The sequence below is a fragment of the Jaculus jaculus genome, chromosome 14 (genome assembly GCF_020740685.1).
Source record: "Jaculus jaculus isolate mJacJac1 chromosome 14, mJacJac1.mat.Y.cur, whole genome shotgun sequence".
Taxonomy (NCBI): domain Eukaryota; kingdom Metazoa; phylum Chordata; class Mammalia; order Rodentia; family Dipodidae; genus Jaculus; species Jaculus jaculus.
In genome coordinates, this window is record NC_059115.1 from 43,980,709 (window position 1) to 44,052,797 (window position 72,089).

Here is a 72,089-nt window from a genome sequence, read left to right on the forward strand (position 1 = left end):
ATATGTAAAGTATCTTGAGTAGATTCAGGTTAGGTGATGTAGATGAGTGAGACTATGTGCCAATTTTTTTTTTTTTTTTCCTGTGGTTGGGTAAGTTCCCTGAGAATTATCTGTTCCTGGTTCAAACTTTTTTTTCAAATTTCATTGTGTCATTTTTTTCTTACTGCTATATAGAATTCCAAAATGGAAAGACCTCCCATGCTCCTGGATAAGCAGAATTAACATTGTGAAGATAACAATTCTATCAAAGGCAATATCAGATTTAATGCAATTCCAATTAAAATCCCTACAGTGTTCTTCACGGAGATAGAAAAAAATGATCTCAAATTTCATATGGAGGGCTGGAGAGATGGCTTAGCAGTTAAGCGCTCGCCTGTGAAGCCTAAGGACCCCGGTTCGAGGCTCGGTTCCCCAGGTCCCATGTTAGCCAGATGCACAAGGGGGCGCACGCATCTGGAGTTCGTTTGCAGAGGCTGGAAGCCCTGGCACGCCCATTCTCTCTCTCTCCCTCTATCTGTCTTTCTCTCTGTGTCTGTCGCTCTCAAATAAATAAATAAATAAAATATTAAAAATATTTCATATGGAAAGGCAGAAGGCCTTGCATATCCAAACGTATCCTCAGCAAAAGAAATACCTCTGGATGTATCACAATATGTGATCTAAAGCTATATTACAAAGCCATAGTAATAAAAACATTGTGGCATGGTACTGTCATAAAAACAGGAGTATAGACCAATGGAATAGACTTAAGGACCTGGTCTTTGGGCCAAGCAACTATAGCTACTTGATATTCGACAAAGGTCCAAACAATATAGGCTGGAATAAAGATAGCATCTTCAACAAATGGTGCTGGACAAACTGGATAACCACATGCAGGAAAGAAAAAAAAAAAAAAAAAACTTTATCCACACATTTCACCATGCACTGCACTCAAATCCAAATGGATCAAAGACCTCAACATAAGACCAGAAATTCAAATACTACTGGAAGAAAATTTAGGAAGTACTTTCCATGATATAGGAATGGAAAAAGACTTCCTGAACAAAACCCCAGTAGCTCAGTATCTTAAACAGCCACTCAACCAATGGGATCACATGAAGCTGAAGAGTTTCTTTACAGACAAGCATACAATAAGCAAAGTCAATAGATTACTCACAGAATGAGAGAAAATATTTGTGGGTTATCCAACTGATAGAGGCCTAATCTCTAGAATCTACAAAGAACTCAAAAATCTACACAGTGAGAAGTCAAGCACCCCACTCACTAAATGGGACAAAGAGCTGAATAGGCAGTTCAGAGAGGAAAAAATACAAATGGCAAACACACACTTAAGAAAATGTTCATCATCCTTAATCATTAGAGAAATGCAAATTAAAACAACTATGAGATTCCACCTTACCCCAATAAGGATAGCAAACATCAAAAACTCAAATGAAGGGCTGGAGAGATGGCTTAGAGGTTAAGCGCTTGCCTGTGAAGCCTAAGGACCCCGGTTTGAGGCTCGGTTCCCCAGGTCCCACGTTAGCCAGATGCACAAGGGGGCGCACGAGTCTGGAGTTCGTTTGATGAGGCTGGAAGCCCTGGCGCGCCCATTCTCTCTCTCTCCCTCTATCTGTCTTTCTCTCTGTGTCTGTCGCTCTTAAATAAATAAATAAATAAATAAATAAATAAATAAATAAATATTAAAAAAAAACTCAAATGAAAATAAAAGCTGGTGAGGATGTGGAGAAGTAAGAGCACTCATCCACTGTTAGGAATGTAGGATGGTACAAGCACTTTGGAAAGCACTATGTAGACTCCTGAAAATGCTGACTATAGAGATACCAACAGACCCAGTTATTCCCATACTGGGCATCTATCCTAAAACCTTCAAACCATAGGCCAGAGAGATTTGCTCAACTATGTTTGTAGCAGCTCAATTGGTAATAGCTAAGAGCTGGAATCAATCCAGATGTCCCTCACTAGAAGAATGGATAACTGAATTCACAGTCTTCTTGTCTCAGTCTCCCAGGTACTGAGCTTACAGTTGTATGCCACTATGGAGGGTAACAATTATAATTTATTAAGTGAAATATTTAATTTTTTTAAATCATGATGTGAGGGGGAAAAAAATCCAAAAATCTGGATTACTCATCTCTAAACCATAGAGGGAGAATGTCAGTGATTTTTGGGTTATGGCTGGGCTGGATCTAGGCAAGGTGCTATGAAGATAGCCTAAGTTTTTAAGAGAAGGTAGGATGTTTGGTAAGTGGAATGTAGTTAACATATTTGCTCATTCCATAATGTCTATATGTACCACATCATCACATTTCACCACATACATATGTATGATGATGTTTCATCAATAAAATGCTCTTTTTTAGAAGGTAATATAGAAATGTGTGTTTGAAAACTTATTAAAATGCTGACTTTAATTTGAGCAACTTACTCAATTTCATATTTTAATTTTAATTTTTAATAAGCTATCACCTTTTGGTGGACGCCTTCTAACCTCAACATGAAAATGTTAAATTCTAAAGAAGTTACCTTTAAATCACCTAGGAATTCAATGATAACTATATTAAAATGATGCTCAAAATTGAACATGCAGGGGCTGGAGAGATGGCTTAGCAGTTAAGGGTAGTTTTTGCCTGCAAAGCCAAAAGATCCAGATTTGATTCCCTAGGACCCACATAAGTCAGATGCATAAGGTGGCACATATGTCTGGAGTATGTGAGCAGTGGCTGGGAGGCTCCGGTACTCCCATTCTCTATCTATCTATCATCTATCTATCTATCTATCTATCTATCTATCTATCTATCTATCTATCATCTATCTATCTATCTTCTATCTATCTATCATCTATCTATGTATTTATTTCTCTCTCCCTCTCTCTCCTTCAATTAAATAAAAAAACTGAGCATGACAGCTGACTCAAACTGAGATCACAGAGAAAGTGATGTTTTATATGCATGTGAAATTTTGTGTGGAGAGTATACAAAAATAATGTTGCCTTCACACGAATTATAGACCAAATACTCACTGCATCATGTTGTGTTAATTTGAAAATGTTTCACATCAAATGGAAGAGAAAGTAGCTGGAAAGAAGATGGGATTAAGTGGAGATGAGTTTGGAGAGGTAAAAGGGTGGGTGGTAGGAACAGATTAAGATCATGTTGTATTATTTATAATTATAGAGTTTTTCAAAAGACACTTAAAATTATATCAGTTAGTACTCATTGCATAAGTTAATTATCACAGACAAATAAGGTTATAGCTATTGTAAACTAAAGTAATGATTTTAGATATGTATTTTTCTAATGCCAAATTTTTAGTGATTTTTAATACTTATTTCTTTATTAGAGACAGAGGATGGGGGGATGGGTACACCTAGGCCTCTATCCACTGCAACTGAATTCCAGACACATGTATCACCATGTGCCTCTAGCTTATGTGGGACCTGGAGAATTAAAACCTGCGTCATTAGGCTTTAGAGACAAGTCCATTAACCACTAATCCATCTCTCCGGCCCTCTAATGTCAAAATTTTATAGGCAGTATAATAGAACCTTTTATTCAGTGAAGAGACTTAAAAAGTATTAGTGGTGATAAACATTCCATGAGTGAAACATGTGAAAACAGACAATCTATGTTTGATCTGTTATGAACAGGATTTTAAAATTGTGTAGCATTTTCACCAGGAGGATATTGTTACCCATAAGCATGGTCAGGTGACCCTTTTTTTACATTTTAGTAGAATTAATAAAACAATATGTGTCTGGTGTAGTGACACATGCCACTAAAATATCCCAGCACTTGGGAGGCAGAGGTAGGAAGATCACCATGAGTTTGAGGCCACCCTGCCTGCGACTACATGGTGAATTCCAGGTCAGTCTGGACTAGAGTGAGACCCTACCTTGAAAAAACAAAACAAAAAAGTGTTCAATATTTTATAATAATAATGTTGACTTTATTTATCCTATTGCCAGCTACTTTAACTAGAAGTCCTTCAAATCCAAAAATCCTACTAATATCTGGCAAAGCGATAAAGAGACCCTTCGTTGGCATGAGGGCACAACAGTACTTTATTATTATTTTTTTATTAACTATGAACTTATTATATTGTTCCTTTCCCCATTCCACTGAGGACTCTTCTCTGTGGGGATATTCACATGTACTATGAATGCATCAGTCAGTCCCTGTGTGTGTGTGGGATAGAGAACAATGCCTCAGGATACTCCTACCCTATCCTGGGTCTCTTAAATCTTCCAGCCCCCTCTTCAAAGTTTCCTGAACACAAGAGTACTTTCAAATGCTAATGAATGACTGGTCTGTTACCCTTTGATATGATACTGATGACCTGGACCAAGGGAAAGTAGATATTCAAGATGCAACAAGAAAGAACAATCACAATGCCCAGTACTCATGTAATATGACACCTGGCAGAGTGTCACCACCACACCCGCAGCACACAGTGATGATGTAGGATTATCACCAGGTAGAGGGGCACTACCACAGCCACTGTGAAAAGTATTGGTATAGGGTTGTCACCTGTCACAGAGTCACTACCACAGTTACAATGCACAGTATTGGTGTAGGATTGTCATCTAGTAGAGTCACTACCAGAAGCAACACTCGAGGAAAGAAGCTATTTTTTCATAAATACTTCTTTTCAAGAAATAGCTTCTCCCTATATGTATTGTTAGTTACAATCAATAATAATTTTCAAAATTATAGAACATAGCTGACTAGTTCCTATAATGTAAACTGAAATGATGGAATGAAATGCAAGATAAAAGCATCTTCATGGAAATGTATCTAATGGAACCTAATATGGGCAATTCTATTTGAAAAAAATATTTGATATCTTGGGAATATGTTTTAGTAAACTGCTGGCCACACAAGCATGAGAACCTCATCTTGGATCCCCAGAATATACATAAATGCGATGCAGGTGTGATAGCCCCCTCATGCAATCTCAGAGCTCGGGAGACAGAGACAGGGCATTCCAGGGCAGGCTAGCAAGCTGGACTAGCTGAATCAGCAAGTTCTGGGATCAAGCAGTAGACTCTGCCTCAGTAAATATGGCGGAGAGCATCAGTGTTAACCTCTGGCCTCCACACACATGCACAACCATATGCACACATACACACACACACACACACACACATCGATGTGAACATGCACACACACGAAAGCACATTTAATACATAACTCACAAAACATATGACAGATCCATATGTTAAGTTCACAATTTAATTCAGTATGACATTTAATTCTAAAGATGTTGGCTTCACTTTTCAATTCTATCCTCATTTAATATTTGCAAACATTTCACTGGAAAAATAATTGTTTACATACTCAGCATGTAAAATGTGATGACTAGATGTTTGTCTACACTGGGTAATGATTATCACAACCAAATCAAATAAAATATCCATTACCTCCCATACTTGCAACAGATTCATAATATCATTAATCTTATCAGTAGAAATTTGGCCAGCATGTTGCTTATATTTTAAACACTTAAAACCCACCACAAGTGTCTACTGTAATTGATAGTAGCAAAAACACTAGCAATACCTAGTACTGGCACTGAGATGATAAGGACCACTAGAACTCATCCGCCACCATGGAGGAATAAATGGGTGCAGCAAACATCTGCCAAAATCATCTACAGTTGAAATTGTTTACATCCTGAAATACAAAAAAAAAAAAAATGTATGCCTACATACATCAATGCATGAATGCAAGAGTATCCATGTAACTTTTTTTCATCATAATTCATGGAGGAAAGGAAGGATACCATCTCAGGAGAATGCATAAGTAAACTGGAGCATATTTTTATGACAGAACACAGTGCAGGGGTGAGATAGAATAAACCACTCTAACACACCTTTGTTTGATTGGCTATTATAAACAGATCACTAAATGAAAGTCCTCCCTACAGGAGACCGATTCTGTTTAATTTCATTCATATCAAGCACATTAAGCAAATGTAAACTGAACTGATACATGAGAGTGGCTACCGATACAAATGAAGTATAAATGGGAGGGGCAGATAGTCCTTACAACGTTGGTAAAACTTTTCCTTATCTGGGAGATGGTTACACAAGGGGGTATGTATGCATAAGATAAACAGCCTGAATATGAAGTTATTTTTGTATGTATAATACTTCGAAAAGAAAGAAGACAAAAAGCTACTTAAGAAAGCAGAAACATTGAATAGGATTGTTCAGCCTCACTCTGGCATGACTTAGCAAATGCGTAGTATTGGAAGAAAACCTGCCATATCTCCCTGCTGCCTGCTGTAGAAGTGACATCAGAGGCCACACAGTGAAGTGGGGTGGACACGGTTTACAGCTGAATGACAGAGGATTGAGATGCTCCATGCAATTCCCTTCAGTCAGTTTCTTCTGCCTGCCAAGGCTTTGGTTTAGGTTTCTCCTGACACCAGCCTTTGAAGTCAACCCAGTAGGCCATGGGAGACCCTCCAACTTGGAACCATCCAGATCACCTGGCATCCTCCAGCTCTGAGGCAGCTGGGCCGATTCTCACTGGGGCTTAGATCCTCTGCTCCTTCCTGTTCCATCTGGTCTGCAGGGTACACCTTTCCCCTGCCCTTCTTCACAGCTATGCTACCTGCACCACTTTTGCACACCTCCTGACCAATTCCAGAAGATACCTCTATAGTGCCTTCTTCCCTTGGCCTTTTAAATATTTTAATTTACTTATTTGAGAGAGAGAGGTAGAGAGAGAATGGGCACACAAGGGCCTTCAACCACTGCAGATGTGTGTGCCACCTTGTGCATCTGGCTTACATGGGTCGTGGGGAGTTGAACCTATTCCTTTGGCTTTGTAGGCAAGGGCCTTAACAGCTAAGCCATATCCCCAGCCCACCCCACCCCCCTTGGCCTTTTAAAACACACACCTTAAAGGCCATGGATGTAAAAATACATCCACGGTTTTACAACTTAGAAAGGGAGGGACTTTATGAAGAAAGATGGCTTAGTGGTTAAGGTGTTTTGGCTGCAAAGCCAAAGGACCCAGGTTTGACTCCCTAGAACCCCATTAAGCCAGATGCACAAGGTAGACATTTATAGTAATTTGCAGAGGCTAGAAACCCTGGCATGCTCATTCTCTATCTCTTTCTCTCTCTCTCTCTCAAGAATGCTCTTTTGCTCACTCAAATAAATAAGTAAAAATTTAAAAAAAAATTTAAAAAACAAATTTGTAAAACCATTTGATCTCCTTTAAATATACTAATATCCAGTAAGCCTAATGATCCCTGTAATGAAACAGAACAAATACTATGAGATGTGTATGTCACAATTATAACACCACATGCAAATATCTAATTTATTTTATTAACGTAACCAATGCTGTTCATACTACTGTATGTTTCTGCCTTATTCCTAGTAGAAGAAAACACTAGCGTTGTACAAAAATGTGTGTGTCAGTTACTGTTTCGTTTCTGTGAATTAATACCCAACCACAAGCAACTTATGGAGGGAAAGGATTTCATTTGCCTTGCAGCTCCGCAGGGTAGGGTCCAGCATGGCAGTGAAAGTATGTTGGGGGCAGAAAGCCAACCTAAGGCAGGAGGCAGAACTGGAGGAGAGAGATAGGAGGAAGAGGAGGAGAAAGAGAGGGGAGACACGGAATCAAATTCAGAATTATAGTCCAAGAAAGAACGGTCAGTAGATAAATGTGACCACCAGAGTTTGGGTCCCCAGGACATAAATGCCTCGAGGGTTCAGTGACCTGCCTGTGATGCTAGGAGTCGGGAGGTGGCGACAAGAGACCACTGGGATAGCTGGCTAACTATACTGGCCAGACCAGTGAGCTCAGCTTCAAGTCAGAGACTCTCACACAGTAAGAGCAGCAATGGACGAAGACACCCACATCAACCTCTGGCCTCCACATGCGTGTGCGCTCTCACCTGCCCATGTAGATACACACATGAGAGCGCATCACACACACATACAAATCTGAAAAATCAGAATTATTGTTAATAAAAACAACAGTGTGGATTAAGGCTGCATATTTCTTTTCATACCCATATCCAGAAACTCCAGAATTTTTTTTTTTAAGTATGAACACATGCATTGCTACGTCCACGGCGACCTCGCCTGTGTAGCAAGCAGAAATGCTTCTGTACTGGATGAGAGCTGAGGACAGAGGGCCAGCACTCTTCGGAGGGATGCCCCCGGTGACCCCTTGGCAGTCAGTTACTGTAAAGGTTCCTGCTGCCCATGAAGTCACGACGACCTAATTGCTGGCGCCAATGCTGTTTCTTTCCTGCTTTCTTCTAGCTGTTTGTCTAAGAACAGCTAATTCAACACTTATTAGTAATCATGCACGCAATCAGAGTACAAGAAACGATCTAAGCATTGAATGTGCCCCTCCTATGATTAGGGCAATGGAGAGAATGTATAACTCTACTAGGAATAAAAAATTAACTCTAAAACAGTTTTTAGATGGTGTAGAGTAGAAACAGCTTATGATGTTTGAGAACGATACTGATCCTGAGAAAGTAAAAGTAGAAATGTTAATCGGTAATGTTCATTAGAAGCATGACAGTTCTACAGATAAGGAGTTGTAAAACTTAGGCATTCCCACCAGGAAACTTCCTGGGGGATATGTTCAGTACTTGATCAAGGGCAGATGGTGGACTCCTAGAGCTGGAATCTACTTAGTTCCACTCCCCTGTGAGGGAGGATATGATGAATTCGGTAATAGATGGGTGAATTATGAAGAAAAAAGGAGGCTATGGCATTCTCTTCCATTTATGGGAACACTTAGCAAGGAAGCGTAAGCCTTGGTGTTTATACAGTCCTTGGGGTATAAGAAATAAGTAACCTGTTATTCACCTTACACCTTTTACCCTAGTTTCTGTTCGTATAAAGCTGTAGTCAATGATGCGAGACATGCTTCTCAGAAAATGGGTACATTTCCTGCCTGATAAACACTACATGTATGCTTACAATAGAACAATACTTAAGATTGTTTAGATTAATGATTTCTGAGATCACTTGTTGGCCTGCTAAGTTTCCCTGTTCAATCTGTATAAAATCTTCATGAAACCTTCAGTAAATTGCAGCAGCATATTCTACCTAGAGTGTGTCTGTCTGTCATTTCCTCGCCGAATCCCGAGTTCTCCTTGAGCCTTCGCCCTTGTTCTCCCTCGGTCCTGATCTCCCCAAGAGTCAGTCCGCGGCAGTGCATGGTGTGTGTGTGTGTGTGTGTGTGTATGTGTGTGTGTATGTGTGTGTGTGTGTGTGTGTGTAGGTACACATGTGTGCTCGTTTGTACAGACTAGAGGCCAATGTCAGCTCTCCTCATTGATCTTTCTCCACCACACTTTATTTTAATGTACTTTTATTTTATTTATTTTTACTTTGCGACAGTGTGTCTCTAAACCTAAAGCTCACCAGCTCCGCTAGATAAGCTAGCCACAAAGCCCTAGGGATCCACCTATTTCTGCTTCCTCAGGGCTGGTATTTCCTTGCATCTTGCAATATTCCTGAAGATTAAAAAAACAACTCTCCAGGCTTGTTTTCTCGTTTACTCCTGGCGTGTGAAGTTCAGAACTCTGTAGGGAAGACATCTTTGTGAAAGGCACTAGGAGGCTTTAGGGTTCTGTTGTCTTTTCCCCAACATACTTGTAGGTTTCTAAAGGCAGTTGAGGAGTAATTTATTTCTTACCTGAGTTTTAATAATGGTTCAGACTACTGATTTTATTATGTTAAGTACTATTGTGGAAAACACTGCCTCATGAAGGCTGTGATGGGAAGGCATTGGTATTGCCTGGTGGCTATCTCTTTTACAAAATTTTCCATGATGTAAGTCAGTAAAATTTTGACTGAGGGTGATACTATCGAAGTATATTTTGTATAGATTATATCTCCTTAAATTTTAAGTAGTACTTTTTCATGAACAGAAATAGATAAATGAATCTATCTTTTCAAAAAAAAAATAGGTACTTATAGTTTGGTTTGTGGTATGCAAAAAAAAATTCAATAGACATTCAAGTATGTCACTCATCCTTAAAACTATTTTGCCCAAATGACTATGTATGTTATATATTTCCTCATAAGGTACAAAAAGATGCATACACTGTGATTTTCAGAACACATTTAGTATTTTTTAATCTACAGAGACACATGACCAGAAAGACCACTAGAGGGCTCTCTAACCCGAATTATTTCTAATTTGAGATTGACTTTATTAAAATTTCAATTTCTTGTCTATTTGTGAAAGCTCCAGGAAAATTGCTGCATCTACACGATAGCTTGTCACGACCTTAACAGACGAGAGGGACACACACTTTCAAATTGCTATGACTGAGTGGGTTTTATTTGCATACAAGAATGTTAATTTCCCCACCATGTTTTTCAGCATCCCTCTGAAGAGTTTTCAAGCCTCTGAGTGAGGATAGAAAACATGGAAGCCCTTGAAAGGGAGTGACCACATGCTAGCATGTTTTTTTCAGCTTGTAGAACACTCTGTGATTCTATCCATTAGAAATAATTATCACAATAGGCAATTTTTAGCCGTCCTCTTCTCAAAACCATGGAACATATAAAAATATTTCAATTTAAAAGAATAGCTTTCATACTCAGGCTCTTGAGACAACTTCTTGATCTTCAGATGCATTAACTTTATTCATTATGACAAGTAACTTTTAGGAAGCTTGTCTTTTGTGCAATGTGCATACAGAGACTCCTTACATTGTGTGACTTTAACATAGTGAGCTCTGTGTGTATTTGCATAGAGACAAATAGTAGGCTGGGAACATAGCTCAGTTTGGAGAGTACTTGGATACCATGCATGAAAGCCTAGGTTTGATCTCCTCCAGTGCTTCAACCAGTGCATGCCTGTCATCTTAGCACTCAGTAGGTAGGGGTTGACATCTAAACAAAGATTCAAGGTCACCTTCAGCAACATAGCAAGTTCCAGGTCATCTTAGGCTATATGAGATCTAATTTCAAAAGAGTAAATCAATAAAAGGGAAGCTAAGGTTATGTATTTACTGAAGGTGAGTGTGTGTGTGTGTGTGTGAGAGAGAGAGACAGAGAGTTTGTGTCATGTTGGTGTTAGAACACATTTATCTTTTTTCTGTTTTCTGAGAGGATGAGACTGGATATTTAAATATCCCAATTGAGCAGCTCATATCATTAGCCCTGTGGAGCTGACATATTTACAGCCTGATTTTCTGTGGCTGCTCTTGCCTAAAGGAAAATAAACTATCTAGTGCTCCTCCATGGGATCCTGTTGTTCTATGAGAGTGAGGGAGAGATCCCCTAGATCTCTAGATAGCTGCTTCCTCACCTGTGGCTATATGTGGTACTAGATTATTGATAACTCAAAATGAGTATTATTACTCTATACTAAATTTCCACATAGTGTAAGTGCTGAAAAATGAGAGCCATTATTATGCCTTAGATTCAGTTCAGTGGGTAAATAAGGGCTAATGCTTCTTTTTACCAAATGATGTATGAAATTACTTCTACTGTCTTCGGTTTTTGGCCACTTGAATTTATTGGTCCATAAAATTAAGGGAAGACCTGCTCCCTTGTCGACTACACTCTCACGAGACATATTTATTTGAATAGTTTATATACCTTATATGTGCTCACTCAAATTTTGGCTTCAGGGGTTATCATGAGTTTTATATATAAGGAAAAAAAAAAGAAAAGCTTTACAAAGCTTACTAGCACTCTTTTGGAAGCTGAAGATGTTTGTGGTAATTATCCCCAAACTGCCATTCCAAGAAGTCACTACAGTATTGAAGAAAGATTACCTAGGAAACAGACCTTAAGATCCTTTCTCTCTTCCTTTCCTCCTCTTCATCACTCCCCATCACCCCCTCCAAACCCTCTCAGATGTAATATTGCTATGTTGTTCAGTCTGGTGTTAAACTCCATAACTCAAAAGATCTCCTCCCAATTCCACCAGGTTCTAGGATCACAAGGGCGCACCACCACACCTAGCACAGGAGTTTCTTGGTAGATAATTGACAGGTGATTCTGAGCTCCCTCATGAATGTATGAAAAATGGCAACATGTAAGCCAAATTCACCTCCAAGGGAGATCTTTAGAATTTAGCCATTCAATGCATTTTTTTTGTTTTTATTTTTTTCAAGGAAGGGTCTCATTCTAGCTCAAGCTGACCTGGAAATTCATGATGTCATCTCAGGGTGGCCTCAAACTCACAGCGATCCTCCTACCTCTGCCTGCCTGGTGCTGGGATTAAAGGTGTGCACCACCACACCCCATTTAATACATTCGTAAGTTCAGTTATGAATACTGAAACTGAGAGATGTCATGTAATATAATATAACGAGTGCAGCTTCCAGGTTTTATTGAAGGATGATATTACCTGTGCACTCTGAGTTGCATTTCTGAGAATACCCTCACCCCACCGCAGCAGCACTCACCATGCTGGGCTGGGCGGCCACACATGTGGGCTTCCCAGGAAGAAAAAGTCTAGCCTGCGTCCTTCATTCATTCATTTCTTTGGCTAAACTTCCCAAGCCTTTGAACTTGAGTCCTCTATTACATGCAAACGCTCATTATAATGTTATTATGTATTGATAAACAAACTTCTTAATGTAACTAACTAGAAAATAACACATATAGCAGGAAGTAATGGAAACGGAGCCATGATATTTCTTGCACTTCTTTCCCTCTAATGTCCTCGTTTTCTTTCTTCTTCCCAAACCTCATTAGCTTGTCTTCTTGTATTTGCTTCTATTCCCTTCTTTGCACATGCTGTGACCTCTGGAAAGCATTTCCTAAAACAGATAATAGCGTCTGATCAGCTCACCTTGGGTTATTGTGAAGAGCCAAGTGTACACATGCCGCATAAATGCAAAGTGCTACAATTCCTATTGTTATGCATGCTCTGGAACCAGCGGCTCTGGCAGGCTGCAGCGTGAAGTATGTGCGGAAACACAAAAAGCTGGCTAAGAGCCTCTCAGTTTACCTTGAAATGAAGTTTGTGCTGTGCTTGGCTTTTCCGTACTGATGGTGAAGCAGCTTTCCAAAGAATTTTGTCAGCACAGCACTCAAACCAAACAGAATGAAAACAAAATCTTCACTCCTCCGTCTGTTGGTTCTTGGGACAGGCCTTGAGGGGTGGACCCACTGGCGCTTTACCTGGATTCATGTTCCCACAGCTCCTGCCCCCACATGCAGGAGGCAAGCAGCGTCTCCCTGTGTGCTTGCCTCCACAGCTGTGCCTTTCCGCAGAGAAGAATGCTTGTTGTTTTCCTCTGCATGTCATGAGACATTTTGAATAACATTAGAATGATTTATCAGAAAAAAAATAGAGAGAGAAGGAAATCTGTTGATCAAAGGACGTGTAAATCTGCGTATCACTGTATTGATAGAAGACAAAAATTGGCTAGGCAGTCAGGGAAACAGAACCCCAAATGTAGATAGCATTTTTTTCCTTGACTAAAAGCAGGAAATATCACTAAGTTTACAGAAACCTGGATGTTACACCACCCACCCCCAGGAAAGATTTCAAGATTAAGTGTGCATCCTTCCTAGATGACAGAAACTCTAATCCTTACCAAGATTACTGGAATAGCAACCAGAAATTCTGGTCTTTCCCACTTAGCCGCCTCCCTTAGAAAACCCAGATTTGAATCTCCAGTAAGGCTTCTCAGCCCCTGTTTGCCTCCCAGAATGAGAGCTCTACTTTTCTTCCTTATCTTCTGTTCTAGGCTTAAGCCCCCTTCTCTTCTTGTTCCAAAGTTGTAAGCTATAATAAAATCTTTCTAAAGCTTATTCTCCGGTCTGTGGATTTCATACTTTGAATTCATAGGTCAAGTATATGGAAACACCCCAAACTATCAGTGCACTGGCATACAAGGACCCTAAAATTCATGAATCAGTATGGCCACTCCCTCTTTGAGCTTCAGACTACACTCCTCGCCATCTGCAAAGGCAGAGACTTTAATTTGTGTGCACGTTTTTTTTTTTTAATTTTTACATGTGTATGTGTGTGTGTAGTGCATGTGTATATGCATTGCTTTTATGTGTCTGTAAGTATGTATGTGAGTACATGTGTATGTTTGCACTTGAAACCAGAAGTCAATATCAGTATTTTCCTCAACTGCTCTCATATATATGTATATATGTGTATATATATATATATATATATACACACACACACATACATACACACACTTTACTGACATACACATAAGAGAGAGAGAAAGGATGAATATGGGCATGTGCCAGGGCCTCTAGCTACTGCAAAGGAACTCTAGATACATTAGCTGCTTTGTGCATCTAACTCTATGTGGGTACTGGGGAATAAAACCAGGGTTGTTAGACTTTGCAAGCAAGTGCCTTAACTGCTGATCCAGCTTTACAGCTTTCCACAGTATTTTTTGAGAAAGAATCTCTCATTGGACCTAAAGCTTAACAATTTGGCTGGATTCACCAGCCAGTAGGCAATAATGATCCTCCTGTCTCTCTGCCTCCCCAGCACTGGGATTATAGGCACACCCTACCAAACCTGGCTTTTACCTAGGCACTGAGATATTAATTCAGGGTTAGATGCTGTATGGAAAGTGCATGTTTCCAATTGAGACATTCCCCCAAGCCTACTTTTGTTGTTTTCTTGTTTAATATTTATGTGTGTATGTATGTATGTATGTGTGTGTGTGTGTGTGTGTGTGTGTGTGAGAGAGAGAGAGAGAGAGAGAGGGAGAGAATGGGCATGTCAGGGTCCCTAGCTACTGCAAATGAATTCCAGACACACGTGACACGTTGTGCACTTAGCTTATGTGGGTTATGGGGAATTGAACCTGGATACTTTGGCTTTGTGACAAGCATCTTAACCACTAAGCCATCTCTCCAGATTCTGGTATTTTGTTTTTTAATAGATATAATTCCCAATGCACCAAATAGTGCCTAGCATATAGTTGATGTTCAACTTTTGATGTTGTTGGTGAGTAATGCCATTCATTTTGTAGGTAAAAACAATTTTACTTGTCCAAGATAAAATTTTGGCTTCTATCTCCTATCTCAAAACTGGCTTCTCTCTTTCATTTTCCCATATTCATTAGTTGTTGCGACCACCCTCCCATTTACTAAATGCGATTATTTAATATGAATTGTTCTTCCCAGAGATTCCTGTGCTCCAAATGTTGGCCTCAGTGTAATGATATTGAGAAACGAGCAACTTTTTTTAAAAATTATTTATTTATTTATTTGAGAGCGACAGACACAGAGAAAAAGACAGGTAGAGAGAGAGAGAGAGAATGGGAGCGCCAGGGCTTCCAGCCTCTGCAAACGAACTCCAGACGCGTGCACCCCCTTGTGCATCTGGCTTACGTGGGACCTGGGGAACCGAGCCTCAAACCAGGGTCCTTAGGCTTCACAGGCAAGCACTTAACCACTAAGCCATCTCTCCAGCCCAACGAGCAACTTTTTAAGAGATATGGCTTAATAGAAGCCAGGCAATGTGCATGACCCTTGGTGGGGACAAATACTATTCTTGTCCAATGTCTTAATTCTCACTAGATGATCTGCTTATGAAACAAGGCAACACCATGTGCTTGGCCCTTTCTGCATGCCACTAGTACCCTTTCTATTCACCTTCTGTGTTGTGAAATAGCCAGGGATTCATCAGCTGGACACCAGTGTCAACTATTTGGACTTTTTAAGCCACTGGAATAATGATCCAAATAAACTAATTTTATTAGTAATTGGTACTTTATCAAGCATTTGTTAGAGCAGCACGAGGATGGCTCCACATCCATCCTATCTGTGAAGACTTTGGACCTCTGAGATGCAGCTTCTCTGTGAAACTTTGCAGCTTCTCTGTGAAACTTTGACTCACTGTCACTGCTATCCCAGTACAAGTATCTAGGTTGCACTACACCTGATGAGACATCTTCTAGGATCCTGCCCATAATCTTTCCCCACACTAGTCAAAAGGATAATCTTTCAATATAGTTATAACATATTATATTTTAACCAAGACTTCTCCAGTAGCTTCTCTTGAAAGTCAAACTAAAAAGGAACTTCAGTTTATGGTTGAGTCTTTAAGATCAAATATTTGTAATTCTCCAAAATATTGTGTATAGTAGAACCACCAGGAGAGATAAAAAGTAGGCAGAGCTTGCAACCACATGCTAGCCTGATGGACATGTGCAGAGATGAGACACTAAGGAGATGGCATTCAAGCCTTCTTTTATCTTCTACTATAATCTGTATCACTCCTCATCTACAAAGTTGAGCTTCCTGAGCTCTTTTTCTCTCTTCAAAAATCTTCAAGTTCTGCAGTTTTGCTATTTTTCTTTAGTGTCCTCTGACCATTCCTTCTCTTTCATTAGATGTCTCTTTGCCTTATCTAGGGGTCTTAGCCAGCATCTTCTTTGTGACTCTGTTCTCATGAAAGTTAGTCTGTAGTGTTTAGGTATTGTCTATCATAACCATAATGATTCTGTTCAAATCAACACTTGAAGAAACCTCATGGATTTATTCATGAGTTGACATGTATCCTCCAATAGAATGTAAAATGCACAGAGGTGAGTGCATCCTTCCCTCTTTGCTGCTTACATCTTCATCACTGCATATGGCTGAGAATTAGGAATTGATTCCTTGCAGTCTAGAAGATTCCTGTGCAATATTTATCTCTGCAATTTCAATATGAAAGCAGTCATGGATGTGATGCAATAAGGGGTTATGTTTGCAATGTAACCAAACTTCATTTGTAAATTGAATTCCACTTAATATTTTATGTACTGCAAGATAATATTTCTCTTTTTATATTTTAAACCATTTGTTAAAATTAGGGCTGGAGAGATGGGTCAGTATGTAAAGTGCTTGCTGCGCATGCATGAGGGCCTGAGTTCAGATTTCCAGCATCCAAATAAAATGCCAGTTATGGTGACTACAGTCCCAGGCCTGGGGAAACAGTGACAGAAGATTTCTAGGGCTTGCTGGCTAGTTATCGTAGCTGTATTAGTGAGCTCAAAGCTCAGTGAGAGAGCCTTTTAAAATGTGGAGAGTGCTGGGCATGGTGGTGCACGCCTTTAATCCCAGCACTCAGGAGGCAGAGGTAGGAGGATCGCCATGAGTTTAAGGCCACCCTGAGACTACATAATGAATTCCAGGTCAGCCTGGACTAGTGTGAGACCCTACCTCAAAAAAAAAAAAATGTGACGAGCAAATGAGAATGATACCCAATGCCACCCTCAGGTGACCATACGTATTCATAAAGGTACAAGCATCCTCACTTACACACACGCCACCCTCCTCTCACCTACACACACACACACACACACACACACACACACTAGACTGCAAATACTACTGTGTACATAAAGGGCCATGTGAAGTGAGTGGAGCAGCTGGATTAGCCCCATAGGCTCAAATTTGTGGAGATACCAAATGAAGAGTATTTTCATTGTCATTTGGTGAGAAAGGGCAAACATCTGAGAAGAACAAGGAATCTTCCTAAAATACCATTAGCATTGTTACCATGCTGTTTCCTCCTAGGGCTGTCTGCAGGTCTCAAACCAATTCACAAGATATTTGTGAATAAATGCCAGGCAGTTATTATGTTAAACAAAATTAAGTGGCAGACTAGACTACCAATCTATAAATCAAGCCAAAACACTACCATATTAAATCTGAAAAAATTACACTACTGAACTCAATTTTCCACTCACACTTTTTTTTATTCATGACAAAATATAAATTTCTATAAATAAAACTCAATTCTGAATAAAAAATATTCTAAAAAATCTTAACTAGGCTTGGTGAGATTGCTTAGTGGTTAAGGTGTTTGCTTGTAAAGCCAAAGAACCTCAGTTTGATTCCCTAGGACCCAAGTAAGCCGGATGCACAAGGGGACATATGTGTCTGTAGTTTGTTTGCAGTGGCTAGAGGTCCTGGCATGCCCATTCTCTCTCTCCTTCTCTCTGCCTCTCTCTCTCACTAATATAAGTAAATAAGTAAATATTAAAAAAAAACTACATCTATGTCATCCTTATTAATACAGATAAAAAAATACTGCAAGAATATTTAGGAGCTGAGGAAATGGTTCAGGTGGTAGAGTGCTTACCTATCTTTTACAAGGTCCGGATTTGCTTCCCAGCACTGCATATACTGGACATGGTGGGGCACACTTGTAAGCCTATCACTTGATAAGTGAAGTATGGAAAAACCAAGAGTTCAAGGTCATCCTTGGATATAAAGGGTTTGAGATCAGATAGATTCAGTTGTAAAACACAGTTTCTAAATGGCTATGTGGATTACTTTTGCATTGCTGTGATAAAATACCTGACCTGAACAACTTGAAGAAGAAAGGGTCTATTTTGGCTTATAGTATGAGATGATTTTGTTCATGGCTTTCTATCCAAAAACACTTGGAAAGGCAGGAACATATGACCAAGGAAGTTCACTCCTCCTTGGCTGTCAGAAAGCATAGAAAAGGAGACAAAAATGAGACACAGTATAATTGAACATCTGTGCCAGTGACCTACTTCCTGCAGTGGACCCCACCTTAAAAGTTTCTAAAACTTTTAAAATTGGGCTACTTGGCTGGAGAGACGGCTTAGTGGTTAAGGCACTTGAAGCCCAAGGACCAAAGTTTGATTCCCCAGGACCACAAAAGCCAGATGCAAAAGGTAGCACATGCATCCTGGGTTCATTTTCAGTGGCTGCAGATTCTAGTATGCCCATTCTCTCTCTCTCAATCTCTCTCTCTCTCTCTCCTCCCTGTTTACCTCTTTCTTTCTCTCTCTAGTAAACAAATTATATAAATAAAAAAAGTACTACAAGTTGTGGAGTAAACGTTGAGTCATATTTAAACCATACAGGCAGACAAGGTTATTATGCAAATACCTTAGAAGTTGCTTTCTGCTTGCCCTAAATATTAAACAATGTGAAAAAAAACCTTGAATACCAAGAATTACAAGAGTTCCTGCTTTCTCTCAAGGATGTTAAACTGATGACAACTTTTGCTTGTGTATTCTTTTCACTTCAACACAAAGGCCATCATTTCTGAGATTTCTTGACCACCTAGACATTTGATTGATGGCTCTAGATTTCCATTATTTATCCCTCATTTACATGAAGAAAAAGACTGTTCCTTATATGTGTTCTATTTCTTTATAAATGTAAATATTTATTCGTGTATCTGAATGTCATCAATGTCCATTTCCCTCATGACTGGTAAAAACTAATCCATACTGGATGCATCTGTATGACAAAACCTACCTTCTGTAGAAACTAAGTAATTATCTGATGAACAAAAGAGGAACTGAATGAGTCAGTGTGGAAGAACGTGAAGGATGGCAAATGTATGTTTCACCAGCCCAAAGATGTATACTTTCAATTCCTCCAAAATGCTTCATAACACACTGTGCACACATTGGTTATGAATATGATAATTTTATTTCTGGAGAAACTCAAACAGCCCACCTTTGGGTGAGTGGAGAATGGAGTTGGAGAAAAGATGAAGGGCTCCTGCAGTGAAAATTTATTAGGCACAGGGGGTAGGCTTTCTGACCACAACACATTCATTTTAAAGATCACATGCTGGGTACTAGTGAAGACAAAAATATAAAAGTCAGCTGCATACATTTAAGAGCAGAGGGAAACACAAAGGAAAGTCTTTTTTTCAGAACCATAGGAAGCTTGTTTCGCATTGAGATTTTAAAAGATGAGTGGCCAAACCCCTCCTCATTATAACCCCCATTGCTGCCTTTACAATTAGGTCCTAGTACATGGGCTGGTGTAAGAATCAAGATGAAATGCTCACAGCAAGAATTCATTGAATGTATTTCCCAATACCCTGTGTATGTTTTCTGTTTCTCTGGTAAGAAAAAGATTCAAGTACAGTCACTCACTCTGCTAACTGCCTCTGGCACTCATGCCCCCTTTGCCCAAAGATGATATAGCAACTGGAGCAGGGAAAATAAACTTCTACAACAAAAATAAATTTTCAGCATTCAAACTTTAAGACTCATATGATACATATTTGTCCCCAAAAGATGTGTGGACACAAATTAGATGATAGCATATGTCATCAATAGAACCCAGACTGCTAATTCTAGATTCCTCAGAATCAACTACTAATTCTATTCCTTGTGAAATAGTGAAGGTGATGATGAGTAACACAAATGTAATACTAACAGGAAGAGATATATCTTTAAAGGAACAAGTCAGTTAAAGTAGTTCTAACCATAACGACTAAATCACACTCCCAGTAGAAGCACAGTGCCAAAGGGAGAATTATACTCCCTCAGCAACCACAGTGCTCAGCTATGCCGGGGATAAACCAAACACAAAGCCAAGCCATTGTGTTATCTATCTTTGAAAGGAATATCGCTAAAAGACAAAATGCTTGATTCTAAACGACTGTATGACATTAATCTCCATTAAAACACTCTTCCTACTTTGCAAGGGTTTGTATCTCTGCTGAATCTATCCAAATGACATACAAGGTAATTTTAAGGTAGCACTGTAATCTGGAGAGCAATGAGGGATGCTAATGAGAAGTCGTACTGTAGAATTTCTTTAAACTTCAAGCCATGCAAAAACAAAACTAGGCAGAATAGCTAATGTTTGAGTTGTTATCAATTAAATGATAACACTCATTTCATGAAACTGTATATGTAATGACTGGAAGAGGGCTTTGAGAAATCTCAAAATCTGTACATATTTTTAAAAATGTGATTTCTATAATTGGCATTAAAATCAAAAGTGAAAATGATTTTTCACACTAACAGAAAATTTTAGTTCCAAAAATGTCCTGGAAAATGTAACATTAAACTCCTATCTTGCTTATTACAGTTTTAATATTTTAGTCTCAGCTTTCATAAACACTTAATAAAATAAAAGTATGAAATTTATAATAAGTAGGTATTTATGAACAACATAGTGTAAATATATGCATATAAAATATATGATGCTATATAAATAAATCAAATCTCTAAGATATATTTTCATGATATTAGCTTTAATATCTATTACTTCTATGACATCTTCAGATTCCAATTTAAATAGGTTCATTTTCGCTGGAGAGATGGCTTAGCAGTTAAGCACTTGCCTGTGAAGCCTAAGGACCCAGGTTCAAGGCTCGATTACCCAGGACCCACGTTAGCCAGATGCACAAGGGGGCACACACTTCTGGAGTTCGTTTGCAATGCCTGGAGGCCCTGGTGCACCCATTTTCTCTCTCTCTCCCCCCTCCTCCTCCTCCTCTCTGTCACTCTCAAATAAATAAAAATAAAAACAAAACAATTTAAATAGGTTCGCTTTAAGAAAAGCTTTTTCTCGGGCCAATTATCCTTGACCTATAAAGGATTTTGTATAGTCCATCCTGTATAACTGAATATTTCTTTATCTAATTCCACATGGTCTCCTTCCATACTAACTACTTAAAAGTGTGATTTCTTCATGTTTAATCAATTTAAATAAAGCTAATATACTTTGTTGTCCAGTGAAGATTAGATGGGGAATTCAATGGGACACGAAAGGTAATTAATAAGCAGTAAATACTTCTTGGGAATTCTTACAAGCCAGATTTCCAGCGCGTTGGCCTGCATTCTACTCACAGACAAGGCTTTTCCTGCACAAGTCAATCCACTCTCAAAAGGCTAACATGCAAACTCTTTCTCTGTTCCCAATGCCAGATATTCTATAGTGACTCAACACACTTGACAGAAAGACTACTTGACTCGTTTTCAACTCATTTACCTACCTGCCTCAAAAGTGTTTTAACTGTGTGTGTGTGTAGAGGGGGGATCCATTGTTTTCACTAAGTATACAGTACCATTAAGAATGAAACCGTGATATGTTCATCTGTACGTCACACTGAACTTTTCTTTTAAAATTATTTTATGCTTTTTTTTTTTTTTTTCCTGTGAGAGCGAGAGGAGCACCACCTTCTCTTCTCCCCTCCATGGAGTGTGCTCATCCCTCATATCATTGTATTTTGAGACAAATTCTGGCAAAAATGTCACTTGGCCAGCTGTGCTCAAGGCTCCCATTCGATCAGATATTGTGAAAGTTATTCACATCAATTTATGTAAAAATAACAGACAGCTCTATGCCACCAGTGAATTAGCAGGTCACCAGACCAGTGCTGAGTCTTGGAGTCCTGGCAGAGCTGTGGCTCAAATTCCCAGAGTTCAAGGTGATGGCACCCATTGTTCTGGCCAGGATTCTGTTGCCAGTATATGTAGAAGAGGCAGCATGTTTGCACCAACAAAGACCTGGCATCATTTGCACTGAAGAGTAAACACAACCCAAAACTATATGCCATCTGTTCTGCCCTGGGTTCCTCGGCCCTACCAGCATTGGTCATGTCCAAAGGTCACCTTACGGAGGAAGTTCCTGAACTTCCTTTGGCGGTTGAGGATAAAGTTAAAGGCTACAAGAAAACCAAGGAGGGTGTTTTGCTATTTAAGTAACTTACAGCCTGGAATGACATCAAGTAGATCTATACCTCTCAGTGAATGAGGACTGGCAAGGGCAAAATGAGAAACCACCATCACATTGAGGGCAGGGGACACTGCGTCATCTATAATGAAGACAATGGAATCATTAAAGCCTTCAGAAACGTGCCTGGAATCACTGCTTAATGTAAGCAAAGTGAACATTTTGAAGCCCTTCTGCGTTTGGACTGAAGGTGCTTTCCCGAAGCTCGATGAACTTCTGCCTCCCTTGAGAGTGACTATGACTTGCCAGTGCACAAGATGCTGAGCACAGACCTTAGCAGAACCTTGAAAAGCCCAGAGATCCAAAGAGCAAGAAGACCCACCGCAGAGCCCTGAAGAAGAGCCCTCTGAAGAACCTGCGTGTCATGTTGAAGCCGAACCCTTAGGCCAAGACGGTGCCTCGGAACACCGTTCTTCACGGCGCACAAATCAGGTAGGAAGGGGCTGCAGAGAAGGAGGCTGCGAGCAAGAAGCCTGCGCAGGGAAGAAAGGAAAGTTGCCTGTGGGAACCAAGAAGCACAAGAAGCCTTCTGGAGAGCAGGCTGCTGCTACCAAGAACCCAGCAGCTGAAAAGAAAGCGGCAGAGCAGGAAGCTGGCCCAAAGAGAAGCCTGCATCGCTAACTGCTGAATGCTCTGTTCCATAGGGTTAAACAGAGAACCTATTTGAATAAAGACCTATCAGAGATGTGGAAAAAATATTGTATTATTTTATGTGAGAGAAAGATGGAGGGAGAGGAAAAAGCAGGTGAATAGAACAGGTGCACCAGGGCCTCTAGCCACTTCAAATGAACTCCAGACACATGGCCACCTTGTGCCTATGACTATTGTGGGTACTGGGGAATCGATCCTGGGCTCTTAGGTTTCATAGGCAAGTGCATTAACTGCTAGGCCATTTCTCCAGTTCTCACACTGAACTTATAATAGGACTTCTATATCCTCTTCTTTCTTTTCCAAATACTTTTTATGTTTTAATCATGTCAGTCTATGCTTATTATTCTATAAGAGAGATGAATCTACTGACCTGGGCATAAAACTCTATGTGTATAAAACTCTAATGGAAACTGTCATTATTTTCCCAGTTCATACTTTCAAGAAAGTACTAACCAGATTTTTTCTTTTTTTTTTTCCCCAACAACTTTCTGACATATGAAGTAAATTATATGTACATGTGACTGCTTATTTGTGGAAAATGATCAAATATTTCCATCACTACGTAAGAGTTCACAGCCACAGTGACAATAATAACAGCCTTAAGGCACTAAAGATTCATTTTTAGCATATTCAGCATTGGATTTGTAGTGTATCTGTACCATGTATAATAAAATATTATTTTGACTATGGAAAATTAGTTAGATTTCTAAACAAATTTCCTTATCTTTAAAGCAGGTCTCATAATGTTGACCTTGTATGGTGTGGTGGTTAGTAGTGCTTGTCCATTTGAAATGATAAGAATCACGTAGGAGAAAAATCTGTGGACATGTTTGTAAGAAAGTTCCTAGATTAGGATATTTGGGATGGTAAGGCCCACTCTAACTGTGGACAACACAATTCCATGGACTATGCTCTCAAACTGACTAAAGAAAAAGGAGTAGTGAACAGCACCAGCCTTTATCACTCTCTACTCCTTGACTGTAGATGCTATGTCACCAGCCACCACTCCTGCTTCAACACCTTCCCTATCACCACAGACTGTGTATCTTCTAACTGTATGCCCAAATTAACTTTTCCTTCCTGAAGTTAATTCTTTTCAGGTGTTTGGTAACACTAATGAGAAAAGTAATCCATATGGTTTATGAAAAGAGTTAAGACAATATTTAAAGTGCAGTGGTAGTCTCTCAAATACTAGTAGGCTGGCAGTAATGTTCATGAGCATGATGAAGGTCATTATTGTACTATACAAACATGTTCCTTATCTACAAGCTTGTGTTTGTTATTTGCTCTACCTAGAGCATTCATTCATATATATATTTATTTCTGTATAAGAGAAAAAGAGACAGATAGAGAGAAAGAGAGAATGGGCATGCCAGGGCCTCTAGCCACTGCATATGAACTCCAGATACATGTGCCTCCTTGTGCATCTTGCTTACATGGGTCCTAGGGAATCGAACCTGGGTTCTTAGGCTTCACAGGCAAATGCTGTAACTGCTAAGCCATTTCCCCAGTCCTAGAGTATTCTTTATTATCCTGTTTTGCTGACACTTTCATTGTTCTTGAATGGGCAACTCCAATCTCATCTAATTTACGATTCTTCACCTACCTCAAACCAACTTCTCCACATTTTTATGTCTTTGCACATCTTTGCATTGAAAAGAATATTATATGAAATGACCCAACAATCTGTTGTCCTAATTTAGAAAGCATGTTCTTCAAGGCCAAGTATTGTCTTAGTACATTTTTTACCTTAACACAGTACTTGGCACATAGCTGTAAGGGATTTGAGGATGAATTAGGAGAAATGACAAGTTCAGAAGGAGCAATAATTCATAAAACAGAAACTTCACTGGGCTTTTGGAACAGTGAAAGTCCATTTTTAACCAGATGTTAATTCTGAGGTAACTGTGGGAGGAGGAATGAACAAGGAGGTTGAAGAGCTCAGGTATATAAATGTATTTAGGTGAGACACAGTGTAGTTTTGTGAAGAATCTCTGGGTTAGAGTGTTCCTATGAGCAACTTGATGCCTTCTAACCACAAAGCTATATCTTACAGTGACTGTCAACAGGGCAAAGTCTTACATAGTATGCATAGAGGGCAAGCCCTAAGCAAAATTATTTTCTGGACCATTTTGTAAATACTTCCATGCGTCACCATTTGCATTTGGTACCATCAGGCTTTTACTTAGCCTGTAAACAACCCACAGGTCAATAAGCAAAGCACCTCTGGCTTATCTATGCACAAGTACGAGGTTCTCAGTAACCACCAAACCAATACCAATTTATGAACTGTAATTTTGCTCATACTTTTTAAAACATTTTTACTGAAAAAGTTCATGAATGTATATAATATACTTTGTTGTAATCCCCTCCCATTATCTGTTTTTGTCCCCAGTTCACTCCCTTTCCATAACTGAATCTCTGAATCTACTGTTCTAGCTAGTCCTTTTTATATCTTTGTGTATTTTTCAAAAATGTGAGTTTCAGCTCATATGGTGTCTGTTTCTAAAGGAATTATAATATTTTTCTATGTTGTTTTTCTATCTTATCTGAAAAGTAATTTCAAAATTCTCTGAAAACCCAATAAAATCAATGTAAAATGATAATTAAGTTCCAGATCAACAAATTCTAGATGAAAACAAATGATAGCAGTTGGCAATTGTTTCTTATTTCATGCAGTAATTGAATTATACAGTGCCCACTCATTGTTCAATTAGTTAATTATGGCCAACATTGGTGTTTGCTGTAAGGATGACGGAAGAATATGATCCTGTTTTGTCACATGAATAAAAAATGGGCCATATGTCTGATGCAGTTCATTGCCCTTAACCTTGAAGTGGAACTGTAGTATTACAATGGTTGGCATTATAATGATTTTTGTAAAAATGTCTTTTCAGTCTTCATTTCTTGGCATCATTTGTATATGTAGATGCATTGTTGCTTGTCTGCTGTGTGACTTTATTATATTATTGTATCTTTATTCAATAATAAAATCAAAACATCTTAACAGTTCTAGAATAAATGCAACAACAGGAACCTTGAATATGTAATCCTTTAAGGTAATAAGGAGAATTCATTTGGCAATAATAAAACATTGGAAAATTTTTATTAAATGAAATGTCCAATTTAAGCTCTATAAATAGTATACTTTAGACTCCTGGGCATTAAAAGTGTAGTCCAAAAAACACCATCACAAGTTGTAAAACTATGGAACTTAATTATTAAATAGTAGCAAGAAATTCAAATACTTAAAGTACTCCCAATAGAACAAGTGGCCTTAAATTTTTTGCAACTCAGGAAATGTGTTGTTGTTAAGACATTTACCCAGAATAGACTCATAAAATAAGCTGGAGATAGTAATTTCTAACAACATCTCTGGGAGTTGTATACAAGAAAATATAATATACAAGCTGGAACTGAGCTGAAAGTGTCCTTCCTGCCAGTGAGTTGTCCATGTTCTGGTAAGTGCTATGCGGGTTGCTGAGGGAGAAAAATCAACAAGCTTTACCAACAGTGCACACTGTGAGCTATACAGCTGATCAGCCAAGTAAGATATGGCTGTTAGTGCAATAGTGACATGATGGCTATGGAAGTAACCAGCAGCTCTCTGATTGGATTTGAGGCCTACTCTGTAAAAAGGAATTCAAGTCTGATGCTGAAATCTTATGGCTGGGAAGGACATAAGACTAATAGAGTACACTGCTATTGCTGTCTAAGTGGACATGCTTTCTCATCAAAAAGTCTTCAAAGTGTTTATGTTTGCCATAGCTTAGTGATGCTTTCATCTTTGGTGGAAAAGTTCCTTTTTTTTTATGGTGGAAGTGACTGCTGAGGAGACTCAAAACTTGTCAATGTGCTGATGAGAAGTGACTATTGTGCCATCTGAGATCCAGAGAACATTTGAGAAAAAAAAAAAGAATTACAAAGAATGTAGGAACCAGCACATGGGGAGGAGTGCTTTGGAACTCTTCCAAGCATGATGTGTCCATTGCATTCATGATGTCACAGCAAATGTGGTTGCCTGCCCAACACCTGTATAATATTGAGCCTCTCACCATACCATCATAGATGCTACAGGAGCAGGAAAAAGACATTGAAATAAACAGGGCTAAGTTGGAAAGAAAACAGTGTTCAGTGGAAGGAGGTTGGAGAGGGAGTAAAAAGAAGAGTATTGGGAGAGAATACATTATATACACGTCTAAAACTTGGTAATTAAAAATAAAATATATTACAGACAAAGGCAACGCCATCCTGAGTATGTTATTCAAGCACTGAGGGTTTCCCAATGGTAAAATAAAGATGAATTGCCTTGAAACTTCTGGTCCAAAAAAGTATTGACAAGAAGCCGAAAATTGCATCTTTCAGGACACACTCAGTTCCAGAAAGATTGTCTTTCATCTTCATGACATTTTGATACTCTTAATATTATTTATCAATAACTAAAAATAAAGATATCTCACAGAAAGCTCTTTAATTCCAGTTTATATTTAAAAAGTTCCAGCATCAGGCTGGAGAGATAGCCTAGCAGTTAAGCACTGGCCTGTAAATCCTAACAACCCCAGTTTGAGGCTCAATTTCCCAGAACCCACATTAGCTAGATGTACAAGGGGGCCCATGCATCTGGAGCTTGTTTGCAGCAGCTGGAGGCACTGGCACACCCATTCTCTCTCTTTCTCTATCTGCCTTTCTCTCTGTCTGTCGTTCTCAAATAAATAAATAAAAATAATAAAAAGAAAATAAAGTTCCAGTATGTTACAGAAGCTATATAACCCCTCCACATACCAAAGTAATGATGTCCTGACATTAAGTGAATTTTGTTGATTTTGATGGATCATGTGTTCTCCTGAGCCAGAGACCCTATTGCCTCCATAAAGTGGTACAAGGTCCAGGGCAGTCATTAACCTCACCTGTGTGACTGGTAGAAGTATAAATGTGGGTTTGAAAGCTGTGGGCTAAAGGAACTTTGACCACTTCACCCAGACTAGAATTTAAGTTCTCTTAAAGGAGACAGAAAACCTGATTGATATGCTTATGTCCCAAGCATCCAAAATATTACTTGACATTTCCATTGGAGTTTGTTGAGAAGACAGATTTGACCAAAGGTCAAAAATAAGAGACACCTTGTTCTTTAATCACTTGGGAACTACCAGCTGTGAGGTTTTCCCTTGGCTGGGCCAGGCCCAGCAGGGAGGGGCTCTGCCTAGGCTCTAGCTCAGGCCTAGGTGGGAGGGCCCACTAGCCCTTACTCTCCACATAGGTTCTTTATCCCATTGAGCTACCCACATGGCAGGAGCTCATTGCACCCATTTGGTCATTTGGCCTGTCTGGCCAAATTAGAGGCTTCCAGTATCCACTATTTTCACCACTGATGACTTTTGTCTCCCATAGGGCTGCGTATATTTTCAGCTTTCAGTTGGCTTAGTAACTCTTAATAGAAGCATTTCCAAGTGTGTTTGAGGTATTAATAAAGATTACCCCAAAATGGTTGTCAGGTTTGGTCTGTACTCAAAGGTTTATAACTTAAAAGTTTATTTCATGGAATTTATTAATAGGAGGGACCTCAAGTCAATAAGTTATATAAAATCTATACATATAAAACAAGTATGATTGTCAGAGAGTTTTGGTGACATAAACTCTAAGATAGGCTTTTTGTCTACAAATGTCCAATAAGATGGTTAAATCTTTAAAGCTAGACTCTTTGCTTCTTTGGCAGTGGGTAATAAGATTAATCAATTGGATGTGGTTTCTCTTAATAACTTTATACTAAAGATGGTTAATTATGGGTTGAGATGAGACGATTGAAAGCACTGGGAAGAAATTTTTCAATGTTGGAGAATGAGTGTTAAGAAATGCTTTTTGAGTGGAACTTAGATTAAAATGTTAAAGTATGTAGATGAAGGTGTGAGCATGTAGAAGAGATATAAGAGACCTAAAAAGACCAAATTTTGCCTGAAATTAATTTCCTTTTATAAGGAACAGAAAGCTAATTTTCAAGTTAAATGTAGATGAATACCATGCCTAAAATTAAAGATTTTTCAACAGTTTACAAACACTTAAGAGTGCTCTAAAGTTTCATATAGGGAAATAATGTAAATTCAGCTTACATTAGACACAGGTGATGCCACGTGCTAGGTGGGTCACAAGTTCATAATGAGACCCTATCACCCTGTGTATTGTAAATGGGTAAAATCAATTTCCTAGGGAAAAATAAACAACTTTAGAAAAAGACAAACAATGCCAGGAAGCTTAGCTCTCTGCTCTGTCATTTCATTTTTCTCTTGCTTACTGTTATATGTTATTTAAAGTCATGGCAAGCTGGACTCTGGAAAAAGGGATGGTATCCCCTTTACCTCAGATCCCATGCAAATTTAAGCCACATGTCCCCCAGAACCTGTCCAGTGACAAAATGGTCAATTGTCTCTGACAAGGAATAGAAAATGACAAATGGCATGTAACTTTGTTTCCCTTTATATTTGCTCTTTTGAACACCTAAAGTCACATCTGTTAAATGGAATTTCTCAATAGACAAAAATATTAAATAGGTAAACTGAGTTAAGATACTTGATCAAGTTACAAACTCCTTACATACGGCAAACATTAGGCTTATCTAAAATGTATATCATCAGGCTGCAAACAGATGAGATAAAAAAAAAAAAAGGCATCAAGTAAATGATGGCTTAACAGTTAAGGTGCTTGCCTGGGAAGCCTAAAGATCTAGGTTCAATTCCCTAGCACCCACATAAAGCAGGTGCACATGAATCTTAAGTTTGTTTACAGCAGCTAGAAAGCCTGCTCTCTGTCATATGTCTCTCTCTTTCTCCAATATCAACAAGGGTAGTATCCTATATTTAAGGTAATAAAACCAAGGATTACCTTTAAAATAATACTTTTTAGTCCCTAAAACATTCTGAAACATTTGCAAATGGAGGGGACCTATATTCCAGTCTCCCACAGTATGGAAAAGGAAAAACAGTCCCAAGAAACCCCTTCCCCCAGAAGGGTATATTGGCTGTCAACACAGGAGTAGATGTAGAAGTCTTCACACTTGGGCCTATCTCCAATGGCACTGCTTATATCCCATGATGTAAGACACATGCAGGCCTGGGGGAATACTGGAGGTACTCAGGCTTGGGAGTGATCCAGAAGGGTGGGCATGTGAATCCTGTCCTGGGCCTTCCTTGCTCCCAGAGGCACATAGACTGCATATGTGCCCCTGTTTGATTGGGGAGAAACAAGGAAATTTATGTGAGGACTCAGTGCCTGTAGAGTCCTGATTTCCTTTCCCAAATTTGGTCAGAGGGATGCTCCCCTTCTTCGAAAAGATTCAGGCCAGGATTGGGCATAACCTGGCTCTAGATACTTTTTTCACTTTCCTCTGCTTTGTTTCATATAGGACAATCAGCTTCCAAGATAACACAAAAGTCTCCACTAGCCTGTCTCCTAAAAAAAGTCACTGGGCTTATTTAGATATTACAGGGGAGAACAGGAATTGTCCATTGCTTATCTCCAGAGACTTAAAGAGACAACTAAAAAAAATATTAATGTAACTCCAGACACTGTGGAGGAGGAAATTCTTCTTATAAATTCTATCTCAGTCAACACCTGATATTTGTAAAAAAAAAAAAAAAAAATTACAAAAAATGGTAACCAAACCAGATAAAACCTTTAGCACAGTTGCTTCAGGTGGCAAGTTCTGTTTTATTATAATCAGGAAGTCAAACCAAAGAGGGGAGGGGGAAGGAGATGTCCCTCAAATGCTCCCAAGGCCTAGAAGTCCATAGAAAGGATGACCCTGAAGGCAACCAGATTGCAGTGTGCTCACTCCTAATTAACTCCTTACTTTTATTCTTTCTCCCCAACATTCTCTTCCAAGACTATCTTCCTGTACTCCATCAATATACTGGCAGGGTCTTTTGCAATAGTTCCCCTCTCTGGGAGAGACCCTCTAATTGCCAAACTTCCTGCTCCATTCAGCAGGAAATAGTTATCAATCTGACATCATCGCCCCTTTTTCCTCTAACAGCAGTTACAGTGTCTTCTCATGAGAGGGGGGAATAAAGGGGAGTAGAGTTAGGATGACTGAACCTCTGAAGGTAAAATGGACAAGAAAGTTTTTTCTTATCTCTTGCCTAGTTCCAAAGAACTATTTGTCCATAGATAGAACCTCTCCTGGGAGGGAGGTCTTTCATAGGATTTAAACATTGTGGTTGGTCATGTTAAGCTACTCTGTTCCTGAAACAGCCCCTACAAGTCCACAAGCTGGCCCTCTGGTCTGCCTGGGCCCAAAGGCAGCTCACCACCCTAAGGTTATAAATGCAATTGCAGGGGGATCACAGGCTCTCTTACTCTCTGTACATTGGGAACTTCCAGCTGTGGATGAGTTTTTCCCTTGTCTGGTTCTTGACTAGCTCAGTCCAGGCCCAGGCCCAGTTGGGAAGGACCCCTAGCCCTTACTCTCCACATGGGTTCTTTCTCACCTCCAGCTACCCACATATCAGGAGCTCCTTAACTTTTCTTTTCTCCTTTTTTCCATGCTTTTTACCCAGCTTTCCAGATCTGTATCTAGTCACATGGACTCCCGAGCTACACATGGCCCACATGGGCTTTTGGGCCCCACCTGGCGTACTCCTCTTCTTCTCACATTGTTTCCCCTTACCTCTCAGCCTTCCCCTTTTTGCACTTCTTTGTAAAATCTAAATAACATGTAGCAATATAAAAATCATTCCCTTAAAATAGTAATAGTAATGACATACTGAATATTGAGATATGGTGTTTGGGATTCGAACAGAACTCAAATTTGAAAGTTGATATAGTCTCAGATATAATTGTCAATTGATATTTCTCAAATTAACAGGATATCTACTCAAACAATTAGAACAATTATATTATGTGCTTTGTCAGAGATGTAAATCAAATGTTTCCTACTCCAGAAAATTAGCAGTGACTCATAAATAACTTCTCCCAAATATTTATGAAGATAGAAGAAATTTATCTTCAAATCAAATACTGTAAAGACAACAAAGTATTACCCAAAACACAAGATTACTCTAGAAAATGTATATGAAGTATTATAGTAGTGCTAGATTGTGTAATTTAGTATATATTTTGTAGTGTGAGAGCATTTTCTATCTCAATTGAACATTTTAATTGGCCACCACTTTATTTGAGTAAATGGTAAAATCCTGAAAAGAATCTCAGAAAATAATACCTCAGTGATGACATTGACTTGTAAACAAATAATTGCTTAACTAAGCTAAATAAAGAAATACAAATAAATAAATATATGATAGATAGATAGATAGACAGACAGACAAACAGACAGACAGACAGGCAATGCAGTTAAATAGTTATGCTTGTTTTTGCAAGACCGAAATATTTGTCCCATATCTTTTGGGCATCATTGCTAGGAAAATTCAACAAAATACATATTTGATGATTGAAAAGATATTTCTCACAGAGGGAAGAATTAATTCACAGAAGAAACACTCACTATGCTGTGTGTTGACACATGCTTTTCCAGATCCTTATTCTAAACCTGTCTACCCAGCATTGAATATCCAAATTAAAAAGGAATCAGGATGAACCAATTTATCTTTTATTTTGATCTTGCTTTTAATTGAACCATAATAATGGTAATATTTATTGGGTGCCATTAATGTTCCCATCCATGAACAAATTGTTTTATGGTATCCCTGAGAAGAGAAGAAAAGAGAAGAGAAGAGAAGGGAAGGGAAGGGAAGGGAAGGGAAGGGAAGGGAAGGGAAGGGAAGGGAAGGGAAGGGAAGGGAAGGGAAGGGAAGGGAAGGGAAGGGAAGGGAAGGGAAGGGAAGGGAAGGGAAGGGAAGGGAAGGGAAGGGAAGGGAAGGGAAGGGAAGAGTGGTGACCAGAGACTGGATAAGATTGACAGACTCAGAGATAGAGGCTTCCCAATGATTGTTATGCCATATTTAGGAAGAATTAATAAACTCTGGCATGGATTTCTCTCTCCAAGTAATACTAGTAAGACATTTGGAAATATTTCAGTAATTATTTCTATGACTCTTTTCTTAATTTTTGCAGTCTGGGGAGGTAGGTTGCTTAGTGGATAAATTGTTTGCCATGCAAGTGTGAGTACTTGAGTTTGGACCCACAGATTCCACATAAAGCTAGATGCTGTAATATTTACTTCACAAATGTAATCCTAGCAGATCTAAGGCAAGAAGGGAGGTGTGAGCAGGAGAATTGTCTGGAATCCAGCAGGCCACACCTAGCTCCCCAAAGCAGTGTTAAGTAACAATGGGAAACCTTACCCCTAAATGTGGTAGAAGGGGAGGACTGACACCCAAAGCTGTCCTTCTACCTCTACATGTGAACCATCATGTCCCTGTGCCCACATTTACACACTTGAACATGCAAAAACATGTATACAAACACATGGAAAGTACAAAGAAACTTTTTTGTCATTATTAATAATTCTACAGAAGCCTCTAAAACAAACACAGGGAGCACAAAGCAAGTGTGGACAGAGTACAGGCCAATTCATTTCAGGAGGTTCCTGAAGTTCTGTGAAGATGTATGCTTTACTCTATCTATACAAGGATTAAGTTATCTGCCATCTGAGAAAGTGACATGTTTTGAATGAGCAACTGCTTTTCATCTTCTCATAAATTGTTTATTACAAATTGTTTTAGCTTCAACACAAGGGGATGGGCATGGGAACAACTCATTGCAACCCAAAATCAGTAAGCAACATGGTCAAGATCAAGTTAAATAATGGAGTTCATGAGCTTTAAGTTCCTTCTGGATCACATATAGAAATTTCAAGATTGTAGCCTATGAACTTAAGAAAATACCACTGATTACTAAAGTTCATTTCAATCTGATCCACCCACAAATAATTTATAGTCACCATTTACTATTTCTTTTCTTTTCTTTTTCTTTTTCTTTTCTTTTTTTTTTTTTTAAGTAGGGTCTTTCTTACTTTAGTGCAGGATGATGATTGCCTGGAACTCGGTCTCTAGCTCAGGCTGCCTGTGAAATCATGGTTTTTCTGTTTCTTCAGCTTCCCTGCTATTGGGATTATAGGTATAAATCACCATGCCTGCTTTGTGATTATTTTTTTAGTATTTATAAAGGAAATATGTCCAGAGACATCTTCATTGCACTGACTACATAATCCACAAGGTTGGGTATTTCAGATGAAGTTACAGACTTTGTTAGAACCTCAGTGCTAAAAGATGCAGGAAGGCCTGAAAATACCACTTTGAGGATTTTTCAAGATGAGAGGTCTCCCCTCTCAGCTTGGAAACTTCTCTGTTTCTATACTCTCTTAAAATAAATCTTTTTTTTTTTTAATTTGCCCTTAAAACATGGAAGTGAAATTTTGGCCTTCCTCCCTATTAAAATATTCTGTATCTCTGAGTAGGCACATAATGTCTGTGTGTGAACAGTCATAAAATGCAAAGTTCTTCCAACAGGGCAGGTGCACTGGTAGGTATTATATACATAATTATTTGATGTTGCTACTTTTCTCTTTTACAAATATTTTATTTTAATTAATTAATTTATTTGACAGAGAAAGAGAAAGAGAGAGAGAGAGAGAATGGGTGTGCCAGGGCCTCCATCCATTGCAAAAGAACTCTAGACACTTGTGCCCCCTTGTGCATCTGGCTAACGTGGGTCCTGGGGAATTGAATGTGGGTCCTTTAGCTTTTTAGACAAACACCTAAACTGCTAAGCCATCCCTCCAGCCCTGATTTTGCTACCTTTAATAATTATTTTTGGCTGTAGACCCTTACATAAACTTAAACTAAATCCAAGAGAACAAAAAAAAAAAAAAGTTACAGATGGAAAAATCAACTGTGATCCAATGAAGCATTACTTTCTCCATTTACAAAACATATATGGGCTGCAGAGATGGTTCGGTGGTTAAGTGCTTGCCTGTGAAGCCTAAGAATCCTGGTTTGAGGCTTGTTTCCCCAGGACACACATAAGCCAGATGCACAAGGGGGCTCATGCGTCTGGAGTTCATTTGCATTCTCTCTCTATCTATCTGCCTCTTTCTCTCTCTGTCTGTCTGTCACTCTCAAATAAATAAATAAAATAAAAAACATAAAAACATTATATATTTTGACATCTCTTGCTTTTATTTGAATAAAGTAGCCACTTTAGACAAGAAACTTCTAGGGTCACATTTTTTCCCCTACATCCAAAAATAAGAATACAATATACAATAAATGAAAATAATTTACTTTCCTCTATCCTGGCTAGTGTGATTTTACTGAAAGACATTCAACTGTGTCATGTTTCTTATCTGACCAATACAAATTTGCAAGATCATTAAAATGAGAATAATTTGTAAAACAAATAGTAAGCTTCATTTATCATTTTAGGATATTCTCGCTTGGTTTTTTGATTAATGCTTTTATTAGAGGCATTCAATATAGATAATGCAAAATTAAATGGATTTTGCCAGAATACATTATAGCCATTAAAATAAATCAGACTATTAAATGGAGGGAAAACGTAAAATCTGAAAAGAAATATAATTCCATATAACTTTTGACAAAGTCCATTAATCACATTACTACAATTTGAGAACATTTCTATGCAAAGGAATGTAGCTCCATTGAATAATTCATCATAATCATCATATTCTCTGAAGTAAAGACCATGAGCCAAGGACTGATCTTATTGGACATGAAAACAACATTGTTTTTCCTGACTTCTTGTGACTCTGCTGTCCCCGGTGGCCTTTACTAAGAACAGTAGGGAGCAGGATGAACATGAAGTCAGGTACAACACAAGTAAATGAAATCCAAAAGTTCTCAAACATTACTGAAAGTCAAACACTTCAGAAGCTCCTGTCTCATTTATTTATCCTTCATTTCTACATTCTGCCTTTAAAAACTGTCTAATATTTCCACTCACAAAATTGCATTCCATATCCAATGATCTTAATAAAAATATGGAACATTTACTTCACTTTAATTATTGGACTACACACATTTTTTGGCCTTTAAGATTTTCCTTTAAATATTAAAAAAGACAATAGGATGGATGCTTTCCTATATGCATAAAAGTGCATCCAATATCAGATGATTAAATTCATCTTTACCAAATACCAAACGTCTGCTATGAAACCTTTTTAATATTGTCGGTGTTTCATGCCATTTCTGAACTTTATTATTTATTGACATAACAGATTTTTAAGGTGTCAGTTATAGTTTAGGGAATTCAAGGAATAATTGAAAAACTTTTACTCTAATATTGCTGTATGACAAACTTAATCAATCAAAATGTTCCATTTCTTAATCTGCCATCCATGCCCATACCAGCACCCATAATTCAAATTTGTGAGTTTTTAAAAAGTCATAAAAGGATGATAAGGATTAATTGAGAAGTCTTTTAGGGAGAAGAGAGGTAAAAGAAAGGGATAAGATGAAAATTATTTATACAAATGTATGAAAGTATCCAATAAAATTCTATTTCTGGGATGAGGTTACACCCCAGATTTTGAGTGGAATGTAAATGTTAAAAAAAATACATTTGTCCTCAGAATTTATGGGATATTTGAAAAGATAAGGATAATTTATTTTAAAAAGATTAGGAAATACTAAAACATTTTTAGATTTTTGAGATGACATTAGTTAAACAACAGAGGAAGAAGAGGAGAGAATGAGCTGACTTTTGAAGAAGATGGAGCAGGAAGAGATGTGTGTTACCTTTCGGATTCCTAAGGCAAAACCTGGACTCAAGATTACATGAATGACAGGTGGTAAGGTCAGGAAGAGAGAAGATGCCTTCGAATGTGGAAACAGACTGCACAATGAGTCCAAGGCATGATGATCAAAGTGAAATATTCAGCTTTTCATTAGTACACAGATACAACCTTCCTTTTACTATTAACTAAATCTTACAATGTTGCCTTCTGGGAGACAGCATGTTCTGCTGCTTAAAAATGTGAGCATGAGTTTTGGAAACTTGCATGTGCCATGTGACCGCCATTTACTATTTATGCTAAACTGAGGTGTCTTCAGTCCTTGAATAACATGTCTTTTCCAAGTCTCACCACTGGCTTTTCCATATCTCTTAGTGGTATCAAATATTTCCACAAATGAGGATTCAAATGTTTTATAAATGAGGATTCAAAGACTCTGCAAAGCCTTTGCTCCTTATCCTTACTATCCCAGCAATTCTGTCCCCAAATTCCATTATTCACTCATGTTTTCTTTGCACTCTGTATATCAATTATCCAAAATCTCCAAAAACTACCTCCTGTTATTCAATACTTTCCCTGGAAAATCCTCTCTTCAAAACTTCTTCCATTTCAGGGAGATGTCTGAATGGTTGAAATTTTACCTTTTGACTGTGTATCTACACCTCTCATTATATCTTCACATTTCTCTTCCTTTTCTGTCTCCTCCTTCACACTTTTCACTTCCTTCTTCTCAACACACACACACACACACACACACACACACTGTCACAAACAAGGTCCCTCTTTGTAACCTAGCCTGGCCAGTTACTCACTATGTTGCCCAGATTTGTGTCAAATTGGTGTTAATCCTACTGTCTCAACCTTCCAAGTGCTGGGATTACAGGCCACCATGCCAACCTGTCTTCTCTTCTTACCCAGCTCAGATTACAACACCAATCACTCCCAAGGAAGAACTCCTAAATGTGTTAGCTTTCCTTTCCAGCATCCTTCCAGAAAAGAAAAAAAAAACATATATATATATATATATATATATATACACATACATACATACATATATCGTTAAAACTATTAATTTGTTACTAGGTGGCTACAATCCAAACCACTGAATACTCTTCAGGGTGGTCGTGGAGAGTAGCAAAGTCACAGGTTTCTCTTTAAATTCATGACCAAATCTCACATCGGCTCTTAGTTCTCACCTTGAATTTTTACATTTTCCTATCAATTCACTTCGTTCTTCCACATTCATCCTAAACTTTTCTCTCTCTCCTTAACTTTCTATCTATTCCTTCATTTTTTTTTCCAACTGAAAACAACTTTTATCTAAGGAAATAAAAGCTCAGTAGTATGTTTTCATAACTGTCTACTACCTCATCCACCCACTAACCTGAGTGTTGCATATTCAGCCTTTACTTATCTTCTGATATTGCAGGGGTGCCTGCCTGAGGAGAACTTTTTCCTCTTCTCTGAATCCCTTGTTCTCCTTTCTATGAAAGGTTTTATAGTTTAGATCTTAAATGTTACCCAAAGACCCATGTTTTGAAAGCTTGTTAACTTGGAGAGGCACTATCAGGAAGTTGCTGGACCCTTAAAAGGCTAGGCAAAGTCTAAAAGTGGGAGGTTATCAGTTCATTGTAGGCATGACCTTGGAGGAGACAGTGTGGTCATGGGCCCATCTTTATTTTTCAGTCAGTTGTTCATCTCTACACACTTTCCATCTCAAACACTAAGCCAATCAGCTATAGACTGAAACTTCTGAGTTTTAAGCTCAAATAAACGTTCAATTCTCATAAAATCAACATTTTAGGTATTTATGCTAGCGTCCCAAAGCTGACTCATACCAGAGGATTTGTTTCCTTCTTCCTTTGCTCCTGTGGTGGCATCACATTTTGATGTCAAGCTGGACATGATGGCACATGCCTTTAATCTCAGCACTCAGGAAGCAGAGGTAGGAGGATCGCTATGAGTTCAAGGCCACCCTTAGACTACATAGTGAATTTCAGGTCAGTCTGGGCTAGAGTGAGACCCAACCTTGAAAAAACAAACAGTAGGTATTTTGTACATATGGAGAAGCCTTCAATGAGTACCTTTTGACATGTAAAATTATATGAAATTTAAACATTGGTGTCTATTTAGAAAGTGTTGGAACACTGTCTCTCCTGTCTGCTTACGTATTACTGTAACTGTTTTCAGATAATATTAATAGAGTTGAAAAGTTACTACAGAAACTCTTAGAACCCCTAGCTAAAAATATTTAGTGTCTGACCCCTTATAGACAAATCTTTTCATTTCCATTTCTATGAAGTCATCCATGGTGATATTTTACTTTGTTTACACACTATAATCTTATGTTGAAAGCAAAACCATCTTTAAACCCATCTTATCTCTAGCAACACAATGGCAATGTCAGTGTCCTCCTTTTCAGCAGAAATCTTCAAAACAATGCTCAGCAATCATAGTTTTCAGCCCCATTTAAGATCACATCAGCAGACATTACTAGTTTTTGTTGAGAACTTTAACATACGGATATACCACAGATTGTTCATATTTTCATTGGGTTACACTCCTCCACCCCATTCCACAGGGGACCCTCTTCATTGGGGTTATCAGCATTTTCAAGCCTCTTTTCTCAAGTTAGAAGATGCAGTGGCTGCTTTATTGTACGCCCAACCCACTGCTCAGCAGCATCTGTCTGACTGGCATCACTCTCTTGCTGTATCTGGAGGCAGACAGACACATCTGTCTTGGCTGCTTCCCTTCTTGATGCTACAGTGCCTCCTTGTGGCCTATGTTGGCATGCTTCTTTTCTCAGTGTACAGTGCTCGGAGCACACCAGGCCCTGTTCCTTGACCTCTTCTGCTTGCCCAGTGATCACGGTCACTACCAGTTTTAAGCAGTGCTAAGCCACTGATGCTCTTAAGTTTACAACTCTATCTTTGATGTTTCCTTTCACAAGCTATGTACATAGCAGCTCACTTAATGTAACAAAGATTATGCACCTAAAAGCACAATTCTTTCCAAAGTCTACTTCTTTTCTGTCTTTCCCATGTCATTGAAAGATAATTTCTATTCCTACAAGTGCTTGAGCCAACATTTTTATGATATTTGATTTCTCTCTCCGACTTATATTCAAGTATTACCATCCTTTTGACATCGCCTCATTTTGAACACATTCAAATATCAATATCTCTACCTATAAAGTAAACCCGAAAGGTTTTTTTATCACCTCCATTTCTATTGCCCTACTTCAGAGTTTCACTTTAGCCTAGACAACATGAACCCAATATTTGAACCCTGCTGTTGTTCTTTTTCTTTTGATGATAACCTTCACATAAATACCATATTGGCTACATTTGCTTCCAACAGCTTTCCATTGCACAAGCAAAGAAACTGAAGCGTTGAATGATGACTTTCCAGCCTCAGGTTGTCTTCATCTCATCCCATGTGCCACACCTCTCTGTCACCATTTCTCATCATGGTGTCCTGGATTGTGCTGCTCTCGGGCTTAGCTCAGTTCCACTGTGGTTCTCTTAGTTTACAAATCTCCCCATGCCACCCTGCTAACCACACACTGCCACTTATGCTCTCTCGTCCAGATCAAGCATTGTCCTGCTTGGGGAAGCTTTCTTGCACATGCTCAGGCTCATCTGCCTTTCACCTCAGCTGCCTTTCAACTATCCTGTTCGTCTCCTTGTTCTAATATCTAATAGACTCTCTTAGTTCATTTCCACTACTAGAACAAATATGTAAAACCAGATTAGTTTATAAAAACAAGATATCACATTCCTTAAAGTTCAAGGACTTGAAATTATGTTGGGCTGTAGTGAAGACGTCACCACAGAGTATCACAGTGGTGATGTCATTCCCAAAAATGGAATATGGCATAGTGGGATGGAGAGCCAAGCTACTGGGGTACCATGAGAACTACATTAATCCTTTCTAAATGCACACTTGCAATGAATAACCATCCCATGAGGTTACTTCTTAAAAGTTCCTCAATGGCACTGAAGAGATAGCTAGCTTAGCAGTTAAGCACTTGTCTATGAAGCCTAAGGACCCCAGATTGAGGCTTGATTCCCCAGGACCCATGTTAGACAGATGCACAAGGAGGCACATACATCTGGAGTTCATTTCCAGCAGCTGGAGGCCCTGGTGAGCCCATCCTATCTTTTTCGCTTTCTCTCTCTCTCTCTCTCTCTCTCTCTCTCTCTCTCTCTCTCTCTCTCTTTTCTGTCTGTCGCTCTCAAATAAATAATTAAAACCAAAAAAAAAAAAAAATTGTTCCTCCCAAGGACTGGGCTTCCAGTATAAATTCTTGGAGAAACACACACCAACTGTATACAAATGCTAGCATATATACTATTCCACTAGTAATTTTTTGTTACCCCATCAGCATATAAATTCTATAAAAAACAGAATCTTCATTATAACTTTATCTTCATGGTATCACAATAACTCAATATATTAATGAATAAATTTTAAAAATCCCATATGTACTTCTTTTTTATTTTATTTTTATTAGTTTTCTCTTCAGCAAATATAGGCAGTTTGGTACCATTATTAGGCTCATCTGTGGCCTACCCCCTCCCCATTGGCCCCTTCTTGTTGAGGTATATCGTTCAGGCATTGTGGAGTTAGCCCACAGTTATTGGTACGATAAATGTATCTGCATATCAGGACCCAACATGTGGCTCTGACATTCTTTCCGCCCTTTCTTCCGCAAAATTTCCCTGAGCCATGTTGGATTCATTTGTGGTCGGATTCAGTGATGATGTATTGGGGGCCTCTGAGGCTCTGGCTCTCTGATTTGGTAGGAGTTCATTTTTCTCTGTGTTGTTCTTCCCCCTTGTGCTGGCATCCGGTTCATCAGGAAAACAGCACCCTTGCTTGTTTTGCCAATTTTTCTTAGTTTCAGCCAGGGCCCTTTTGAGGTATGATGGGGTGGCTCTCTCCTTAGGATCTGCATTTGTCTGAAAAAGAGAAGCAGATTCTCCAATGGAGAGTAAGTTAGCTCCAGGACAAATGAAATAACCCTTATTTTTTTTAATAGAGAGTTTAATAGGTGTAGGCCCTCTTGTAGCCCATGATTGATAGTAGCTCGACATTGGAGAGAGGGCTTATGTTTGGATATGATTCTGACTTGTTTCCCAGCACCAGCTATGGGTCCCATACCACTGAGGGGATCCCTTGCCAAATCAAGAGCAGTTGGTTCCCCACCATGGCTGTGTGTCACTACTGCACTTGTGTGGGCATCACAACAGGTTATTTGTTGCTAAGTAGGTTATGCCATGAGTTGCTTGGACAGATATTGGTCATTTCGCCCAGCCTCCCATGTAGCACCTTCTGGCACTAGATATGCTAACTGTCTGGGGACTGATTCTTTCCTGGCTTCCAGCCATGCCGTTGCATTTTATGTGTCAGCTGTGTATTGTGTCTTCAGCAATAGGGTCCAATAACCTTTGGTGAGTCATCAAGTACTCTGACAGAAATCTGTCTTTCTTTTAGGAAACCTTGTAGGTTTCTCTGATCAAAAGCTCATTGTGGATGATAACCCCATGCTGGTACTGGAAGTCACAGGTCAGTACCCACTAAGAAAATGAGGAAAAAGATAATTAATATAAAATAATTAGAGAGGAGAGAAAGAGAGAGAGAGAGAGAGAGAGAGAGAGAGAGAGAGAGAGAGGGAGGGAGGGAGGAAGGGAGGGAGAGAGGGAGAGGGAGGGAGGGAAGATGTAGAAGGTTTGGTTAGACTTGATCCTACCCTCTCCAGTGTCTTGTGGTTCAGGTGTATAAGGGCCAGGTGAAGGTCTGCCATTTAGGAAGTAGAATTTTATGGTACCATTGCCATTTGTGTCTAGATTAGTGTTTCCCACCCCTTTGATACCCTCCCCTTCTTCCCCATCCATCCTAGTTTCTAGTCCATGAGATACTTGCTGGGTATGTAAGGTATTTTGGGTAGATTCAGGTTAGGTTCTAAAGGCGAGTGAGACTATGTGGCGATTTTATTTTCTGTGATTGGGTAAGTTCACTGAGAATGATCTGTTTCAGGTTCAGCCATGTTTCCTCAATTTTTTTGTGTCATTTTTTCTGACTGCTGTGTAGAATTCCATTGTGTAGATATACCACATCTTTGTTATCCATTCTTCTCTTGATGGACATTTGGATTGATTCCAGCTCTTAGCTATTACGAATTGAGCTGCTACAAACATGGTTGAGCAAATCTCTCTGGCCTGTGGTTTGAAGGTTTTAGGGTAGATGCCCAGTAAAGGAATAACTGGGTCTGTTGGTATCTCTATAGTCAAGTTTTTCAGGGATCTCCATTTTGCTTTCCAAGGTGGTTGTACCATCTTACATTCCCACCAATAGTGGATGAGTGTTCCTACTCCTCCACATCCTCACCAGCATTTATAGTGACTTAATTTTTTTTTTTTTTTATGTTTGCTATCCTTATTGGGGTTAGGTGGAATCCCATAGTTGTTTTAATTTGCATTTCTCTGATGATTAGGGATGAACAATTTCATAAGTGTGTGTTTGCCATTTGTGTTTCTTCTTCTGTGAACTGCCTGTTCAGCTCTTTGCCCCATTTTGTGAGTGGGGTGTTTGACTTCTCACTGTTTAGATTTTTGAGTTCTTTGTAGACTCTAGAGATTAGGCCTCTATCAGTTGAATAACCCACAGATATATTCTCCCATTTTATGGGTAATCTATTGGCTTTGCTTATTGTATGCTTGTCTGTAAAGAAACTCTTCAGCTTCATGTGATCCCATTGGTTGAGTGACTGTTTAAGTTAGTAAGCTACTGGGGTTTTGCTCAGGAAGTCTTTTTCCATTCCTATATCATGGAAAGTACTTGCTAAATTTTCTTCCAATAGTATTTGAATTTCCAGTCTTATATTGAGGTCTTTGATCCATTTGGATTTGAGTGTAGTGCATGGTGAAATGTGTGGATCAAGTTTCAGTTTCCTACATGTGGTTATCGAGTTTGTTCAGCACCATATGTTGAAGATGCTGTCTTTTTGCCAGCTTATATTGTTCAGGCCTTTGTCGAATATCAAGTAGCTGTAGTTGCCTGACGCAAATCGTGGGTACTCAAGTCTATTCCATTGGTCTATACTCCTGTTTTTATGCCAGTACCATGTTGTTTTATCACTATGTCTTTGAAATCTACCTTTAGATCAGGTATGGTGATGGCACCAGAGGTATTTCTTTTGCTGAGGATATGTTTGGATATGTGAGGCCTTCTGCCTTTCCATATGAAATTTGAGATCATTTTTTCTATGACTGTGAAGAACACTAGGGATTTTAATTGGAATTGCATTAAATCTATATATTACCTTTGGTAGGATTGTCATCTTCACAATGTTAATTCTGCCTATCCAGGAGCATGGGAGGTCTTTTCATTTTCTTAAGTCCTTCTCAATTACTTTTTTGAGTGTTTTTATGTTTTCATTGTATAGATCTTTCATTTCCTTGGTTAACATTATTCCAAGGTATTTTATATTTTTTTTGTTCCTATTGAAAATGGAACTATGTCCCCTATTTCTTTCTCTGTATCTTTGTCATTTGCATATATAAATGCTACTGATTTTAGGCATTGATTTTGTATCCTGCTACTTTTCTATAGGAGTTAATCACCTTCAGGAATTTTGGGATGGAGTCTCTCAGGTCTCTTACACATACAATCATGTCATCAGTGAATAGAGCTAACTTAGCTTCTTCCTTTCCAAATTGTATCCCTTTTATTTCCTTTCCTGTCTTATTGCTTGACCTAGGACTTCCAGCACTATATTAAAAAGCAGAGGTGAGAGAGGACTACCCTGTCTTGTTTCTGATCTTAATGGGAACTCTTCCAGTCTCTCTCCATTAAGTATTATTTGGGCTTTCGGAGCTTTGTATATTGCCTGTATTATGTTAAGATATGAACCAACCATGCTAATTCTCTCCAATGTTTTGATCATGAAGTGATGTTGTATCTTGTAAGAGGACTTTTCTGCATCTATCAAAATGATCATGTGGTTTTTATGTTTAGTCTTGTTTATGTGGTGTATTACATTGACAGATTTCTGTATGTTAAATCCCTCTTGTTCAAGGTGGATAATGCTTTTGATGCGTTGTTGGATTTGTTTTGCAAGGATTTTGTTCATTCTCTTTGCATCTAAGTTCATTAGGAAAATAGGCCCATAGTTTTCTTTTCTTGTGGCATCTCTGCCTGGTTTTGGAATTAGGGTGATATTAGCTTCATAAAAGGAGTTGGATAGCTTTCCTTGTTCTTCAATTGTCTGGCACACTTTGAGGAAGATTGGTTTGAGTTCTTCCATGAAGGTTTGATAGAATTCACCTGAGAAGACATCTGGTCCTGGACTCTTCTTTTGGGGAGTTTTTTTTTTATTATTACTTTTCAATATCCATGAGTGTGATGGGTTCATTCAGGTGACTAATCTGCTCTTAGTTTAGCTTTGGTACATGGTATGTGTCCTGGAATTTATCCATCTCCTCCACATTATCCAGTTTTGTGGAGTAGAGGTTTTTGAAATAAGTCCTGATGATTCTCCCAGTTTCACTTAGGTCTGTTGTGCTCTCTCCTTTTTCATTTTGAATTTTGTTAATTTGAAGCTTCTCCTCTTTTTGCTTGATCAAATTGGCCAGGGGTTTGTCAATCTTGTTTATTTTTTCAAAGAATCTTCATTTCCAATCATTAATTTTTGCTCTAATTTTAATGATTTTTTTCCTTCTGGAGCTCTTTGGGTTGGATTTTTCTTGTTTTCCAGTGCCTTTAGGTGTATGGTTAGGTTATTGATTTGGGATCTTTCTGTCTTTTTTATGAAGGCCTTGAGTGCTATGAATTTTCCCCTGAGGACTGCCTTCATTATTTCCCACAAGTTTTGGTATGATGTGTTCTCATTGTCATTCAATTCCAGGAATTTTGCAATTTCCTTTTTTATTTCATCCACTATCCATTTATTGTTTAAAAGTGTGGTGTTCAATTTCCAGTTGCCGTTGGGTTTCTTGGTGGGTCTTTTGTTGTTGATTTCTAGCAATATAGCATTGTGATCTGATATCATGCAGGGAATTATGTCCATTTTCCTAAATATGTGGAGGCAGTCTTTGTGACCCAGTATATGGTCTATTTTAGAGAATGTTCCATGGGCTGCTGAGAAGAATGTGTAGTCTGTACATTTGTGATGGAAAGTTATGTAGATGTCTGTTAGTTCTAAGTGCTCTATGGTTTTGTTGAGCTCTCTTACTTTCCTGTTGAGTTTCTGTTTGGATGGTCTGTCTATTACTGCTAATGGTGTATTGAAGTCCCCAGCTATGATGGTGTTGGTGGTTATTTCTGTTTTATTGTCAAGTAGGTATTTTGTTTTTTTTTTATGAACTGTGGTGACCTTGTGTTTGGTGCATACAAATTTGTGATTGTAACATCCTCTTGACGGATCATTCCCTTGATGAATAGGAAGTAGCCTTCTTTGTGTGTTTTGATTATTTTTTGTTTGAAGTCTAATTTATCCAATATTAATATAGCTATACCTGCTTTTTTTCTTATTCCCATTTGCTTGGAATATTGTCTTCCACCCCTTTACCCTGAGGAGGTGTCTGTCTTTAGTTGTGATGTGGGTTTCTTGAAAGCAACAGATTGAAGGGTCTAATTTTTTGATCCATCCTGTTAGCTTGCGTCTCTCGATGGGTGAATTAAGGCCATTAATATTTAGGGTAGTAACTGTGAGATTTGATTTGATCCCTGCCATATTGTGATGGCAGATGTGTGTTGGTGTTTTCATGGGTTTTGATGGTTTTGTGTGTGTGTGTGTGTGTGTGTGTGTGTGTGTGTGTGTGTCTACTCTGAGTTTGGTTATTGTGATCTGCTTCTTGTAGGCTTTTGAGTTTGATTATTTGTTTCTTCTCTGTGGGAGAGTTTTCTGAAATACTCTCTGTAGGTTTGGTTTTGTGTTCATATAATTGTAAAGCTGAGTTTGTCATGGAAAGCTTTTCTTTCACCATCTATTATGAGGGATACTTTTGCTGGGTAGAGTAGTTTGGGTTGGAATCCATAGGTTCTTAGACTTTTGAAAGTTTCACTACAGACTCTGCCAGCTTTCAGGGTTTCTATTGAGAAGTCTGAAGTAATTCTGATCGGGTTACCTTTGAAAATGGTGCACTGTTTTTCCCTAGCTGTTTTTAGGATTTTCTCTTTGGTGTCAATCTTTAGAGGCTTAATGATAATATGTCTTGGAGAGTTTCTCCTTTGGTCCAGTCTGTTTGGAGTTCTGTTGGCTTCTTGTATATTGATGGGCTTTTCTTTTAAGAGACTGGGGAAGTTTTCTTCAATTATTTTGTTAAATAAGTTCTCCATACCTTTGGTCTGTAATTCTTCCCCTTCTGGTATTCCAATGATTCCGATACTAGTACGTTTAAGAGTATCCCACAATTCCCTCATGCTCTGTTCACAGGAACTTTTGAACTTACTGAAATTTTTGAAATCTCAAACTGTTTCTTCCATCTTGTCTTCCAGATCAGAGCTTCTATCCTCCGCTTTGCTGACTCTATTCTTGAGAGCCTCTAGAGAGTTTTGGACTTGATTGATTAAGTTTGTATTTTCTAGTACTTTTCTATGTATCATTTCCATTGCTCTGTCAAGGTCCCTTTTCACATCATTGTCTGATTTTCTTGATGATTCTTGCAATTCATCCCTGCATTTCTTATGTCTTCATTTAGTGTGGCCAGCTGATTTTTAAGGTCCTCTTTTTTTTATTCTACCTCAAAACTATTAACTCTCTTTTAATTTCTTCCAATCTCTTATCAAATTATTCTAGCTTAGTGATGGTAGCATCCACACCATTATCAGTCCTTTGCTGTTTCCCTGCAAGTTCTACCAGTAGGCTGGTCAGGGTTGCATTGCTCATAGCTTCAATTTGATGTTCTGATCCTAATAACTCTTCTTTGTTTTGGTTAGATGCTTTCCTTGTAGGACTGGGTGGTGTAACTGGGTTTCTTGCATTTGATTTTTCATGTTTCTTTTGCTCTGTGGTATGCCCATGAAAGTGTATGGGCAGGTAGGTTGGTGGATCAGCCTGGGCCCTAGTGCAATGGGAATCTGAGGCAACCTGGGGCAATTGCCAAGCAGCCTTGGCTTTGGCTGGCACTTGCCAAAGCCACCTATCCACTGCCTGATGGGTGCCAAAGTTGCCTGAATTCTCAAGCCATAATGCACCAAAACTTCCTGCATTTGAGCTTGGAGGGGGGCTGAGTTACCAAGCCCTGAAGCAACCCAAACTCTGGCTGGGAACACTGGGACCTGGAAACAGTCTGTGCTCCCCCACCACAGGATTATGTAGTATGGTGAGCGGGGCAGACAGGTAGGGGAGAGTACCTGAGCTGGTGCAAGGAAGAGACACAATCTGGGCTTGTGTGGTAGTTGCTGTGGTACTGGGCTCACTGAACAGAAATGTGGGCAAGTGTGCAGAGAAGTTTAAGCTTCCACAAAGAGGGATTGATCGGTTGCATGATCGGAGTGTGGAGGCCGGGGTGCGGGACTGTGGTGACTGCGCCACTGTGGCAGGGCAGGATGGCTATTTGTTGTTGGGGTGGTCTACCCGCCCCTGAGGGTTCCCACGAAACCCTGCCCCCCACCCCCGTGCCCACCCACTGATAAGAATACCCAGAAAACCCTTAATGTCTTGCCTTTCTTTTCTGGGATTTGCAACGTAGCTAGGCGGTCACCATCTTGGCTGGAAGTCCCCCCATATGTACTTCTTTAATGTATTCCCTGACACAAAGAAACAGGTTAATATATGAAGTGTATTACTAAATTAAAACAATAAGCATATATGGAAATAACAATTGTTAAATGAACTCTAATGTTAAACATTTTTATTATTTTTATCTTTTAAGATATTTTTTATTTATTTAGTTTTCAACTTATAGAAATACAGAGAGAGAATGAGTGTGCCAGGGCCTCTAGTAGCTGCCAATGAACTGCAGATGCACACTACACTTTGTACATCCAACTTTATGTGGGTACTGGGAAATCTCAGTTGCCATGATTTGCAGGCAAACAACTTAAGCACTGACTCATCTCTCTAGCCCTTATAAATATCATTTTAATCTGACAAGAGTAAGTTATTGAAGTGTATGCAGAATATTATATATAAAAATTGAATAAATAACCCAATCACAAGCAGGGTGTGGTGGTGCATGCCTTTAATCCCAGCACTCTGGAGGCAGAGGTTTGCCAGAGGATTGCCATGAGTTCAAGGCCATCCTGATACTACATAGTAAGTTCCAGGTCAGCCTGACCTATAGTGAGACCCTACCTCAAAAACCAAAAATTAAAAATAAGGAAATAAATAACCTAATCACAGGATTTAAATTTTATTTATATATTTCTATACTGTTCTACTTATTTTATAGTGTTAACATTTTATTTTCTGAAATAATATTATATCTTTATTAAAATCTTTGAACATTCATACATATATATGTACATGTATGCATATATATACATATATATATATATACACACACACACACACACACACATATATATATATATATATATATATATATATATATATATATATATATATATATATATACATATACATATATGTACATATATATAGATATATATGGGGGGGGAAGAGGGGATGGACAAGGAGAAAGGAAGGGAGAAAGATGGAAGGATAGCCTACAGAAACCAATCCTAGCATTCATGGAAAAATAGAAATACATCTGCTTCTTCCATCTTTTTCTTACTTAAAAGAAATGTTGTTACTGCTATTCCATTCTCCATTACGTTTACTTTTGTGTAATGTCCAGTCTCTTGCAAGTTCTGAGTAGAACATTAAATTAAGAATTGCATAAGCAGTGTGACTAATATTATTTTCTCATTCTTCTGGATCTTTGACTCTTCCCTGTAATGGACTTTTCAGAGATGACTTTGATCTCTTTTCCTTGGTTTGGGTAGGAAATTTACTGCTTACAACAAAATGTAATTGTATGGTGGCAAATGCAAAAATTTTCTTTACTGGGTTTGCAAAAAAAAAAAAAAACATGTGAACATCTTTTCTAAAATTATATAGTTTCTGCAATTTTATACAGCTTATTTTGTTAGATTAACTTCAGTGTAATTCATTAAACAATGGATGAGTGTGTAAACTATTGACAGTAGCATGTTGAACCTTCAGAGGATATCAAAGTAACCAGGTATGGGCAATGGATCCAACCTCCAGAGCAAGCTCAGTGTGATGGTTATAGTTGCCTTAAGGCTATTTTGAAAGGATTTAAGGCTTTGCTTAGAATTAGAGTTAAATTACGTGATCCATGAATGATATCTGATAGGAGAAATAGAGGTTGTACCAGTGCACAAAATCGACTGTTTTCATGAGAGGATTTGATAGTCACTGTTCTTAGACAGCCACAGTCTACCAAGCATGATTATAGTGTATATGACTTTGTAGCAGAATTAGAATATAAGGCAGGAATAACCTCTGATTTGATTTCTCAATGGAATGTGCAGCAGAAAAATGTTCTTCAGGCATTTTACTCTGCCTATTTGTAAAAAGGTAATCTGCTTACAGATGTTTTGTGAATTCAAGGATATCTGTTTATTGCCTATCCAATTGAATTTGTGAGGTGTAACTGATAATGTTGGTTACTCCACAGGACACATCAAAAGTAGGGTTATATGGTAGAAAATGTCTTTATGAATTTTTCATGCTTACTGTAATTTTTGGGTTGTGTTGTATGTGGTTTATGTGTGCAGGTCAAAGGAAGATGGCTGTTATAGTGACCTTCTTATTGCTAGCACAAAGCATCTAAGCAAAAGCAGTCGATGGTATAAAATGATTACTTTTTGGCTTAAAGTCTTGAGGGGAAGCTTCATAATGGCAGAGAAAGGCATGTCATGAGTGGAGACTTGACTTCACCTCTTTCCCATTACCAGGTATCAAAAAGCAGAAGGAGAGTGAGCTGAACAAACACTGGAAAACTAGGAGTTAATAAGCCATCAAGGTCAACCCACATACCCTCAGCAACACCCCTCATACAGTAAGGCTCCACCTTCCCAAACTGCCATTATCTGGGGCTCAAGCACTGAGAATGCATGAGTTTATCCAGAACACCTGATTCCAACCACTACAATGTTGGATGTCCTCCTTTAAGGTTCTACCATATTTCCCCTAGAGTGAATCTCTCACTCAACTGTGGTTAGACTGGCTGACCAGGGAGACCCCCAAAATCTTCCTGTCTCCATCCTTCTGACCAGGGGTTACATGTAGCAAGCACAGCCATGCTTGGCATTTTATGTAGGTGCTTAGGGTCAAACACATGTCCTCTTGCTTGAGCAGCAAGGGCTTTTTCCTTCTGAGTCATGTCCTAAGCCCTGAATTTGTCACTTTTACAGCTGGGTATGAGATGGAGAGATCACTCAGTGGTTAAAGGCACTTGCATGCCAGTCCTCATGGCCTAAGTTTGACTGTGTAGTACCCATGTAAATCAGATACTCAAAATAGAACATGAATATGGCATTTATTTGCAGTGGGATGATGCCATGGTGTACTCATTATCTCTGTCTCTGTCTTTGATTGCCAATAAATTATGCTATTTTTTTTTTTCAGTTGGGCCATATCAAAACAACTTGTAAATTGCAGAAGCCATTATGTTCAGTTGCAGGAAATAAGTTCTTTATAAGGGAAATGGGACACCTGTAAATATCATATAAAATATAGAACACCTAAGAGAGTGAGAAGATGAAAAAACATAAAAAATAAATCTATGGAATGGGACAAATTCTTGGATCTAGAATATTTCAATTTTTTTAACTATATACTTTATTAAGTATAAATGTGATTGGACAGGGCAGAAACAGGATGAATCACTGAAATATATCAAAACATACTTCCCTCAATGATATAATCTAGAAGATGATTAATTTCAGATGAAGCCAAATGGGAAGTGAGGTATTTGCTCACCACCATTTTTCTCAATCAGGTCAATCTCAGATATCTGAAGTAGCATAATCTGGGTATTTAAATAATTTCATTTTTAGTCTTCCCCATACTCATTGTTTATTATTATTTTAATTATGTCAGTTTAATACTCCTGAAAATGTGGTGTGGCTAAAGCTTCTTTCCTTCACAATTTTACATGAGGTATTTATGTTTATCTCTACCATAAGCATCAATTATTACTAAATAATCAGTCTATTCTCTAGTGACAGAGTATTGAAAATGGAGGAAAAGCATTATCCTCTCACAGAATCTAGTTACATAATATGGAGTGGTGTAGCAGAGCTTTAACTTTGGCACTGAGGAGGCAGAATCAGAAGGATTACTGAAAGTTCCTGGCCAGCCAGGAATATATACCAAAACTCTTTTTTAATAAGTCTAAAAAAAAAAAAAAAAACAAACAAGAACAATGTGAAGACAATTAAAGACGTTACAGGTGTTAGTAAAACAAATATAATTATAAGTATATATTCAGTATTTAAGAAAAAGGGCAAAACTATTGAATTTTTAAGATGTACAATTAGTCATTTAGTTGACATTTTGTGTGATTTCTTTTTTCATTTTTTTTTTAAATGTTGGTTTTGTATTCAGCAAATACAGTCAATTTGGTACCATTATTAGGCTCATCCGTGGCATAACCCCTCCCCATTGGCCCCTCCTTGTTGAGGTATATGGGTCATGCATTGTGGGGTTAGCCCACAGTTATTGATACGATAAATGTCTCTGCATATCATGAAGCAACATGTGGCTCTAAGATTCTTTCCACCCCCTCTTCTGCAAAATTTCCCTGAGCCACGTTGGGTTCATTTTTGGTCTGCTTCAGTGATGAGGTGTTGGGGGCCTCTGAGGCTCTGGCTCTCTGATTTGGTAGGCGTTGATTTTTCTCTGTGTTGATCTCCTTCCCCCTTGTGCTGGTATCCGGTTCATCAGGAAAACAGCACCTTTGCTTGTTTTGCCAGTTTTCCTTAGTTTCAGAAGCCCTTTTGAGGTATGATGGGGTGGCTCTCTCCTTAGGATCTGCATCTATCTGGAAAAGAGAAGCAGATTCTCCAACGGAGAGTAAGTTAGCACCAGGACACATGAGATAACCCTTACTTTTTTTTATAGAGAGTTTAATAGGTGTAGGCCCTCTTGTAGCCCATGATTGATGGTAGCTTGATATTGGAGAGAGGGCTTATGTTTGGATATGATTCTGACTTGTTTCCCAGCACCAGCTATGGGTCCCCTACCACTGAGGGGATCACTTAGCCAAATCAAGAGCAGTTGGTTCCCCACCATGGCTGTGTGTCACTATTGCACTTGTGTGGGCATCACAACAGGTTATTTGTTGCTAAGTAGGTTATACCATGAGTTGCTTGGACAGATATTGGTCATTTTGCCCAGTCACCCATGTAGAACCTTCTGGCACTAGATAAGCTGACTGTCTTGGGACTGACTCTTTCCTGGCTTCCAGCCATGCCATTCCATTTTATGTGTCAGCTGCACATGGTGTCTTCAGCAATAGGGTTTTACCAATAACCTTTGGTGGGTCATCAAGTACTCTGACAGAAATCTGTCATTCTTTTAGGAAACCTTGTAGGTTTCTCTGATCAAAAGCTCATTGTGGATGATAGCCCCATGCTGGTACTGGGAGTCACAGGTCAGCACCCACTAAGAAAATGAGGAAAAATATAACTAACATAAAAGAGTTAGAGAGGAGAGAAAGAGAGAGAGAGAAAGAGAGAGAGAGAGAGAATGAATATATTGGGAATGTTGTCGAAGGTGTGGTGGCTATAGCTACCTGGACTTACATCTGGGTCCTCTATTCTGTTCCATTGATCTACATATCTGTTTTGTTTTGTTTTTTTTTGTTGTTGTTGTTGTGTTTTGTTTTGTTTTGTTTTGTTTTGTTTTGTTTTGTTTTGTTTTGTTTTGTTTTTCAAGGTAGGGTCTCACTCTTGTCCTGGCTGACCTGGAATTCACTATGGAGTCTCAGGCATATCTGTTTTTGTATGAGTAGGAGGAAAACTCAGTATAATAGGCCAGTAAGCTAGAAAGGATATATAAAGGGAATAGAAAAGGAAGGGGAACTTAAGAGGAGGTGAAAAGGCCTGAATGAGATCAGGGGAAGAAATTGCGTAAGGAAAGGTGAAGGGAGGGCTAATAAAAATCAAAGAGGACATATATAAGTCATATGGAAACCTACTATTTTGACAAAGGAACACCCAGAAGCCATAGATTGTTACTAGAAAATTTTCAATGCCAGGGATGGGATACCTGCCACTGAGTTGTTAACCAGGAAGGTCACTCACTGATGCCCTCAAAACATTATAAGCCATTGCTGAGGACATTGGTTTCCCACCAGGAATAGATGGTAAGACCCTATTGCTGCAGACTCCACATACTTGGGCTGCAAGTCCACTGAGAAATCCTGCTGGAACTGAGCTAATAACCTCCTCCATGTAGACCAGCAGATAGAAAGCTGGATAAAGATATGCTGCATGCAGTTCAATGGGAGAGAGAGAAACCACTAGTGAAGATACACAACAGTAGACACTGCAAGCCTTATATCTGGCCAGCCAGGCCAAATGAGCCAACCTGTTCAATACTGTCACATCTGTTATGGGGGAAACCAGCCACCCTCTAATTTTACTGGAGGCCTGCTCCATGGGAGGGAATACATCCCTGATACTGAAAACCTACAACAGGGGTAGTCATGAGCCCTAAAGGTGTAATGTCAGCTGGTGTCTGGCTAAATGTATGCACTATGTTCACCAAACTGCCCAGTAAGCACATCTCTTAATGTTCATACCCATATATTAATGCTACTCTCACTTTTGATTAGAGAACCTTCTCTTTTCAGATGGCAGTGACCTTGGGATGACTCAAAAGGCACCATGGTGCTGAGAAGAATTGACAGAGGAGTGTTCAGCACTGCAATATCTATATCACACCTTCCAAGGTTCAGGATCCATTGATCCATTGTGGAAGAGGTGGTGGGAAGAATGTAAGAGCCACAGGAATGGTAGGTCTATTACAACATGCTTCTCCAGACACAAAATGGCCTGGATATCCATGACCTCATGGTGCCTAAAACTACCAACACAAGACCATCATAACAGGAGGAAAAGATGATGACATCAAAATGAAAGACAGACTGATTGAGAGGGGGAGGGTATATGATGGAGAGTGGAGTTTCAAAGGGGAGAATGGGGGGAGGAAGGGAATTACCATGGGATATTGGTTACAATCATGGAAGTTGTCAATAAAAATTTTAAAAAGTGTCTAAACTATTGCTACACATATTTTTGAAAGCAAATACTTTTAATAAGAATTAGATTTTGCAACTTGACATGTGGTCACTCTATAAGTGCCAGGGGTGCCACATGGTGCTTTGAATCATACGTTACCCCATAAGCACATGTGTCGTGAATGCATTGTCCTAAACTTGTGGTCACTAGGGAAATGGAGCCTAGCTGGAGAAGTGTGGTTCTGGGCATGAACTTTAGTATGTTATAGCTGAGCTTCCCCTTGCCAGAGCTTGGTTTGCTCTCTTGCTGCTATTTTCAGTCTCCTGTGGCAGAGGAGATATCTGGCCTTTGCTCATGCTAAGCTTTTCCTGTCATCATGGAGCTTTTCCTTCAAAATAAAAACCTTGCCTCCCATAAACTTATTTTAGTTGCTGTTGTTGTTTTTTGTCTCAACAACACATATGGTATTTTATATAAATTAAAAGATTTATTGTTTTAATTGAGTTTATATCTACAGGATTTTTATTATTTTTTAATCTTGCTACCTTTAAAAGTATTTATTTTATTCTTATAACTGAAATTTTAACACAACATAAACATATAATATATGTGTAAACACATATTGCATAGATAGAGTAGTAGAGGGAGTGAGAAATGGAGGGAGGGAGTGAGGGAGAGAGAAAGGAGAGAGTTGTGTGACTTTACCACCATGACTGAATCAAATAAAATGGTTTTCTCTAATATATATATATATATATATATATATATATATATATATATATATATATATATACACACACACACACACAAACGCACACACACACACACACACACACACACACTAGATTTTGTCATAGCCGTAAAGAGTCATGCATTGCCAACTATTGGGTGTAATTGAATAGTCCCAGACTATTGGCTGCAATTGATTCCAAAAGGATTTCCTTGCTTACTGTGTAAAAGACTCACAAGAAAGGACTCCCAATATCCTCAGTGAATTTCACTGTCAAAACATAACTCATGTGTAGACCTTCTTTCTTATCTCTGGTTTGATTTCTTCACCATGGCCCTCCCCATGTTACCTACGCCAGCAACAGGAAGCCTGCTCAGCTATTCCGTGAGCTGTGTAACAACCATTCCTAGTGCCATCACCATAGATGACCACAGCTTCTACCAGAACCTAGAAAAAATAGCACCTTCTACCAAAGAACTCATTCCATCCTTGTTTCCACAACTTGGATTCCCCATAAGGGGAATGTTTTACAAGCAAGTTGATACAACATCTATTCTTTAAAAGAGCATCCAGAAACCCTCATAATGACCCCCTTCAGGGACTCACTCCCCAGTCATAATCACTATTCTCACTATTACTACCATATATTTATCTTGTGTTTTTCAAAGATTGTGAGTAGAATCATGATATTCTTTTGTGTCTGAATTTTTAAAAATATCATTTATTAATTTATTTACAAGCAGAGAGAGATTGAGAAAAGAGAGACATGACAGAGAAAATGGGCCCTTCAGGACCTCCAACCACTGCAAACAAATTTTAGATGTATATGCCACTTTCTACATCTGGCCTTACAAGGGAACTAGGATATTCAATCTGGTCTTTAGGCTTTGTAGGCAAGCACCTCAACTGCTAAGCCATCTCTCTAGTCCTGTGTGTGAATTTTTTCCCACAACTCTATGTTTGTAAAATTTTAAAATATTTTGAAAGGCAGTTGATCTGCCATTCTAATTGCTAGAAAGTGTTTACTTGGGTGAAATGACTACTATTTATTTTCAATTTTATTAGGATTTCTCATTGCCACTTTTCTCCTTTTCTTTATCCCTTCCATTTATCTAGTGATCAATTAATTGATTGAGATAACCTCACAAAATCTAGCTCAGGTGGTCTTGAACTTGCTATATAGCCTAAGCTAACCTCTTTTTCTCTCTGCCCACTTGCATGCTGGGATTATGGTTGTACAGCCATACCCATAAAACTGTTTCATTTCCCCCCCACACTCATCTCCATAGTATTATTAATAGACAATGGAACACTCAGGAGCCATAGATCATTGTTAGAAAATTTTCAGTGCCAGCGATGGAATACCTCCAGTGAGTTGTTGGCCAGGGAGGTCCCTGATGTCCCCAAAACATTATAAGGCATTGCCGATGCCTTGGTTTCCCACCAGGAATAGATGGTAAGATCCTATTGCTGAAGACTCCACATACTTGGACTGCAAGGCCACTGAGAAATCCTGCTGGAAATGAGCTGATAACCTCCTCCATGTAGACCAGCTGACAGAAAGCTGGAAGAAGCCATTCTATATGTAGTTTAATGGGAGAAAGAGATACCACCAGTGAAGATACTCAACAGTGGACACTGCAAGCCTTATAATTGGCCGCCCAGGCCAAATGAACCAACAGGTACTATAGTGGCACATCTGTCATGGTGGAAACCAACTGCCCTCCAATTGTACTAGAGGTCTGCTCCATGGGGGGGAATACATCCCTGATACTGAAAACTTATAACAGGAGTAGTCATGAGCCCTGGGAGTGTAACATCTGCTGATGTCTGGAAAAATGTATATACTATGCTTATCAAACTGTCCAGTAAACACTTCTCTTAATATTCATACCCTTATATTAACACTACTCTCACTTTGGGTAGAGAATCTTCTCTTTTCAGATGGCAGTGACCTTGGGATGACACAGAAGGTATCATAGTGCTGGAAAGAAGTGACTGGAGTACTGAGTAGCATCTCGATCACACCTTCCAAGGCTCAGGGTCTGAGGCAGAAGAGGTGTCGGAAAGAATGTAAGAGCCAAAGGAAGGGTAGGACTTCTTACAATGTGCTCCCTCCAGACACAAAATGGCCTGGATATCCATGACCTCATAGTGCCTGACACTACCTACACAAGACCATCATAAAAGGAGGAAAAGATCATGACATAAAAATAAAAGAGAGACTGATTGGGGTGGGGGGATATGATGGAGAATGGAATTTCAAAGGGAAAAGTAGTGAGGAGGGAGGGTATTACCATGGGATATTTCTTATAATTATGGAAAATGTTAATAAAAATTGAGAAAAAAGAATTAAATGTAAAGAAAAAAAAAAAGAATTAGAGTGATTTGACAAACAGGATGTGATATATTCTTACACAACCACAAGGGGATCTGCTGTAGGATACGACAGTTCAATTTTAATATTTTTGAGGAGCCTATGTAACTTTCTGTAGTGGATATACTATTTTGAATTGCTACCAATTCTTCATATGAATTTCCTTTCTCCATATTGTCCTCAACAGTTTTTACAATGTAATGCTGAGCATCTTCTCATATTTCCATATGCTATTCATACAGCATCTTTGAAAAAAATGATTATTCAGATACCTACCTGTGCTAGTTTGAATAGATGGCCCCCAATATATTCAGTGTTTTATTAGTTGTAGTTTGCATCTGCAGCCACTTGACTGGAAGTGGTGTCACTGGGTGGATCTTAAGGTGTGGTGGTGGTTTCAGATTTTAATCTAAAGATATGCAAAGTGTGTCTGCCTGGAGTTCCTGAATTGTTCTATGTGGCTTTTAAATTTTGGCTTGGGGTTTCACTCTCTCTGGCTGGTCCTGTTAAGAGGTCAGCTTCTTCTGCCATTATGGACCTTCCCCTAGATCTGTAAACTTCCATAAATATCCCTTCCTCCATAACTGTGCCTGGCCTGGAAGTGCATCTCAGCGAACGAACCTGAAGTTGTCTGCCACACTACCTTCTTCACTCTTAAGTGGTATTGTTATGGAGTCCAGTGTCACACAAGTAAGACCATTGACTCACGAAATATGAGGCAAAGTTTTATTGGGTAAAAAAAAGATAGGAAAGTTAAAAAAAAAAAAAAAAAGGATAGTCTGGTATAACAGGGCTTCCTCCACTCCAGACTCTGGGTGAAAAGCCCTTAACTGTTCGGACTGTTAGTTTTGTTTTTTTATTTTTTTTTTAATTTTTTTAAAAATTTATTTATTTGAGAGCAACAGACACAGAGAGAAAGACAGATAGAGGGAGAGAGAGAGAATGGGCACTCCAAGGCTTCCAGCCTCTTTAAACGAACTCCAGACACGTGCGCCCCCTTGTGCATCTGGCTAACGTGGGACCTGGGGAACCGAGCCTCAAACCGGGGTCCTTAGGCTTTACAGGCAAGCGCTTAACAGCTAAGCCATCTCTCCAGCCCATGGACTGTTACTTTTTATAAAACAGAAAGAGGATGAGAATTAAGCCATAAATCACAATTTACATGTGACAGTTACAGCCAGAGAAAAGTAAAACAAATAATAATAATAAATAAATAAATAAAAGGAACTTGCAAACAGATCTGTTGGTCAATTACAGGAAGCGCCATGTGGGGGGTGTGAGGTAGGCTTGTGACCAGGAGTCTCACTTATCTTAAGGAGTTGGCTCAACAATGCAGGAAATGCTACTCATCCCACAGAGCCTCTTGCTTACCTGCTAATAGCAGAGCTTCCTGTTTGTCTGCCATCAACAGAGCCTCCTGACTTTTATGTTTCTCTAGGCTAGGTATAAAGACATATAGAGAAATATATCATTTTGCTCTCTTTACGGTATGCTATTCTACACATTTTTATATGAGATAAAGGACCATGTCCAAATTTCTCCCTGTCAATAAATTTTAAGAGCAGCCATTTATAAAGGCGAATGTGCTTTTCTCCTTGCTTATTCTGGACATTTTTATGGAAAATTAGTGGAATGAATAGATAGGTAGATAGATAGATAGATAGATAGATAGATAGATAGATAGATAGATAGATAGATAGATAATTTGTTTATCTTTATGCCTGCAGGTCAATCAATACTTGATGGATATAGCATTGTAACATAATTAGAAATCAAGAACTTTGAAAACTTTAGCTTCATTCTTACACTTTTCAAAATTGATTGTGTTATTTGTATCTCTTGTAGTTTCAAATGCACTTTAGGAGGTTTTTGAAATTTTCTGTATAAAATAACATATACCTTTATTAGGGAAGTACTTAATTTTACATGAATACAGTTAGATATGTATGTGTTGAGCCATCCTTACATGCCAAGGGTAAATCCTACTTGGTTATGTTTTAGGGTTATTTCCATTTGCTACTGGATTATGGCCACTATTATTTTGAGAAAAAATTTTGGATCTATGTTTATGAGAACTATTGTCCTTTGATTGTCTACTCTTGTGGCATCTTTGATTGTCTTTGGTATCTGGGAATGTTGGCTTCATAAAGTGAATCTGAAACAATTCCAGTGGTATTTTTTCTAAAGTGAAAAATTCCTTTGAAATACTCTGTTTGATGTTTTAACCCCATTTCCCTGTGGTTATATTTAGTAGGCATCTACAATATTATAATCTTACAAATACATAAGCTTTTAAATGGACAGAACTACAGACCATTTAGTTAGATGTATCTAGCACAGATCACATTGACTAGTATAAAATGTATACATAGCCACTCCTTGCAGGAGGAATGAACCAATGAACACCATGGCCTTTATTAATCTTTTGGGTACTCACCATTATTCTAAGGATATAGTCCAAATGTCTGGCAAGCATAGAAAGCTTCCACATCCCTCATAATGCTCCCTCCTCTCCTGTTGCCATTGCTACTTCATATAACATGTTCACCTATTATCTACTGCTTGAATTTCATGACTGATGTTTATAATTGGATGACTTTGTCTTTCCATGGTTTTATGTTATCACTTCCCTTCCTGATTCCACTGAAGTGCTAAATCATCAAATAAGCTATCTCAGACATGCCACTCCCTCATCTTTTCTGTGTTGTTCCACTGTACTCCTTGTCTATTACCACAATATTTTCCTACTCATTTGTGATCATCCTTGCATTATTTTTCCTTCTTCAACAAAGCTATGAGATATATAAGGACAAAGACAGTATTTTAGTCCTGTGTACAATTACTACTGGCAAAAACTGATATTAAACTTTTTAAATGAGAATACACAGGAAAAAAATATAAGTAAAGATATTACCATTTTAATATCTAACTTTAAGAAGTAAAAATAATAAAATGAATTTCATTTCTAATTTAACATCCAATATCTTTATGATTATTTTTCACTTTCTGGACCTTCATATAAGATATAGTGAAAAGCCTTTAAATTTAGACATTATCCTCTTGAAAGTCAAAGTTTTGAAAACTATTGCATTTAAAGCTCTTTACTGAGTCATTCATTCAACCACTCAATCAGGTATCCAATTCATGGAAATCTATGTTTAATGTATACTATGTGTCAGAATATTGTAGATTAGATCTTAGGTATTCCATAAAGGTTAATATATTAATGCTTGAGCTTCCAAACCACATATGTGGAGAGCTTGGTTGCCAGTGTATGATGTTAATTTGAAGGCAGTGGAATCTGTAAAGATGTGCAGTCCAGTGGGGAAAAAAAAAAAAAAGTTAGGTCATTGGGGAAATGTTCTTCAGGGAATGTTAGTTCCCCAGTCCCTTCCTCTCTCTTTTTCTGTGCTTCCTGGCCACAGTGAGGTGATGATCTCCTCTGTCACAAACTCAACCACAATGAACTGGTCACCAGAATTACAGAGCAGCATAGCCAACAATCATGGGCTGAAACCTCTGGCCTCATAAGCCATGTTAAATCATACTCCTTAAAAATTGCTGTTCAAGTATCCTGAGGAAGTAGATAATGTTATACCTAGAAGCCATAAATTGCTGTTAAGAAGAAAAAAAATTGGGAAATCTGTGCCATGAGTGGCATACCTTCCAGATACTTGTTGGCCAAGAAAGCCCTTCATCCCCCTCAAACACTACAGGCTATTTCAAAGGCACTTGGTTGCCCACTTGAAGACCTTATTGCTGAAGACCCCATATAGTTAGGTTGCAGGTCACAGAGAAATCAAACTGGAGCTGAGCTGGAAGCCTCCATCCTGTTAACTAGCTGTCAGAATGCTGGTAAGACCTACACTGCCTGTTGAGGGAGAAAAGTCATCAACAATGTTAACTAGCAGTGGACCCTGAAAACTTCACAGCTGGCCAGCAAGGACAAATTGTGGTGCAATGGTGGCATGCCTGTTATGGGTAAAACCAGTTGCTCTGTAATTTGGCCTGGGCTAAGTCTATGAAAATGAATTTCTGCCTGGTACTAAAAACCTATGGCTTGGGAGGTTATAAGTCCTAGAAGAAAACTGCTACTGTTATTGGATTAAATCACTATATATTACCCACAAAACCACCCTCTAAGTACATAGTTTTATGCCCATATATTAATACTAATCTCATTTTTGTTTAAAAAAGTTTCTCTTTTCAGATGGTGGTGACCACTGGGGTGACTCAAATCTCACAGAAGTGCTGGGAAGCAGGGACAAAGGACTGTTCAGCACTAAGTGAGACATTTTTATCATACCCTCCAAGGCTCAGAGACCATTGTAGAAGAGGTGGTGGAAGGAACATTAGAGCCACAGGAAGGGGAGGCATGCCTATAATACTATCTTTCAGACACAAAGTGATGTTGATATCCATGACCTTCCAGTGGCTCATGTTACCTACACAAGACCTGAATAATAAGAGGGTAAAAATGAGGGCATCAACATAGAAGAGGGACAAGTTGGAAAGAAGAAGTGATTCAATGGAGAGGAGATTTGGGTAGAAGAAAAAGGGAGGGTGGTGGGAAAGAATTATTATCATGTTGTACTGTTTATATTCATGGAAGTTGTCACCCAAAAAAGATTTTAAAACAATGCTTATGTCAGGTATTTTTTTTGTCACAGAGAGATGACTAACACATAAGTATTATATTTAATACTCTGAATGTCAGTGAACTAGATAGGACAATATTCCAGCTTTCTAAATCCTTGTATTACAGTGGGGAGAAAGGATTACAAAAAGCAGACAGTACATGAAGTAAACCCTGACCCTTGGTCTATGTAACCAGTAAATATGTGAGTATGAAGCTAGCCTGGCTTACATAGTAAGTTCTGTGCTTTCTTGGGCTACAGAGTAAAATCCTGTCTCAAAAATCTTAACAGTAAAAATAATGTATTCACACACTAAGGGTAAAATGAAATGCCAAGCTCAGTTTTGCCCACTTCAAGAATACTGTCCTCGAATAAGGTCCACTGTTTTGTGACAATGTAAGAGAACTGGTGGGGGTTTTGTCTATCAAACACCATTGGAGAGAGTGATACAAAACCTAACCCCAAATTTATCCTGTTTCTCTTTCTTCTCTGGATTTTGCTTGATTCTTTTCCCTTGGCACTGGCCTGTAATTCCCTGCACCAGGATGTGGTCTACATCCACAATGAGCTGTTGATCAGAGAGACCTACTAGATCTCCCAAACAAGGCAGACTTCTGTCAGAGCACTTGACTACCTATCAGAGGTTAATGGAAAAAACCTACTGGTGAAGACACCAATCACTGTCTGTACAAACCATGGAAAGACCTGATTGGAATCCAGAGGAAAGCCAGTCCTTAGATAGTTATTCCATCTAGTGCTGAAAGGCAGTGCATGAGCTACCAAGAGAAAGTGGCCAACATCTGTCCAAGTAACTCAAAGTCTAAGTGACTCAGAAGCAAACAACCTAATGTGAAACACAAATGCAGTAGAGGCACACAGCCATGGCGGGCAACCAGCTACTCTTGGATTGGCTAACAGATCCACTCAGTGGAAAAGTAACCACATATGGAACTGGGAAACAAGTCAGAATCATATCCAGATAGTGATTCTGCCTTCCACTGCCAAGCTCCCACTAACCTTACACTACAAAAGTTTCTGAACACTTATAATTCTCTGTAAATTAATAATGGCTATCCCATTTAACTGGCACTGACTTCACTCTCAATTGGAGAATCTGGTTCTCCTTTTCAGATGGGAACTGGACTTGAGGAGATAAACGACCCAATGCACTCCACCCTGTTATCAGCCAAAACCACAGAGGAACTGGGAAAATGAGCAAGAACTCTGTGCTCTCAGTTAGGCTGATATCAGCACAAGGGTGATGGAGAAAGATACTGAGGACATTCAATACCTACCAAACTAGATATCTAGATGCTCCTAAGTGCCCATCACTGAAATAGACCTAAAATGTTAACAGCATGGTTCAGGGAATCTTGCAGAAGAGGGGGCGGAAAGATTGTTAGAGCCACAAGTTAGGACATCTTGCACAGAGACATTGCCTCTCCCCCATAACTGACTGCTGCCCCATAATGCATGACCCACAATACCCATGGGGTGAACCTGCATCCCCAATGAGAAAGGCCTCTTCAGAAAAGAGGCAGGGAGAATGGAAAGAATGGTACCAATGTGTGATGTTTACATACAAAATATGTCCATATCTAATAATAAAAAATACATGTTTTTTTAAAAAAAATGATTTTGTGACAGGGAATTGCCACTGGAGTTCAAAAAAATAAAAGCTAACATTTATTTAATAGTTTAGTATAATGCCAAAATTTAGCTCCAAACATGGCTGATTTTGAAAATTATTTTTCAAGGTGAATTAACATCTAAAAATGGAACAGAAGTATGACCTGTTCTCTCAGCCATCAGAAATGGTATTGGCTGCTTGCCTTGTGTGGCACTCTGATCACCAGCAGCTGGAATACACTGAATGACTAGGCATGATAAATGGGGCAGAGCCTGCTTAAGGTCTTTGTAAAATTTAATGAAAGATTTATCTCTTGAGAGTAATGTTCCCCTTTCTTTTACTGAAATGAGAGTTTGATAACCTCTCATTCCTTTTGATGAATTATACCCCGTAGTCAGAAATAAAATGACAAGGCAGATTTTTTTTTTTTTTTTGCATAGTTAAGTAAGGTTTAGTTATCAATGAATGGTTTAAAACTACCTATGAAACTATGTTTGGCATTTGAAACGGTTTTAATTATTAAGCTGAGAAAAGCTACGATTCAGTAACTTAACTGCAATTACTTACAGACCTTTAAATGTTCTCTTTGCCAATTATGGCTAAAGGAATGGAAAATTAAGATTTAGAGTTTATAGTTAGGTTATGGCATTCTAGTCTACAATCATAATGGATGTTTTCCACCAGAGTTTACCACTGCTGTTGTTGAAGGCATTAATGTTTGATTTGAAATTTAATAGGTTTGAATGGGTTTATATCCTTATAACCCACACATACGACAATTGAAAAGTCAATTATCTGACCTTATAAAATGAAAGCAAAAAAAACCTCAAGAGATTTTACTTTGCTCAAGGAAAGATTCTCAACATAATGAATATCCCCCCCCCCATGAAGAATTTCAGTTTTATTTGTAAAACTCAGCCAGTTCAGAAATCTTTGATTAAAGAGGATAAATACACAATAAGTATTTAATATACATCTAAAACCATGGATTAGCAATGAACTCCCTCTGGGTTCATTTGGAGTTGATGAAGACCTCCTGTTTTATACTCCAGCTGGTGACCCACAGTGATTTAGATTTTGACATTTGCTTTCTTACTTGGAAATCTTTTTGTTTGTTTGTTTTCCAAAAAAAAGGTAGAGTCTCACTCTAGCTCAGGATGACCTGGAATTCACTATGTAATATCAGGGTAGCCTCGACTCATAGCAATCCTCCTACCTCTGCTTCCCAGTGCTGGGTTTAAAGGTGTACACCACCATGCCCGGCTCTGGAAATCTTTTTAAAAAGTACATTTCCATTAACTATTCTTTATATTTTAATGTTGTTAGAGAAATTTTTATTGTCAATGAAATATATACTTGAGGTAAGATACATTAATACACAACTCTCTAAAGTAGAAAGGAAATTTATCTCCTCCCATTGCATACTATACCAACTCTCTATATATCAAAACTAAGCCCCTCCCTTCTCAGACAGACTCCTCCCCACTAGTGTTTGCTAAGCACAGTCAAATGTAACATACATTGAAAGCAAAAACTGAGTTGTGTGTGGTGTCACATGCTTAGCGGATTGCCATGAGTTCAAGGCCACCTTACGTCTACATAGTGAATTTCCAGGTCAGCAAGGGCTAGAGAAAGACCATAAGTCAATTAAAAAGCAAAAACTATAGAACACAAAGGCTATTAACTTGTCAGTATAAATATTCTGTACTTATATGGTAGTATTTATTCAAGCATACTGTCAAATTGATATTTAAATATTAAGTGTACACAAATATATATTTCTATATTCAAATAAAATATAGAATGTGCATTAAAAATAGAACTCTATCACGTATTCTTGACTTTATGTTGCTATGAATTTGTTACTTTATTTTTTAACAGGAATCCACATTGACTCTATTGCTTTCCTTGTATTCCTTAACCTGACTGCACATAGCATATGCATCATTTTGCATTACTGGACAATGATATTATCAGTCACTGCCCATTATTTCCTGTTACTTAGTGCCAACTATTTTTACAGTATCAGAACTGATGTTGCAATAAGCCATATTTTTTTTTATTTTTAATGTCCATAAACTTCTATTGGAAGCAAAACTCTAGGGCAGGGTGACAGCAATCTTTCTGTGACTTTACAACATGCCAGACTTGGTTTAAAAAGGTGGCTGATTATACAAGCTGGCCAAGCATTCACTTAACAAACACAGAGATATGTTTCTTTGAAATGATCCTCAATTTCTGCCCAGTTCTTCATCCACTTTAAATTGAATCCCACCTTCTATCACTCAAAGTTCTATTTTATATAAATCTGAGAAGCTTTAGTAAAGATAATTTTCACACATCTTATTGAACATAGTTTTCCATTTCCTTCTTTGAGTCAGGAATGGCCTGAATCCACACATGTAATACTACTTTAAGATGCTATTCAATTATGTACTGGGAAGTATTTTATAAATATTTTATAAAAGAAATATAATCATTAATGAAAGAAGTGTTAAATTATTTCAGAGTTTGGCTAATTCAGCCAACTTTGTAATTAGCAAATCCTCTTCCTTTCAATGGAAGAAGAGGTGTTATGCTTAGCAAGAGGAAAGGAAACCCCTTTCTTCTATAATTATTAAAGTCACACAGCTGAGAGTTGACTGAAGTGGGCTATTCATTCCTTCTGATTATGTATAAGAAATAAGCAGGCCAGCTGGCTCACTTCAGGATAGAAGAGGAAAACTTCAAACAAGAAAATCTTTTTTTTTTTTTTTTCTGTCCAACAGTGGGTACTTGGTATTGGCTCTGAAGTACAAAGTGAAATAGTATTATAATCCATTACCCTTTCCTTGTAATATTGTGGACAAAAGAATAGAGAAAAAATTGTGTTTTTTTGGTTACATTGCAAATGATCTTTTTAAAATGAAAAAAAAAAATCTGTTTTTATAGTGAAGAGCATGGTATTGTTAGTGCCTTCCTGAACATCATGGGGGATGGGTCCTCATATAAGTCATATTGAAAACTTTAAGCTTTGAAGGATGCTCAGTGATAATGCCAGATGACAATGGCTGCTAGATATGAAAGATGAAGTAAAAAGTAAAAACCCACAATGTATGAAGGGTGCAAAGATTAACAAACAGAGATTCTTCCAGGAAATCAAATGAGGTAAACTGCCTGTACCGTCTCATACTAATTATGGGAAGTAACTCTAAAGGCAAGGTGAACACACTAAAAATAAGAGAAAACCAGTTATTTTCCTACTTGGAGAAGCAGCTAGGCACAATGTGATGCTGTTTGAAAGACATTTGCCGATGAATGATAAAGACCATGGCACTCACAAAGACTAAAATGTTAACTACTCATCCTGTTATAAGTAGTGTTCTCTTTACCTAGATGTTTTGTAATAAATGTTAGTTTTTGTTAAAATATCACAAGATAAGTAAAGATTGAAATAAATAATTCACCAACATGGGTGGAACCAAAAAGAGAACATTTGAGTACAACTACATTTTCCTATAAACCAGAAGTTCCAAGTGCAGGAACCTGTAAGACCCTGACAGAATGTAATGAGTAGAGTATTCAGGTTAGGAACATGTGGTAGCAAGAACTACACAGGATGTGGCCATCTCTTCTAACCCCCACATGACAGTCACTACTCTGCACCAATCACTGAGCTGGGGTAAATGCATACAAAGCAAAACTTGCAGTTATATTTTTATATGATTGTTTTTTTTTATTGTAGGAGGTTTTATTTGAATAACTCTTGCTATGATATTGTTAAAAAAATGAAGGATAATGTTTCAAATGATTTTGGGAGGCAATAAATGGGTTTTTGTTAATAAAGTCACTGGAAATGAGAAATTCTTGATAAAGTTTGTTCGAACACACACAGTACACTGAGAAGTTTAGCCTGACTATTCATCATGTACAATAAAAGCATAGCTATTTTTTTTAATTTAATTTATTAGTTTTCTTTTCAGTAAATACAGGCAGTTTGGTACCATTGTTTAGGCTCATCTGTGATCTACCCCCTCCCATTGGACCCTCCTTATTGATGAAAATGGGCCGTGCATTGTGGAGTTAGCCCCCAGTTATTGGTATGATAAATGTCTCTGCAAATCATGACCCAACATGTGACTCTGACATTCTTTCCACCCCCTCTTCCGCAAAATTTCCCTGAGCCATGTTGGGTTCATTTTTGGTCTGCTTCAGTGCTGAGGTGTTGGAGGCCTCTGAGGCTCTGGCTCTCTGATTTGGTAGGAGTTGATTTTTCTCTGTGTTGGACTCCTTCCCCTTTGTGCTGGTGTCCGGTTCACAGGAAAACATCACCCTTGCCTGTTTCGCCAGTTGTCCTTAGTTTCAGTTGGGCCCCTTTTGTGGTAGGTTGGGGCAGCTCTCTTCTTAGGATCTGTATCTATCTGGAAAAGAGAAGCAGATTCTCCAACAGAGAGTAAGTTAGCACCCGGAGAATTGAGATAACACTTACTTTTTTAATAGACAGTATGATAGGTGTAGGCCCTCTTATACCCTGTGATTGATGGTAGCTTGATATTGTAGAGTGGGCTTGTGTTTGGGTATGGTTCTGATTTGTTTCCCAATTCTAGCTATGGGTCTAGTAGCACTGAGTGGATCAGTTAGCCAAATCAAGGACATAGTCCCATTTTCAATAGCAACAAAAAAATAAATAATAAAATACCTTGGAATAACATTAACCAAGGAAGTAAAAGATTTATACAACAAAAATATAAAAACTCTCAAAAAAGAAATTGAGGAGGACTTGAAAAGATGGAAAGACATCCCATGCTCCTGGATAGGCAGAATTAACATTGTAAAGATAACAATCCTACCAAAGTTAATATATAGATTTAACGCAATTCCAATTAAAATCCCTACAGTGTTCTTCACAGAGATAGAAAAAAAAGATCTCAAATTTCATATGGAAAGGCAGAAGGCCTTGCATATCCAAACGTATCCTCAGCAAAAGAAATACCTCTGGTGGCATCACCATACCTGATATAAAGCTATATTACAAAGCCATAGTAATAAAAACAGCATGGTACTGGCATAAAAACAAGAGTATAGACCAATGGAATAGACTTGAGGACCCAGATTTTGGGTCAAGCAACTATAGCTACTTGATATTCGACAAAGGCCCAAACAATATAGACTGGAAAAAAGATAGCATCTTCAACAAATGGTGCTGGACAAACTGGATAACCACATGCAGGAAACTAAAACTTGATCCACACATTTCAACATGCACTACACTCAAATCCAAATGGATCAAAGACCTCAACATAAGTCCAGAAACTCGAAAACTACTGGAAGAAAATTTAGGAAGTACTTTCCATGATATAGGAATGGAAAAAGACTTCCTGAACAAAACCCCAGTGGCTCAAGTTCTTAAACCGTCACTCAACCATTGGGATCATATGAAGTTGAAGAGTTTCTTTACAGACAAGCATATAATAAGTAAAGCCAATAGAATACTCACAGAATGGGAGAAAATATTTGCAGGTTATCCAACTGATAGAGGCCTTCTCTCTAGAATTTACCAAGAACTCAAAAGTCTAAACAATAAGAAGACAAATACCCCACTCACAAAATGGGGCACAGAGTTAAACAGGCAATTCACAGAGGAAGAGATACAAATGGCAAACATACATTTAAGAAAATGTTCATCATCCCTAATCATCAGAGAAATGCAAATTAAAACAACTATGATATTCCACCTTACCCCAATAAGGATAGCCAACATCAAAAGGCCAAATGAAAATAAATGCTGGCGAGGATGTGGAGAAGCAGGGACACTCATTCACTGTTGGTGGGAATGCAGGATGATACAACCACTTTGGAAAGCAATATGGAGACTCCTGAAAAAGCTGACTATAGAAATACCAACAGACCCAGTTATACCCTTACTGGGCATCTACCCTAAAACCTTCAAACCAAAAGCCAGAGAGATTTGCTCAACCATGTTTGTAGCGGCTCAATTCATAATAGCTAAAAGCTGGAATCAACCCAGATGTTCATCATTAGAACAATGGATAACAAAGATGTGGTATATCTACACAATGGAATTCTATACAGCAGTAAGAAAAAACGACATAAAGAAATTTGAGGAAAAATGGTTGAACCTGGAACAGATCATTCTCATCGAACTTACCCAATCACAGAAAAAAAAAAAAAATCTATACATAGTCTCACTCATTTACAACACCTAACCTGAATCTACCCAAGATACCTTACATACCAAGCAAGCACCTCATGGAGTAGACAATATGATTGTTTTTTGTAACTAAAGAAAAATAAATCAATTGTTATTCCATAGAGTGTAAAAGTAACCAAGCATGTTCATCTTCAAAGTGCAAGACATTGAAAAAAATTGTGCAAGGTTCAATATGATGTTAAATAGACCTGAATATGATGAGTGTATATTTCTCTTTGATGAATTTTCTTTGGTTGACATGGCTTTGACTCTGCGATCAGATTGAAACCATCCTTCCCTCTATATTAATGATTTATTTTTTTCTGGCAAAGAATTGTTACTTTAGAAGTAGATAAGGGAGGGGGGGGTTGAGGTAATGTCTCAACAGGTAAGAGCATTTGCCACTCAAGCCTGATGTTTTGATAGGTCCTGGGACTGCCTGATGCTGATTTCCCCATATAAGCACTTGTGAATGGCTATGAACACTCCTAAGTCCAGCTCCATGGAGGGCAGAGATCTGAGAATCTTGGGGATTGCTTGTCAGCTAGTCTGAACTTAAACAGCAATTCTGGGTGTAGTGACAGACTCTCTCAAAGAAGCAAGTACATGGGTGAATGATAGTGGAGGCACTTAAGAATTTCTTCTGACCTCTGCACATGTTTACACAAGATACACACACACACACACACACACACACACACGCACACACACACACACACACCATATACTATACACATACACAAATTCAGGTAAGTACACACACTTTTTCACCTTGCTAAATTCTTGATATATTTCACTTATTTGATTATTCCTTGTGATAGTTTTTCTATCAACTTAATGGGAATTAGTATCACCACGAAAACAAATCTCTGAGCACAATTGTGAGAAGTTTCTAGATTATTATTATTTTTTTTTGAAGTGGGAAGAACCCACCCTTAATGTGGTGACCCTGTGGGCTGGGGTCCTGAATTATAGAGATAGGAGCAAGTGAACTTATTGCAGATTGAATATGACCGGGTGCTTCAAATGCCTGCAGCCAAGTGCACCTCACTAAATGAACTATGTTCCCTTAAATGTAAGCCAAAATAAACCCTTTCTTATTTAAGTTGTCGTTGTCAGGTATTTATGGCAGCACTGAAAAAAATTAACTAATATACTCCTTAAGTTTCAATAAATAATTGTCTTTCTTTTCAGAACACTTCAAGCTCATTGATCCTGAGTGTACTTAATCCTCAGTGCCTAGACCATGCATGAGATAATTATAAATCTCTGTTGAATAGATTGAGTTAATAATAACTAATATAGGCCTCTATTATGAGTCTCTAGCATGAATAAATTCAACAAAAGTGTCTGGGTTACTATACGACAATGATAGACATTATACTGAACAATTCTGATATGAAAAATATGGTTCCTAGATTACTATAGAAGGAATAATATTAATGTCATTTCTGTTTATAAACAGAATAGAGAATATACATGCAC

The 72,089-nt window shown here is 38.4% G+C and overlaps 1 pseudogene; it reads left to right on the plus strand.

The window, feature by feature from the left end:
* Positions 1-21,469: 21,469 nt before the first annotated feature.
* On the plus strand, positions 21,470-23,080 carry LOC101611532 (annotated as a pseudogene).
* The last annotated feature ends 49,009 nt before the right edge of the window (positions 23,081-72,089 follow it).